The sequence below is a fragment of the Benincasa hispida genome, chromosome 12 (genome assembly GCF_009727055.1).
Source record: "Benincasa hispida cultivar B227 chromosome 12, ASM972705v1, whole genome shotgun sequence".
Lineage (NCBI taxonomy): Eukaryota > Viridiplantae > Streptophyta > Magnoliopsida > Cucurbitales > Cucurbitaceae > Benincasa > Benincasa hispida.
In genome coordinates this window covers 61,576,857-61,648,945 of record NC_052360.1, presented here as the reverse complement: position 1 = coordinate 61,648,945, position 72,089 = coordinate 61,576,857, and the positions used below count along the sequence as shown (strand labels likewise).

Below are 72,089 nucleotides of genomic sequence, written 5' to 3'. Positions count from 1 at the left end.
TTTCCTTTGGAGAAATTCGTTGACCTTTTTATTGAGTTACGACAGTTCTGAAAATTTCAGTATTATGGAGGGAATTAATGGCTAACAACCTTAGCACATATAAATTCGATTCTAGATTTGCTGTGCAAATAAAAACATCATCTTTATGAATAAACGCTTTATTCACATTAAAAGAGATAGTATATTTACATTGCAATAAACACTTTACAGAAATAAAGTTCCTCTTTAGTTCAGTAATAATATATACATTACTTAAAACAAGAAACCTATTTTGTAAAGCTAACTGGAGTCCTCCCACTACCACAGCTGAGACGACGTGCTCGGTGCCTACTCGCATCATCATCTCACAAACCTCCAGCTATCGCCAAGATCTAATCCCCTGAAAAGAAAAACAAACATGGTTAGTGGCGCCCGAATCAATTATCTAGGTAGAATCATCATTCTCCACTAAACAAGTTTCAATCACAAGTAAATCACATTTATCTTTATCCGCCTTGGCCTTAGCCTTTGCTGTTTTATTCTCTTTCAGATATCGAGGACAGTTCCTTTTCTAGTGTCCATCTTGGATGCAGTAGAACCTCTATGGAATGTCTTGGAGGATGAAGCAACATTTACCTCACCCTTCTGCCTCTCCTTACTTTTCAATAAAGATTGGTATGTCACTTTGTTGTAAGGTTATATTTCACTTTGTTAAGAATCATATTGCTATCAAAGTGCAGGAAGCTCTCCGGCAAAGAATGCAGGATTATGCTAACCTGGTTGCCCTCATCGATGGTAACCCCATTCAACTCCGCCACATTAAAGTGGACAATCATGTTTAGCACATGTACACGAACAGAGGTACCTTCTTCTATTTTGGAGTTGAATATGTATTTAAGAGCCTCATGCATAAGCTGTTCAGACGATTATGCAAAAATCCCCCACAGGGACTCCATGATCTCACGCGCTGAGACTATAGGTTCATGTTTCTTGGCCAAGACTTTAGAAAGACTTGCCAAGATGTAGGCTCGGGCCTTCTCATTCGCCCTTGTCCATCGCTCATATGCCTCCCGAACACTTCGAGCGGCATTAGAAGTTGGAATAGGAGGACAAGCCTCCATGAGAGCGGACATGAGATCTTCGATGATCAGAATCGTCATGATCATATGATTCCATGTTGCGAAATTATCGCCAGTAAGTTTTTCAGCGCTTAGCAATGCTAACGTGGCTGTTGCCATTTTGAAAATTTTGCTGAAAATACGAACAAAATTTTATTAGATTTTGCTAAATCACTTTTAAACCAATCAGTTTTGCAAAACAGTTTCAAGTACTTTAAGTTATAGACTTCTATTTTGCAATGATGCCCCAGTTAGGCAGGACAAACGCTACCGGTGGGGTGATTAGTTACCCCTTCGCTGGGATGAGACATTCTCAACCATTAGGCAGAACCAACTCTTGGAACTGTACCTAACAACCACCATTTTTCGGTCCAGAATCGTTAACCTTTAACTATTCCGTATAAATGTAACCCCTTACTTTCGATGCTAGAGTCCCGACCTAATGAGCCCACCGTAGGGAAGAAGCAGGTTAGGACAAGAGACTAAGTTACCTTATCCTCCTACATGAGATCAAATAAAGAAACGCACAAAACTGCCATTCTTTAGGGAGACACTCCCAGGGTGCCTCGAGGCAATGCGCAGTAACGTTATTCAACCTAACGAGGGAAACCGAGGGATATGTTGTCGCACTTTCCGCTCCCACTTACTATGAACTATTTCTCCATTTACCTTGATATTGACCTACCCAAACACCATCCGTTGGGGGGACACGCCAAAGGTACCGTGAGACCGAGGATAGATCTCACGGTGTGGACTATTTAGGAGAAACGTGAAAGGTTTAAGTGAAACATCTTATGTCCCTAGTACCTCCCACTGAATGTCCTACCTAGGGATTCATTAACCTGGACAATCCGGCTACTGATTTTAGTCTAAGTCATTTTTTTAAACTCTGCTCATAAACAACGTTTGTCTATGAAATATGAACAAGTTTAAATAGTCATATTTAAACACTTTAATGGACTGTCCTTAACTTGCATGCATGCATCAAATCTATCTAATTCACCTTTCCAGGTAAGTTCCCAGGTAGGGGTGTTACGTTTCCGACAACTTAAATACACCAGCCTAGAAAGAATCTGCCTTAGACAAAAGGTTCTTTATAAATAGATTTGCTACACTTTAACATTTTATTAGCTAATTTAATCCTATTAAACTGATTAAAAGATTAAAGCCTTAGGGTTGCTAATCGTATTAGAATCGTGATCTTCGGTCTATGTGATCCAAGTTTTAAACAAAACTTTAAAACCATGAATTGAACCTAAGTGAGCATGCATATCTTTTTTATTTCTTTTAATTCTAATTTCTCTTAAACTTTTAAAAAGAAACAACTAAAACCATTGCGCACAACAAGGCGTTTATAACATTTATAAATTAACCTATGTGTCATGCTTCATGCAATGTCCGGTCATTACTATATATAACTTTTATATATAACGCGTAACAACCTAGCAAACATGCTATTATTCACCCTTATACTATAACAATTATAATATAAAGATGATGCATGTCAATGCTTTTTATGTATGCATAAATATAACTCTTACCAATTTAAGGATCGGAACCTGGCTCTGATACCAATTGAAGGATCTCATATCTGAGAGTTCCATAAGCGCGTTCGGATCGCTCTGATCTCACAGTGACATAAATACAAAATATACATTTAACACATACAGTTATGCAAATAAACTCTAATTAATGGCATTCTACAAACAACAAATTAACAAAGGGACAGAGTTCAATACTAGTTGAAGGCAATTTTCCATCTTCGGAACTACAACGTAGCGGAACCCTCCAAGTGTTCTACCAATGGCCGACGAAAAACGTCGACTGCAGCAGCACGAACAACGCGAACTCACGATCGCAACGGGGACGACACCACCACTAAAGAGCCTCGGGTATTCTCGGAGTGAAAACCAAAAGGGTGGGCTTTGGTGAAATTGGTAGAGGACAAAGGAAACACGAATCGTGTAGGCAATGAGCAAGTGGGAGAGAATACAACGTTATAGTATAGCAGAAGTGTTTATCGTTTAGGAGGAACTACACGATCGTGTAGGATTTACTGAATGATCGTTTAAAAAAAGGTACACGATCGTTTAGTAAAACAAACACACTATATGATTGTTTAGAGAAGCTATCCGATCATGTAGGCGACAGTGTGTGATCGTTTAGTGTGAGGTGGACGATCGTTTAGGCGGAGAAAAGCTATCGTATAGTCTCTCGATTTTCTTAAGCGATCACTTAGAACAACACCAATGCACTCTCACTTGTCTCTTCGTGCGATTGAACGACAGACGATGCAAAAATGAAAAAAAAAATTCATTTGAACTCACCGATTACAATAATCGACGCGCCCACTAACCCACGTCTGAACGTGAAATTTGACATAATTATCATATAATTAACCAACTAATTAATAATACATATAATCATATTATATTTTTACCTTGTAGTTTGATATCACATATCTACTATTGTATTTTCTCCTCTACTTGATATAAATCATATTTATATCTAATTTCCTCCAAAATAATGTATCTCATACATTCAGCCAATTATATCATATATAATTAACCAGTCCAATTATATCATATAGAATCAAACTTCCTCTTGTCAATTTGAACATTTCAAATTAACCCAAACAGTCGTTCTCAACTCTATCTAAGTTACTCAGGGGACCTAATGGACCTGTGGCTCGAAGCTTCAACGGTACATGAATAGCTGACTAAACTCTTTAGCCACGAGATCCACCATCCGTTAACTGTCAGACATTCCACTAAAGACCAACAGTTAAACTCTTTTTACCACAGATATATTTTTGTGTCTATCAGATATAACCAATCATAAGCACGATGACCCTTCACAGATGCCCGTAAGTACAACTGGGCCAAATTATTGTTATGTCCCTGTAGTTACATCTCACTCTTTAAGTACCACTGATTCCTCTAATGAACAATACAACATAGTCCTACTATGTGTGAACACCTCTCGGGCCAAGAAAAGGTGTGTGGTGCCACATCGTTCAAGCCCCGGAATAATCCCTTAAGGGAGTTATCTATCTACTTACCCCTGCCTCGGGGAAGGAGTGAATTCCATCTTGTGTAGCTGAGTTCCCAACTCTCAAATGACAAATCCCCAAAATGGTAGGTTTGAATCGGCGACGTGGCCACTCGTACCCATACAAATCAAAGAACCGCCCTCAATGATAGGAGTTTCCAACTCACTCAGGATTGAGGTCATATTACCTACGGTCATTCTAGAGAAGTGAAGTCTCTGTCATGAATGGTGTTATATAACGAGATGTTAACACTTCGTGGTCAGGTCTTATACAAACACTTTGTATAGGATGCCCCCGCTCGCATGTCCCTAACACGAATGATCAAGATCAGACCATCTGTGACAAGTCACAACACTTTTGACCATTCCATAAACGGGCCGCATTCGTTACGTTACCAGGATAAGGTTTCCCTCCTATATCCATATACTACAGACCATTTTGGTTATCACTCAAGACATGATCTACTTAAATATCACCACATACATGCTTGAGTCACATACAGATAACCATGAATTTTATGTTTATTGGTTTGTGGTAAAGCAAATAAAACAAGTAACTGAGCAAAAATACAAGATGTGAAGTAAATATCATTTATTAACAACATAAGCGTTCGTACAAACTGTTTACAAACTACAGGATACGAGACTTTAGGGCATCAACCCCAACAGCTTCATCATCCAAAAAGTTCCATAAAGGTTCGACCTTTGGAACTAAGTTTGCACCTTCTTCCTCCTACACCAAAAAGTGGAAGAAGAAGAAAAGTGGAAAGGGGAAAGCTGCTGCTAACCCAAGAGTTGCTGCTCCAAGGGGTAGACAACCAGTGAGAGTTGACAAAGGAAAATATTTCCATTGCAATCAGGATGGACACTGGAAAATGAAACTGCCTCAGATATTTGGCAGAAAAGAAGAAAGCTTGTCTTGGAAACTTGTTTAGTGGAGAATGTTGATTCTGCCAGGATTATTGATTCTGGGGCACTAATCATGTTTGTTCTTCATTTTAAAAATTAGTTCCTGGCGGCAACTTGATGCTAGTGAGATGACGATGCGAGTTATAACCGGACAAGTCGTCTCAGCTGTGGCAGTGAGATGACGATGATGTATTTGTTGTTTCTGAATTAAAAAGGTACTTAGTTTCTATAAAGTGTCGTTTGGAACATTATTATCATCTAAACTTTTCTTATAATAAAATGTTTATTACTAAGAATGATGTTGATATGTGTTCCGCTAAGCTGGAAAATAATTTATATGTGCTAAGGTCATTAGCAACAATTGTCCTCCAGAACATAGAGATGTTAAAAACTGTCGTAACTTAAAATAAAATGCCCAACTTTGACATCTAAGACTAGGACACATTAATAAGATTAAGAAATTGGTGAAGAATGGACTTTTAAGCGAGTTAGAAGAAAATTCTTTACCTGTGTGTGAGTCATGCCTTAAAGGCAAGATGACTAAAAGACCTTTTACTGGAAAAGGTCATAGGGCGAAAATACCTCTAAAGCTAGTGCATTCTGACCTTTGTGGTCCAATGAATGTAAGAGGTAGGGGAGGTTATGAATATTTCATCACTTTTCGCTGATGATTATTCAAGGTATGGGTACGTATATTTAATGTAATATAAGTCTGATTCTTTTGAAAAGTTCAAAGAATTCAAGGCTGAAGTTGAAAATGCATTAAATAGAACTATTAAACACTTCAATTTAATCGAGGTGGAGAGTTTATGGATTTGACTTTCCAGAACTATTTGATAGAACATGGTATAGTATCCCAACTCTCAGCACTTGGTACAACTCAGCAAAATGGTGTATCGGAAAGGAGAAATCGAACCCTATTGGACATGGTTTGATCTATGATGAGTTACGCTTATTTACCTGACTCGTTTTGAGGTTATGCAGTGGAGACTACAACTTATATCCTAAACTGCGTTCCCTCTAAGAGTGTTGCCAAAACACCTCTGGATTTATGGAATGGTCGTAAAGCTAGTTTACATCATTACATAATTTGGGGTTACCTAACATATATGCTTGAGGCTAATCCTAAGAAACTGGAACCACATTCAAGGGTTTGTCTCTTTGTAGGCTACCTCAAGGGAACGAGAGGGGGTTATTTCTATGATCTTAAAGAAAACAAAGTATTTGTATCAACAAATTCTATTTTTCTTGAGGAAGACCATATAAGGGAGCACAGACCCAGAAGTAAAATCGTGTTCAATGAGATTTCCAAAGAAACTACTGAGACTTCAACAAGAGTTGTTGAAGAGTCTAGTACCTCAACAAGAGTTGTTGAAGTAGGTTCATCTAGTAGGTCAAGATATATGATATTTTATTCACTTCAATCTATGAAATATTTGATATTTTAGCTGCATTAACCACAAACTAATAAAGTAAGATTCATGATTATTGTTGTAACTTAAACATGTATGTGGAGACATACAAGTAGATTATGTTTTAAGTGATAACCTAAATGGTCTGTAGTATATAGATAATGAAGGATATCTTATCCTGATGACACTATGAGTATGGCCCGCTTTGTAGGTGTTGCAAATGTTGTCAAGTGCTACAAATGATATGATTCTGGTCATTTGTGTATTAGATATGCGAGCAGGGATATTCTATACAAAGGAGTTTGTATAAGAATAGACCACGAAACGTTTAGTTTTGTTATATAACGTCGTTCATAATTGAGACCTTCATTTCACTAGGATAACCATAGGTAACATGACCTTAATCTTGAGTGAGTTGTGAACTCCTGTCTATGAGGGCAGTCATTTAATTTACATGGGTGAGAGTGGCTAGATCGTCGACTCAACAAGCCTACCATTTTGGAGATTCGTCTGATTGAGGAGCTGGGAACTCAGCTATATAAGATGAAATTCACTCATTCCCTTACAAGGGTAAGTAGATAAATTGCTCCCTTAAGAATTGATTCCGGGGCTTGAACAATGTGGTGTCACACCCTCTCTTGGCTCGAGAGGGGTTTAGTCATAGTAGGACTATGATCTATTGTTCATTAGAGGAATTGGTAGTACTTATGAAGTTAGATGTAACTATAGGGACAAAACGGTAATTTGGCTCAGTTGTACTTACGAGCGATTTGTGAAGGGTCATCATACTATTGATTGGTTATATCCAATGAACACAGAAATATATCTGTAGCGCGAAGAGTACACTGTCGGTCTTTAGAGGAGTGTCTGACAGTTAACGGATGGTGGATAATGTGATCAAAGAGTTTACTCAGTTATTCACGTACTGTTGGAGCTTCAAGCTATAGGTCCATACCCTTGGTAGCTCAATGGATTCAAGTTGAGAATCAGTTTTTGGGTTAGTTTGAAATGTTCAAATTAACAAGAGGAAATTTAATTATATATGATATAATTAAATTAATTCAATTATATATGACATAATTGATATAATATATTTGATACATTATTGTTTGATTGGAGGGACTCGTATTTGAATATGATTCCAATATAAATTCTATGAATAAGATTCATAGTTATTAAATTTAATATAAATATGATTTATATTAAATGCCATAAAAGAGAAAAATAACTATGGTTTATATATGATAATTTTTAGAAATACAAGTTATTACAACTCAAATAAGTAAAACAATGAGAGAATGTGACGGTAAAATAAGCAATATCATGTCCAAAAGTGCTAAATTGAAAGGAATTGTGATCGCATGCGCCAATCGCATAAAAGCAGTTAATTTACTTGTTTTGTACAGGAAAAAAGCGATGACACAAGTAAAATTGCGATCCAAAGGAACAAGGCGTCATCACGCTTGAAGATTGCGATCGCAAAGTCATGTGATCGTATTCGACCGTAAGAAATTTCTTTAAAAGGTGGTTGCATAAAGACCGTGCATCAAGGTGACGACACAATAAATCACGATGGGACAAAAAGCTGATAACGGTTGAATCAAAATTTAGTTAACAAGCCGTTAAAGCCACACTGTAGCAAGTACACTCAACTTTCAGTGACTATTGATGACATGCAGAAATGCATGTCATTTTAGGCCTTTTACTTAAAATTATGAAGGTTGTTAGGCAGAATATGCGTTAATCATGATAGGAATTCACGAGGAGATGAGCTTGCATCGATCAGCATGTTAAATCTTAGCTAACCCGTTATTTTGCGTTATTATGCATTCAATGTTTTATTTTTTTTAGCTAAAACAGGAAATGGATGCAAACACGGAAATCGGACAACCGCATAGACGATCGCATGCGAAAAAACTCTCCATCGCAAACGCAAACACATCGATCAACGCATGGATGTTGCGCTAATCAGCCGTATGTGTCCATCGCATGGGAGTTGCGCTCGTCAAGCGATTGCGGTCATCATGTAGAGTTGCGGTATTAAGTAAATGCGGTCATTGAATGATTGCAGCTACGCGACAAGCATACTAATGGGATCAACTTAAGGTTGGTGGAATGAACGCATCAACTCATCTACCTCGAGAAAAACTTAAAGATGATGTTGACATTTCACCTACCACACCATTAGTGGCAGAGGTTCAGAAAGTACTAACGCGCTGAATGTCAGATTCAGAGAAATCCAATTAATGTTGTCGGCAACCCAAGCTCTATAAATAGAAGTCGATGAGCAGAAATTAAAGTTATCCGGGGATGATCCTTGTGATCCGGGGATTTTCCCCGCGATCTAGACAAAATACGTGAGAAGACGCTGAGAGTTCTTTACCTTCTTTATCCATTCCGAGTGACGACTGGAGCTTTTGACCAGAGCTAGATCTCGAGAGAGTCAGCTCCACCGCTCATCCATGGCACCACCGACAGCCAGTCATTTCATTTTCCTTTCTTTTCTTATATTGTATTGTATGACATTTTCTGATTAAGGAATTAATACAATTTGTTTTCTATGCATTTCTCTGTTTCCTTCGACTCCATCTCCATCTTCTTCAGTTAGCATCTTTACTTTTATTGCAACACTTAGTGAGATTGCTTGGGTATTACATACTTAGTCATGTGGATTAGAGATATGAAGCATGTAGCAACCCACCGCAAGGTGTGCGTTGCGCGAGTGTGTGAGTAATCTTATTTGCTTAGTGTGAAGCTGCTGCAACGCTTGTCTATAGGCTAACGCATTGCTTGTCTATGAGTAAATTCAGCAACAATCAACTGCCCGTGAGGGTAAGTAGTTGGTCGCATTAAGCAATGGATGCATTGTTCATTAGGGATGGGAATAATCTTAGGTCAGCAAAGTTCATGCGGTTACCTTGTCCTATGAGTGCTTCATTCATCATTTAGGCACACTTGGGAGAGTAGTCTAAAACACATATCTAAGACTCAAGAGAGCAGATTGGAATACATAGGCAAGAATGGGGATCTTAGAGATAAGATCTGTTTGCTTCACATAGGCAAGAATGGGGATCTTAGAGATAAGATCTGTTTGCTTCACACGGCGTATGCACCCTACAGATTGGATTTGCATGCGTTCAGGAAGTAGGATAAGGGGTTATATGGCAGCCACACTCATGCGGCGAGAGCTAGTGAGCTGGTTATGGAGGTCTAGGAAGGCATAGGCTTCTCGGCAATATCGCAGATACACCGCATACGTCCTAGAGTTAGGTTCACGTGTGTGTAGCATGATTGCATGGTTTGCGTTGACTAAGGTTGCCCTTGCGGTCACTCTTAAGTATTACAATGAAAAATCATCCCTGCATTTTATCTCTTTGCCCATTCATTTATTCATGTCAAGTATTGTCGTGTCTCTACCTCTCATGCATATTCTCATTGCGTTGTCTGTTGGATAGGAATAGGAGTAGGGTTAACTTAGCAACCTCCCTTCCATTCTTTTATTTAAACCGCCGCATACACATTACCGCATAGATATAGCTAAAAGTCCCTGTATTCAACCTCGGATTACCCGAGAAACTTGCGTCCATGTTATACTTGGCGTGAACGCAAGAAAACTTGTGATAGGACGCATGGTCATCGCATACATTCGTTAACGCATTATCATTCCAACGCATAACCATCGGCGCATGACAAACAACGCATATCTTAAGAACATGCATCGCATACCGCGTCCAAGGGATTTTAGCTATCGAGTAAATTTGACTTCCAATTTCCCGTCACCAACTATTAATCGGCGCATCAGAGCAGTAGAATTAATGACCACCCATCATTGCAATCATTAGCAAGAAAGGCTGCTTCAACTGGAAGAAAGAGCCGCAAATGCAAACAATATCATGGCAAACCCCATTCTTCTGGTGAATGATCGCAATAGACCCATCTGGGACTATGCGTCACCTAACTTGTATGATTTCTCCCTAGGAATCATGAGGCCAACTTTGGATGGATCAAGCTTTGAAATGAAATCAGTTATGTTACAGATGATCCAGACAGCCGGACAGTTTGATGGACGGAGTGGCGAAAATCCGCACACCCATCTCCGTAGATTTATTGAAATTTGTAGCACTTTTGTGTTGCCGAATATCTCTGTTGAAGAAGTTTGACTCACGCTATTCCCATTTTCACTATGTGATCAAGCAAGAAAATGGGCATATTCCCTCGAACCAGGGGAGATAACTTCGTGGGAACAGGTTGTCAAGAAGTTCATAAAGAAGTATTCCCTTCCTACAGAAAATGCAAGAAGGAGAAAGTTAATCATGAATTTTAAACAAGAAGAAGACAAATCATTCAGCGACGCGTGGGCGAGGTTTAAGAGATTAGGACGAGATTGTCCGCACAACGGATTACCAAACTACCTCCAGATGGAGATATTTTACCATGGATTAAATCCTGCATCGCAGACTGCTGCCAATGCGGCAGCAGCAGGCGGATTGCTAGATTAGACGTATGATGAGGCTAAAAACATTCTTGATCACATATAAAAAAATCATGAAGATTGGCAGGAAAGCGATCAACGAGTAAAACCAAGAGAAGGTAATACAAATAACGGTGCCATCGCATCTTTGAAAATCAAATGAATGTGATGATAAATTTGTTACAGGGCATCGCAATCAACAATCTTGGAACACAGAGAGGGCAGGTCAATGCAATAGAACAGACGAGCACCAGTTGTGCAATATGTGAAGAATCGCATTCGATTGATGAGTGTCCATGGAACCCGCAGTCAATCTACTTTATTAAGAACAACCCTTTCTCAAATACATACAACCCCCAGGTGGAGAAACCACCCTAATCTCGCTTGAAAAAATAACCAACAACAAGGTTACCAAACTATGACACATAAAGAAGGACCACCAGGATTTTCCCAAAGATCAACAACAACAACAAGCCAGCAGCTCGCAAGCACTGCCATCATCCTCTCTAGAGAACCTATTAAAACAGTATATTGAAAAGAATGAGATGGTCCTCCAGAACCAGGAGACTTCCATCCGCAATCTAGAAATCCAAATAGGACAGATTGCAAGAGAGCTGAAAAATAGACCGCAAGGTACATTGCCGAGCTCAACTGAGCTCCCTTGCAACCTGGGGAATACAGGGAAAGAGCAATATCAAGTAGTCACCCTGCGAAGTGGAAAGACGACAACGGAAGAGTCGAGTAAGACCAATCCAAATGCGATGGAATCCAAGAAATCGTTGACGCAAGATGAATTAGAAGAGCCCGAGACGATGGAACCGGATGTTGCGACCACCTTCAAACCTCTAGAGCACGAAACAATAAAGGTACAACTACCACCATTCCCGCAAAGACTGAAAAAGAAGCAAAATGATGAAGGCCAGTATCATCGCTTTCTGGAATTATTAAAACAGCTACACATCAACATTCCTTTTACAGAAGCAATAGAGCAAATATCGAAATATGCCAAGTTTTTTAAGGACATTGTGTCAAAGAAAAGAAGCACGGGAAAGTTCACTATGGTGGCATTAACGAAAAAATCAAACACGATAATCCCACCAAAGATGCGCGACCCAGGAAACTTTCCAATACCCTGCTCAATTGGCGGGATATACATCGGTCAAGCGCTATGCGATCTTGGGGCCAGCATAAATTTAATGCCCCTTTCAATCTTCAAACAGTTGAATGTGGGGCAACTGACGCTCTTGACGGTGACTCTCCAGCTTGCGGACAGGTTCTTAGTACACCCTGAGGGAAAGTTGAAGGATGTCTTGGTCACAATTGATAAATTCATTTTACTAGTAGACTTCATCATTTTAGATTATGAAGCGGACAAAGATGTGCCTATCATATTGGGACGACCATTTTTATCAATTGGTTGTGCTCAAATTGATGTGCACAAAAGAGAGATCATGATGAATAAAAAAAGGAAGAAGCTCAGGTTTAACATCATCAAAGTAATGAAGTATCCAGAAGATGAAGACCTATCAGAATCTGACAATAAAAATAGTTGTGATGAAGAATTGGAGTTCGAAGAAGAAGATGAAGGAGAGGATGCGACAGCATCCGTACAAATCTACCATGTAATCACAGAGACAGTAAGCCATGACAAAAATTTGAATTTAAATAAAGAGAGAAAAATATAGAAACCTTCCTTAGAACAACCATCTACCTTGGAGTTGAAAACTCTGCCAAGTCATTTGAAGTATGTTTTCCTTGGGCAAAATGAAACCTTGCCGGTGATAATATACTCTACGATACCAGAAGAATAAGAAAGTGCGCTACTTAGCATTTTGAAGAAGTATATAAAAGCAATTGGGTGGACGCTAACAAATATAAGAGAAATTAACCCAACATACTGCATGCATAAAATTTGTCTCGAGGAAAACCAAAAAGGGTCTATCGAACTTCAATGCAAATGAACCCTGCGATGAAGAAGGTTGTAAAAAATGAGATCATTAAATGGTTGTACGCAGGCATCATATACCCAATCGCCGACAACACGTGGGTGAGCCCCATGCAATGCGTTCCCAAGAAGGGAAGAATGATGATAGTCCCGAATGCAAACAACGAATTAATACCTATGAGGACCGTCACTAGCTAGAAGATTTGCATGGACTATCGGAAGCTTAATGCGGCGACGAAGAAGGATCATTTCCCTTAACCTTTTATTGATCAAATTCTAGACCGACTAGCAGGAAATGAATGCTTCTGTTTTCTTGACAGATATGTGGGCTACAACCAGATAATGAGTACCCCCATCATGGTGATGATGGGATAATAGAAAGAGAATAGCTTTCTTGGAATTTGGCCGGTTGGTTGGTACCATATGAAATGTTTGCTTTTCATCGCATGTCGTTTGGATTATGCAATGCGTCGAGCATCTTTCAGAGGTGCATGATGGCAATCTTCTCCGAGTATCTCGAGGATTCAGTGGAAATCTTTATGGATGATTTCTCAATTTATGGGCAAACGTATGAAGTCTGTCTGAAAAACTTGGAGAGGATACTAAAAAGATGCAAAGAGACCAATCTAGTGCTAAATGGGGAGAAATGACATTTCATGGTTAACGAAGGAATTGTGCTCAGGCACAAGATTTCCAAAGAGGGGCTGGAGGTGGATAAAGCAAAAATTGAGGCTATTGAAAAACTTCCACCTCCAACAAATGTGAAGGCTGTAAGAAGTTTCTTGGGACATGCAGGATTCTACCGACGATTTGTGAAGGACTTCTCTAAGATAGCTCGACCGTTGAGTGCGTTGCTAGAGGCTGACAGAACTTTTGACTTTGATTCACAATGCCTCAACGCATTCAAAGTACTGAAGAACGCATTAATTATCGCGCTTATTTTGATCGCACCCGACTGCACAAAGCCATTCGAGCTAATGTGCGATGCCAGCGGTTATGTGATGGGGCAGTATTAGAACAGAAGGAAAAGACAATGCTACACCCCATTGCGTCCCATCGTATACGCGAGCAGAACATTGAACTCCGCCCAGGCGAACTACACTACCACAGAGAATGAGCTTCTTACGGTAATCTTTGTGCTTGAAAAATTTAGACCATACTTATTGGGATCCAAAGTTATAGTTCACATCGACCACTTGACAATAAAATATTTGATGGCCAAAAATGATGCAAAGCCGAGGCTAATCCGATGGGTTCTCCTCCCCCAAGAATTCAACATGGAGATAATTGACCACAAAGGAATGGAGAACCAGGTCGTTGACCACCTATCGAGACTAGAGAATCCGGAAGAAAACCGCATTCAGTCGGAGGTGAATGCATCCTTCCTAGATGAGTAGTTTTTCAAACTTGAAGAATTACCATGGTACGTAGATGTTATCAATTTTCTGGTTTGCGAGCAATTTTCAAAAAATTATACAGCCCACCAAAAGAAGCGGCTCATACACAAATGTAAATCCTACTTCTGGGACGAGCCAAATCTTTACAAAAGGGGGTCAGACCAGATCTTATGACTCTATGTGCCAGAGACTGCTTTTCAGTACATACTTTCTCAATGCCATGACTCACCCTATGGTGGACATTTCGGAGGTCAACGCACAACAGCAAAAGTTTTACAGAACGGGTATTATTGGCCCACTTTATGTAAGGATGCAAGAGACTATTCTATGAAATACGACAAGTGCCAACGCACAGGAAACATTTCTTGGAAGATTTGATGCCGATGAACATTATATTGGAATTGAACTCTTCGATGTGTGGGGCATAGACTTTATGGGACCATTTCCACCATCAAATAGTCACAAATATATTCTGTTGGTCGTCGATTATGTCTCCAAGTGGATTGAAACGGTATCATGCATCGCAAACGATGCAGCGACAGTCTACAAATTCTTATGGAGAAATATCTTCACTCCTTTTGGCACCCCCACGTGCCATAATAAGTGATGAAGGCTCTCACTTTTTCAATGGCATCATCAACAAACTGCTGCTCAAGAAAAATGTCCATCATAAAGTTGCCACCGCATATCACCCCCAGACAAACGGCCAAGCCGAGGTGTCTAATAGAGAAATCAAGCTGATTCTAGAAAAGGTGGAGAAGCCCTCACGAAAGGACTGGGCCATGAAGTTTGACGATGCCTTGTGGGCATATAGAACTGCCTATAAAACACCCATATGCATATCCCCGTATGCGCTGGTGTTGGGAAGGCATGCCATTTATCTCTGGAATTAGAGCATAACGTGTTGTGGACAGTGAAGAAGCTCAACTTTAATTTGAAGACCGCAAGGGAGGAGAGAAAACTTTAGTTGCTCAAGCTAGACGAATGGAGACTTCAAACATATGAAAATGCCAAGATCTACAAAGAACGTTCAAGGCGTTAGAATGACAAACGACTGTGTGAAAAGAAGCTCCATGTTGGTCAGAAGGTCTTGCTATTCAACTCTAGGCTACGACTCTTTCCGGGAAAATTGAAATCACGTTGGTCTGGACCATTTATAATTAAAGAAGTATTCCTGCACGGTGCGGTCGAATTAACAAATGAAGAAGGGACCATCGCATTTAAGGTAAATGGCCAAAGAGTCAAGATGTATCATGGAGGAGACTTTCATCGCGAGAAAACCTCCGTGGACTTAAGGAATCCTTAATGAAGAAGAAACGAGTATTTCCTGCGTTGATAAGCAACACAAACTCATCAAGGACAAATCTTGTTTTGAGTATCCTTTTGATATTTTTCTTTTATGAATTTATCTTACTTTTTGTATAACCACTACTCTTTAAAATTACCAACTATTTCGTTCATACTTTTTACCCTCTTGATATTTAACAATGATCGTAGTGAACGATTGCGATGGCGCTACTCGATAACCTCAAACACGAGACCTGTTCGATCAGCCCATCACAATCAAAGGATTAACCCACCGCAAGCAAGGATGCGATCACAGATGATGTGGGCAACAGAGCAAATTTGGGGGTTGTGTCTTTCAATTTTTGCACCTCTCATCTCATTTTAATATTACTAAATTTTATCATCACATCCTCTTTAGTTTGACTCAACCATTGAATTTTGATTCTTTATTTAGTCATCGCATTTTTCTCCGTACCAATTACGACTTCAATGATGAAATTCATGCCTTTATTCCTTACCGCGTGTACTAGAGTCAAATTAATTTCAGGACATTCAATTCATGAAACATTTCAATTTAGCGGGCTACCAGTTTTCCTTCAAAATTATTTTTACGAAATTTCCTAAGTTCATCGCATGAGTTATTTCGTCTATCAGCAATGAGGATATTGTTGTATATAAATTTGGGGGCGCTAGTATTTATTTTCAACCTTGCTACTTTTAGAAATGTCAATCTAAAAAAAAATTAGCATTGAGATCGAATCCTATTCGTAGTTGGATGTCTGCATGACACCCGTGTGGGCAAGCCAAAACGAAGGTGGGAATCATGATCAACGCATAAATCAAGTGATCGCAACTCCACTGCCAAATAAAGAAATGGGCATGAGTTGAAACTGAGAAAGAGCGCCTTGCTCGTAGTTGTATATTCGCATGACACCCGTAGAGGCAAGCCAAAACGAAAGCTGGGCACTTGGATCAGCGCAAGATTACAAAAAGAATATCTGAATCACATAAGGATAAAAATCATTTGGAACACCCCGGTTGGAGAAAGTTTGAAATAAATCATGCGATGTCCTGGAAACGAGTAAAGTTTTTTTTTAAGGTTAAACTTGCGGTCCGTAAAAATTAGAAATATTTTAGAAAGAGATCAGGATAGAAATTAAGAAGGCATTGGTTCATGAAATTTGAATAAAGCACCTTGAGAAGTCTAGGTAGGGTAAAAACGGTTGACTTTTTAAAGAAAATCTTTAGTTTATGCTTGAGGACAAGCATTGTTTTAAATTTGGGTGTGTGATAACTGGTAGAAATACAAGTTATTACAGCTTAATTAAGTAAAACAATGAGAGAATGCGACGGTAAAATAAGCAATATCATGTCCAAAAGCGCTAAACTGAAAGGAATTGCGATCACATGCGCCCATCGCATAAAAGCAGTTAATTTACTTGTTTTGTGCAGGAAAAATGCGATGGCGCAAGTAAAATTTCGATCCAAAGGAACAAAACGTCAACACGCTTGAAGATTGTGATCACAAAGTCATGCGATCGTATGCAATCATAAGAAGTTTCTTAAAAAGGTGGCCGCATAAAGACTGCACATCAAGGTGACGACACAATAAATCACGATGGGACGAAAAGCTGATAACAATCAAATTCGAATTTAGTTGACAAGCCGTTAAAGCCACACTATTGCAAGTACACTCAACTTTCGATGACTATTAATCGGCGCATCAGAGCAGGGGAATTAATGGCCGCCCATCATTGCAATCACTAGCAAGAAAGGCTGTTTCACCTTGAGCTTTATAAATACTGAAGGCCACCATTGTAAACAAGGAAGAAGTTAGAGAGTCGTTAGTCTGTTCAAGTACATACTCATACTTATACTTAGAATACAAAGACGAACAAGGAGACGAGGAAACCGAGAGATCATTCCCAGACAGATCGAGAAACTGCCGGAAAGCGTTACAAAAGAGAGAGGGTAAACATTTGCGAGAGCAAGAATATACATCCGGAACAGAGTTGAAGTGAAAAAGAACAGTGTAAAAGGCCACAGGAAGCAAGACATTGCTTACCGGGCTTCTTATCTCTCAATTCCATTTGCTATTCTGTATTCAGTACTTTATTTATAGAAAATGGGAATCTCATTTTAATCTATGTTTAATCTCTCCATACTTTGCATGAGTAGCTAAATTTCTGAATGGGTTGAGAAGTACTTAGCTAGCATGACTTAAGATTTATATTTTATGCGATCATCTTGTCTTATGTATGCGTCATTCACCCTTTAGAGATACTTGAGAGAGTAGTTTAAAGATAGAATCTAGTCTTGAGAGATTTAGATTAGAATCTAGGCTCGAGAGAGTCAGATTAGAACCGTATAAGCAAGAAATAGAAACTTAGACATAAGTTCTATTGCTATCTACACATCGCATGCACCCTAGAAATAGGTATGATTATATCCAGTCACCTTGTTTTATGTGTGCATTATTCATCATCACATAGAAAAGAATAGAGGCTTAGACATAAGTCCTATCGACTTTATCGTATACTCATCGCATGCGTCCTAGAAATTGGAGTTATGACATTTTGCATTGAGAGATGACGTACTGTTATTTGTGTGTAACATGATCGCATAACTTGTACATAATCTTAGGAAGTGTTAGTTAAACCCCTTTTCAACCCTTTCATCGCATACTCACTGTAACTCTCGATTTCATCAAGTCTGCGTTCAAATCTGTCGCATAGGAAAAATCTTAATCAAAACACAATCCAACTCATTTATTTTTACTACTGCAAGAGAATCAAAGTGACTGTCGCATACTTACTTAGTAGTCCTTGTGTTCGATCCTGGACTTACCAGGAAACCTAATAAGGCTTATACTTAGGTCTTGTTAGGGAAACTTGCATGTTCATCGCATAACATATATCACCGCAAACTCACACCATAATCGTATCACAATTACACGCATCAATGTATTGTATATGATGTAATATTACAACTGTAGGTTATAAATATAATATGATAAGTTAGTTATTGTATTTATTTATAATTTATTAATTATTTTATAATTAAATTTCTTTTTCTCAATAACCAACCTTAATGGGTGGTTACACGGTTTTATGGCTAAGTGGGATAAAATGAAAATTTGTTTTTCTAATCATTCTACGAAAAGAGTTATCGAATTAACTATTGAGTGACTACACAATAGCATCGAGTTTACTATATGATAGTGCTCCTAACTAAACGATCGAGCATCGAGTCTATGCGATAGACTTCCATCTTCTACACGATGGTGCTGCTTTTACTCGATCGTATACCTCTTTCCCTTTAACCAAAATAAGCCAGAGCCCACCATTCCTGGATTCTCACACCGAGAATACCAAGGTAATCTAGTGATTGTGTCCGGATTTGTTCGAGGATCGAGTTGATACTCGTTGATGTTTGAGGGAGTTCGAGCTGCTCGTTGTGTTCGTGACTGATCGAGGGATATACTTGAAGAAAGTGTTCTTCAAATGTATTGTCTCTCTAACCCTTGTATTTATTTCAAGAAGCTTGTTGTAATTTATGATTTAATGCATAATCTATTTAATATGACTATGAATGTATGAGTTATTTCACAATGGAGTTTAAACGATCCGTTTCCACTCATAGGTCCTCTATATTTAGAGTTTCTTAAATCTATATACTACAGATCGTTCATGTTATCACTTAAACACAATCCACCTGTATGTCTCTATATACATGTTTACAGAAGATAACCTTGGATGTTTGTTTATTAGTTTTGTGGGTTAATTCTACTAAATATTGAATAAAATACCTCAGATTTTATTAAATAAATAAATTGTTTGTACAATACAATTACAAACTCAGGACCCACGAGATTTAGGACATCAATTAGAACAACTGGTTTACTGAAGAATGTTACTCAACTTGGCTCCTTCTATCATTGTCTTATTCGTGAGTTTTTTGTTAATCTCCCTGCTTCATTTGATGATTCAAGTAGTGCTAAGTACAAAAAGGTGCATGTTCGAGGTGTTTGCTTTACCATTTCTCCTGCCATTATCAATGCTTTTCTGGATTGTGAAGATTCCTCTACTCTCGATGAGCCTCACCCGTCCACCGAGGATTTGATGTCTGAATTGACTGGAGGGACTTGCTCTACTTAGCCTCAAGCTAGTCAATTGTCTGTTGCTGCCTTAAGTGTGAATTATGCTATTCTCCATAAGATCGGCATTGCCAATTGGTGCCCTTCCACTCATGGCTCTAGGAAGTCCCCTTCCCTTGCAATCTCGTTGTATCAAATTGGCAGTGAATCGCAGTTTAACTTTGGTGTGTTTGTGTATAACCAATTGTTATGCCATGTTGAGTCCTATGTCATTAAGTCTGGTAATTCGTCTAGTACTATTTTAAACAATATGTTGGGAATATGACCAAGGTTTTAAATTGACTATGAAAGATCCATGATATATAATGGAAGGACAATACCATAAAAAATCATTCATGCATTAATTCTCAAACATGTATAGACTTCTTCAAATGTCGATTTTATAAATGGATGATTAGAGTAAATGAATACACGATTTTCAAAGAAAATTTTGTCTAAAAGACTTAAATTGATTTATTTATGAAAGTTTCTATGTTTAATTGATACAATTATAAATTTAACATGAAGTTTTTCTAAAGGAGACATAATGAATGGTGTAAATTGATACACTTACAAAAATTTAAAGTTTAAATCGATACAATTGTTAGTTTAGGTATAAATTACTACAACTTCTATACTTTTGGTGTGAAATATTTAGTTTACAATTTAACTTAGAATATGTAAAAGTCCAAGAAACTTTCTTAATATTTGACATTTAGATTTGTTTATTTCATGTCACAAATTCCAAACCAAACAAACGCCAAAAATAATCACTTCTTATGTTAATATCAATCACATAGCAATAATAATTCACAACGATTTTCAAAATATTTTGGTCATGTTCTTTTTCTATATAAAATAATGGAAAATAAATATAATTTTGACAATGACCATGTGGATCATTGACCTATTGGCCCTTAGTCATCACTTTATTTTTGGCCGCAAGAGACGCTTTGTGAAGTGTCTTGTTTTTTTTAAAAAAAAAAAATATTTTTTATAATAATAATAATAATAATAATATATTTATTTATTTATTTATTTATTTATTTCAAATCACATGGCACGTTTAGCAGTTAGCACATACTTGAAAGTTGGAACTGTACTTTCTAACCCTTTTTAATGAAATAGTATCTAATTTTGCATATATACATCTAAAATTTACCACTTCTAGAAAGAACCACTTCTAAATATTGCACCCCTTTTTTATATTCATATATTTTGTTTAAATTTTTTTTTTAAATAAATAAATTTTGTCTCAAAACTTTTCAAATCTTATTTCAGTACTTTATCTTCCTTTATTTCTAACTTAATAACATATTCTTCAAAAGTTCTCTATTTATTAGATATTTAGGTTCAACAACATATAAACTCCCAAATCTTTTCATTTATTTTAAAAATATCCTTTCTTTTTTCCTTCTGAAAAAATGCAATGTTTTCCTTCACCTTCAATAAATATTTTAGATATTTATATTGTCGATGAATATTGAGTAGTCTATACTATCACACCATCTCAAATCCTGAATTTTGTTCCAAAGTAATTTTGTAACTTTGGAAGAATATGGTAAAAAATACCTCTAAATTTTATCATTTATTTTCTAAGTAACATTTTTTTTTCGTTTTTTTCCATAGATGAGGATCGAATTTTGACTTTTTAGGAGAAACACCATATCAATTACCGTCTAACTAAACTCACTTTAACACCACCACATTTTTTCTCCTTATAATGTTACTTAATGATTGTTCGATGAATATTAATTCTTAAAACAGTTAATGGTGTTTAGATCTCGATTTTCATGTCATCAAAGTAACTTTTGAAACAAGGTTTTTTTTTATTAAAAAAACTAACTAATTTAACAAGGAAAAAAAAAAGAAAATAATAAGTCAATGTTCCTTTCAAATTATCTTCACACCCAAAATATTTTCTGTATTTGACTTCCTTAAATTAAGTAATTTAAAAAAAAAGAGGGGGGGGACAATTTCACTAGTTGGCTTAGTTCGTACCCTCTAGATGGTGCAGAAGAGGAGGAAAGCTGCGTGCAGATCCCGATGCATCTTCTCCATTAACGCCTTAAAAATGGCAGAAACCTCCGCTCTGTTACAATCATCACTTTCACTTTCACTATTCTCCTTTTCATTGAACCTCCCAACCCTAACACGGCCGTCGGAGTAAGCTTTACACGCCGCCAGTATCCCTTTCCCTTTCTCCCCAAAGTAATTCTTCACAAACTCCTCGTAATTCTTCGGCGGATTCTTCATCAATCTCATCATCATCTTGCAACAGAACAAGTACGCTTCCTTATTGTATGCATCTGAGTAAATCTCCGCTTCCACCTCCTCTTCCAGTTCCGGTTCGTTGAAATACGGCTTCTCATTCAACACCAGCGCTTGAATCGATATTAAAATCTGTAAAACTGTCGAAATCGCTGGATTCCATCGCTCTTCTTCTTTTCCATCCCAGGTGTTTATCAAACTCAAGCACACGTAGCCGTCTTCGTATAGGTTAGGGTTTAATCGTAGTCCGTAGGAATGGTAATACACCATCGGAGGACTATTCGGATAGTCCGAGGTGAAAGCTAGGTCGAAGAAGAACAATCCGTCGTGATATGGAGTTCCGGCTGGACCTACGATTACTGCTCGTAGAAGATCGATTCTCTCTTCGTAAGCACGAACGAAAATCGATTCCGGAAGATTTCTTTCGAGAATCTTCCATTCTCGCATGATCTTCTTTGAGACATCCGATCCAATGCAGTTCGCGAAGAGGTTTGAATCGGCGTAATGGTGATCGGAGTAGTCGCTGACGATATCGAACTGTTTGAAGGAGAACGGCGTTGGCGGTGGCGATCCGTTAGGTTCGTCACCGCCGTCTTCGGTGGCGGGGTGTTTGTCTTCGCCGTCGTGTGAATAACAGAGAGGAGAAGACGAAGGAGAAGACATGTTTGTTTGTTTGTTTGTTTTTTAATTTTTTTTAGAGATGATTAACTGAAGAGGGGAGAATAAAAGATGAGATTCCTTTGTTCAAAACGACGGAGGAAGTGTCGTTTTAAGAAAGTGACGGAAAAACAAACTAATCGTTCTGGCGGTGTCTCGAAAAGGAGTCAGTTTAGTACCAAATGTCCAATGGCTATTTATGGACTAAAAAGGAATCACCGGGACGATTTTTTAAATGTATATAAATTGTTTTTTACTGTTTTATGAATTTTATTTTATTTTTTTAAAAAAAAAAGGTCGAATTGAAAATAATAATAATAATAGTAGAAAAAATAGAATGTCTTTTGCTAAATCACGGAAACTTTTCCATTTATTTTGTTACGTGCAAAAGCTCTAGAATAATGTCGTTGTGTTGTGACTTGAAATGGTATGTAGTAAGTGACCGTTTTAACTCTCCATCTTAATATATTTATTCAATATCAAAATTAATATTCAATTTAAAAAAAAAAATAGAATTGTGAATTTTAGGTCATATTTGGTAATTATTGAATTTTTAAAAGTTAAAATTTGAAAATTAAAAAACAGTTTTTAAAAGTTTGCTTATTTTTTAATTTTGGCTAAAAAGTCAACTATTGTACATATATATCCAAATCATGGTAAGAATTTGAAAGAATATAAGCTTAATTTTAAAAAATAAAAAATAGAAAACAAAATGTAAGAATCTAATTTTAAAGATATCACGTGCTATTTTCTAAAATTTTCTTCCTTAGATGTTTAATTAAAAGAATTATCATTCAACTTTTATATTGAAAAGAAAATTAATCTATATACCTTTTAAGCCTTTTGATATTCTATCGCTTATCTCAAACTAATAATTTATAATTATTTTCATTTAAAATCAACTCAAATTATCTAATAAAATTAAATTTCTTTCCAAATCTCACCGAACTAACTAAAAAAGAAAAACCATGACATAATCTTTTCTAAGTAATTTGAAAAAACATAGGAAAAAAAATGAAAAATTACCCATTTTAATAAAAAACAAAAAATTGATGTTATCCATTTGATTTTAGCATTTTCTCCGATCACCATTACTAAAAGCGAAATTTTAAAAGAATAACTAAATTGATTTAATTATGAAAGTTTAGAGTTTTAGATTATATAGTTATTAATTTGAAGTTTGAAGTAATAAGTTTATAGGTATAATTTTTTCTAATATAATAAGGATGAGAGATTTGAACCACAAATTTAATGGTCATTAACACATCTAAGATGTCGAGTTAATGCGCACTTTGACGTTTATGTGTATAAATTAATCTTTACCTTTTACATATTATTCTTAGAAAAGTGAATATATATTTAAATCAAGCAAACAAATTGATCAAAATAATAAAAATGCTATTGTTACTTTTTGGGGTAGAAATGATTCTCTCTAAAAATAGCAAACATGTTTTAAATGAAGCTGTTGTCATGGATGTAGCTGCAACTTACCGTTGGGAAGGACCTTTTGAATCTGGACATTAATTTAAAATTTTAAAAGAACTTTATAATTCTAATCAAATGAGATTTTTCTACTTTGATTAAATGTCTAGTGATTCAGAAACAACTAAATTCAATAATAAATTTAGTGTTAGTGAGCATCTAACATCATCCCCACAAAAGATAATTTGTCATATTCCATGCTTTCTTTTAATATAATAAGTTGAGATTAAAAAAAAATGTTAGATATTATAATTTTAGAACCCGTTTGGATTGATTTGGGAAAAAAATATTTTTCGAAAAACTCATTTTTGTTTAAATATTTTTTACAAAAATTGTTGAAAATACACTTCAAATTTTTCTAAGATGACTTATTTTTAATTTAAACACTTGAAAATACATTTCAAACATACCCTTAGTTGATGAATCAAAATTTCAAAAGTGTTATAAATCTGTGCAAAAATCAAAATTTCTAAAAATTGATTGATCAATAAAATATAAATTTGAATTTTAGGCTAATGAAACTCTAAACTTTTATTTTATATCTAATAGATCGATAAACTTTAAAAAATTCAAAATCATAAACTATATCTATACTTTTGAAAGTTTAGATCCGCATTGACTATTTGGTATTTGAATAATTGTACTTATTTTATTTCAATTTCTTAATCATAGCATTTGAAGTTCTAACCAAATTTAAAAGGCAAATTTTCTTTTTGTTTGAATAAAAAAATTCTTTTTAAAAACTACTTTTTAAATTTTCAAATTTTCATTTGATTTTTTTAAAGAAAAGCTCTAAATATACACAACAAAACAACATAGAAATAAATTGATGAAACTAATATTTGTAGACTTAATTTTTCAAAAATGAAAAAACCAAATAGTTCAAACAACGTCTTAGAAATCAAATAGATACAAACTTCAAAATTGATGAACTAAAAATGAAATTTAAGTAAAGAAAAAATAGAAATAAATACAAAGATCACAAATTGAAATGATAAAATTTAAACCTCAAACTTTTTAACACTCGCAGAAACGACAAATTAAATGTTATAAGATGTGAAAATATTATATATAATAAATGAATGGATTTGGTATCTAGGGTTTTTCTTCTTTTTCTTTATTTCTATAATTGATAGGCATATAAATTAAAGTTGGAAAAAGAGAATAGGAGCTAAAATAATTTGAGAGTAGATAGACAACAGGGATTATTGGATGGAGGTGAAAGCTGATGTGGCAGTTAAAGAAAGAAGGGGCGGGTCTTTTTTATAATTTAATATCCGAGAGGCCTCTTCCAGAAAGACACGTAGAATTTCTTTTAATTGCAATCGTACCCTTTCCACCCCACCTTAGGCCAAAACTCCATCTTTTTGCTTGCGTATACAAATCTCTTCGCCCCATCTATGGGTCAAATTGTCTCTCTATCACATGTTTTTTTTCTTCTTTTGTCACTTTATTATATTTGTGATTATTTTCATTCTATATTTTATGTTTTGTTCTAACTTAACTTTGTGAGTAAATTTCTTTCTTTTTTTGTGGACATTCTCGATTTTTATGATATGAATATCTGAATTCTACAATATTTAAACATATGAATATTTTCGAATATCTTAAAATATTCTTTTGAAAAATTTCTGAATAATTTTTTATGCACAAGAGTATTTCAGATTTATGTTGAGGACATCATTATTTTACTTTTTTTGCACGTCTTTTCTTTTCCTTATATACACATGTATATCACTCTTTTTATGTTCTAATATAGTTTTATTATCTTTTAAACAAGATATTCAAATTCATATTTAAAATAATATTTTTGTGAAAGAAAATCTTATATTATTGTATATTATTTCTTGTTTAGAAAATAACATATGAAAATTAATATTAATTTTTACAATTAATTTTATTTTTAAAAATTAATACATAATAAATAGTCATAAGTGTATTCTTGGAATATTATGTAAATATGAGATATTTTTAAGTACGAATACTGCAAACATATTTCTACCAAACAAATATGGTTATCTAAAGAAACTGAACATCTATAATTTTAAACCATTATAACTTCAAGGTATCTAAAGATTCAAATTATCTACATTCTCAAAAAAAAAAAAAAAACAAAACAATGGCCCCTTATGTTTCATTTGATAATAATTTGGGTTCCGTTTGATTACTATTTTATTATTTAGATTCTTGTTTATGAAATTTATGATTGTTTTCTTCTAAATTTCATGTTATGATTTTCACGTTTATTGGCCAGATATTTGTTTAGTTGAATTTTTAAAACAACAAATAAGTTTTTGAAATTACTTTTATTAGTTTTAAATTTTTAGTTTAGTTTTTTTAAACATCGAGGAAAAATAGATAACAAAACAAATGAACTTATAAGATGCTACGAAAATTGAGGTAAGAATTGAAAGAATGAGAAAGAAAAAAAAAAAAAAAAAGTATCTTTTATGATATTTTTTTAAGTAGGTTATTTTTCAACTTAAAGATAACTTCAAGCTGTTGGTTTTGGTAGTTTAAAATTATTATATCTATTTTTNTTTTTTTTTTTTTTTTTTTTTTTTTTAAATTCTGATATTGAAGAAGAGAGAGGAAAAGAAAATGGGAATACTTTTTAAAGATGAAGGAAAGAGAGTATTGATTGGTTTTTTTTTAAAAAAAAAAAAAAAAGAAAAGAAATAAATAAACTTCTTTTCAGAAAGTTAAAGGAAATTGATGCAAGTTTTAAAAATTCAAGGGTAAAGATAAATTTTTCTTCTATATATTAATGATGGAAGTCTCTTTTATTTTTTTTCTTTTAAACGTTTAGAGAGTATTAATGCAGCTTTTGTAATTTCATGGATATTATTGAAAAGAAGTAAAAGTTAAGAGGATATTTTACATAATTTAGCTTTTAAAGCTCACAAACATATTGGACACAATATCTAAGAATTTAAGAAACTATTAGATTAAAAAAATTAAATTAAAAATTAAAAGTGTTTAACTATTAAACACAAAATTGAGGATTCAAAACCTATCAAATATTTTTAAAGTTTATAAATTAATTAAATACAATACTTAAAAATTTATGGACCAACCTTACAAATAATTTTATTTCGATTTCATAGTTAGAGTTATGGTTAAATGTAATCCATTAACTTTTTTAAGTTTGAACTATGTTTAATATGTTTGCTAAATTTTCTAAAATATTTTAACTAATTCTTATGATTTATTGAAAATAGATTGACTAAAATCAAATAACTTTACACACATTATTATTAGGATTGTTTTAAAATATAGGAAAATAAACAAAAATATTTATAAATATAACAAAATTTCATTATCTATCTACGATAAACCACGATAGACTATAATCTGTGTCTAGTTGGACACATAGTAGTCTATTGTAGATAAACTATGATATTTGCTATTATTTGTAAATATTTTCAGTAATTTTGTCATTTAAAATAAATTTTCTTAATATTATGTAACCAATTTTGGAAAAGATTAACTTGATATGACTAATGGTGTGTTTGATTTAAATTTTCAAGCTTTTAATTTTGAAAATAAATCATTTTGGGAAAAACAAAAATTTTTAGTAACCTTTTAAAATAGATTTTGTGACATTTTCAAAGTGTGTTTTAAACAATTTTTGTTAAAATAGTCTAAATAAAAATGACTGTTTTTTAATAATATTATTTTTTCCGATCAATCCAAAGAGACCCTAAACTTAAGATTCTTAAGATTTATGACTAAAATTGAGCAAGTTTCAAAGTATATGAACCAAAATAATATTTTAATCAACTATTAATTTAATTAATCAACTTCAATGTTTGTATCCACTTGATCTTCAAACTAAAATAAAAATGTAATCCCCATACTTCCAAATATTTTAAAATTCGTGAATATGTTAAATACAAATTTGATAGTTTAGGTCCCATTTGGTAATTTTTTTTTATTTTTTTTTTTTTTTACAATTAAGCATATTTCCTTCCCATTTCTTATAATGATTCGTATCATTCTAAGTACAATGCTTGAATTCTTAGCCAAAATTAAAAAACAAAAATAAAATTTCAAAGCTACTTCTTTTAGTTTTCAAAATTTGTCTTGATTTTTAAAACCATTGATTAAAAAAATAGATAACAAACGAACAATTTGGAAGTGAAAGTAGTGTCAATAGGTTTAGTTTTCAAAAACAAAAAACCAAAATCCAAATGGTTACAAAATGGCCTTAAAGTTTCAATAGACATAAAATTTAAATATATATTTAATAAAATAATTATCTTTGAAATTTTGAATTTTTTTAAGAGCTCTATTACAAAAATTTTGGAGTTTAAAGACAAAAATAGATACAAACCTTTGTTGGAACCAAATTGTTGATCCGAATGATGATTTGTGTGGTTTTGAAAATAATTTTGGTACGATTTTGGTGTTAAATGTCTCACGCAGACTGATCCTCTAGGTTAACACAACAACCTTATCATACAAACTCATCGAAAAATTAGGGTTTTTAAAAAATAGACACAAAGAAGAAGAGTCATGTGTTCACGCACGAGCGTGATTACCTAAGCTTGTCCACGGTCCAATCGTATAACAATACACACTCGTAGATAAATATTGTACTACCGCTACACATTTTACAATCAAAGAGAGTCTTGTAATCGATCAAAAGCTCAAGTTATTCTGAACAACTTGAAAATTTCTAGCTAAATTTGTAATTTAACGTTATATTTATTATTATTGTGGATATTATTTGAATACCAATTCAATGAAACTATCCTATTCCTAACTATGAAAACAAAAATAAAATTGAGATTGCTTGAAAAAATTGTATTTAAAAAAAGAAAAGAAAGAAAAGATGTTTATAATTTGATTCATGGAAGGGATGCAATTGCACGTTAGAGTAGGTTTTGTTGGTGTGTGGGATTCCGCCAAAAGAATGTGTTTTTATGGGAAATGGGTGATGAATGAACCACGCGGCACGCACTACGCACGCTCCTCTCTTATCTTTCTCTAAATTTACAATTTCCATCCTCTATTTTTCAAACAATGGATTTAATAACAATTAGGTTCAACATTATTCAAAACTATACCCTTTTTTAGCCCTCAATTGATTTCAAAATATTCTAATTTTATGTTGAAATTTGATCCTATATTTTAAAATTTACAGTACCTAACTTCGTTTTTTTACACAAATATATTCATTTCTACTTGTTAGTGTTAAATGGAGATTAATTAGTTTTAAATAATTAATTAAATTTTACTGTTTTTTTATTACTAATAAAATTAATTTTAAAATTTTACTTCAACATCATTTCAGGTTAACTGACTAAAGACTCGAGTTAAGTATTTAATAAAAAGGATCGAGACAAAAAGTGTAAATCTTAAAATTTAAAAATCGAATTGAAACAAAACTCAAATATCAAAGGTGAAATTGTAACATTTTAAAATCTAGAGAATAAATTAAAATCAAACTCAAAACTCAAAACTAAGACGTCGTTGGGCGACTATTTGATTTTTATTTTTTATTTATGAAAATTAAGCTTATATATATTATTTCTACCTCCAAATTTCTTCAATTGTTATTGGGATGAAAACGGTTTGGTTTGGTGGTCAAACTAAATCGAACCGAACCAAATCGATTTATTGGTTCAAACTGAACTGCATATATGCGGTTCGATTTGGATTTAAATTCAGTTTTGGTATTTTAAAAAAAAATCTGTGTTATATATATATTTTTAATTAAAAAGGGTTTAGTTTTAAATTTGGTTTTACTCTTTTTTAAATATATATATATTAGTTAAAAATGGTTCGGTTCGATTTCGATGTTTTCGAAATCGAAACCGAACTGGACCGAATTAATTCGGTTTCAAAATTTCTTTAAACCGAACCGAACCGCATTTTTTGGTTTCACTAAGTTTTCGGTTCAATTTTTAGAAACGGTTCGATTTTTGCGGTTTGAATGATCACCTCTAATTGTTATATATTTTTTACCAATGGTTTAAAATATGAAAGAAATTTTTTAAAACTAAAAAAGTTGCTTTTAATTTTTTTTTTTTTTATTTTTTTTTTTTTTAGAATTTGACTAAGAATTCGACCATTATATTTAACAAATATCAAGAAACAGGAAAAAAATAGACTTGATTTTGAAAAACCAAAAACAAAAAATGAAATGTAGGACCTTAGTTTTTTGTTTTTAGTTTTTGAAAATTAAACCTACAAACATAATTTTCACCTCTAGATTTCTTGCTTTGTTATTTACTTTCTACCCATATTTTTTAAACCTAAGTCAAATTTGACAAATAAGTTTCTTAAAAACTTATTTTTTAAGTAAAAATTGGCCAAGAATTCTACTATTGTACTAAAATAAATATGCAAACCACAGTAAGAAAATAAGAAGAAATATGTTTAATTTTAAAAAACTAAAAGCAAAAATGAAATAATTACAAAATAGAATCTGAAATTATAATAATTTTAAAATTTAAGAATCAAATTGAAACTAGACTCAAAACTTAAGAATCAAAAGTATATTTATTCCAATATTATTGGTCTCTTTCCTTAAAAGGACTTTTTAAATTTTATCTCCTGTACACTTAAATCTCTAACTTTAATTCCAATACTTTTAATAAATTCTAAATTTAATCTATAAAAGTTAACCTTTATTAAAACTAGCCAAATGATATTAATAATTTTCATTAAAAAAATACAATACATGCATATGTGACCCAATGGTCAACTTACCGTTTGGTGTAAAACAATCTAATGTATGTTTTTTTTTTTTAAAAAAAAAAAGAATATTGTTTTTTTAAAAAAACAACAACGTGATGTGAAGGTCTCATTTGATAACGTCTCTGTTTTCTATTTATGTTTCTCATTTTTAAGAAACTGACCTATTTGATAATTATTTTTTGTTTCTTGTTCCTAAAATTTGAGAAACGTTTCTAAAAATTGAGCCAAAATTAAAGAATTAAAAAGATAGTTTCTATTTTTAATTTTTTTTAAAGTTGTTCCTTACTTATATCAAAATGAGGATCTAACTTATTGGTAGGAAGTATGTTTAAATCACTCTTTAACTTCCATTATCTTGGGTCAAATCTCACATGAGACATTGTTCATTTTATTTTTCTTTCTTTTTTATATTTCATTTTTTCTATTTCTTTTGTTTATTTATTTTCTTCTTTCTTTCTTTTATATTTCCTTTTATATATATATATATATATATATAATATATATATATATATATATATATATATATTTTTTTTTTTCTTTTATAATTATTTTATATTTTCTTTATTATTTTTATTCTATATGTTAATTTAATTTTGAATATTTAGATTTATATATTTTTTATTTTTAAATTTTCAATAGGGTTATTTTTAAATATAGGACAAGGAACCAAAAAAATATATAAATTTAATAAATTTAATTTTCAATTTTCAATTTTCAAATATTCGAATTTATATATTATTTTGATTTTCAAATTTCAAATTTACAATAAGGTTATTTTCATATATAGGAAAATGAATTAAAATATTTACAAATATAGCAAAATATCACAGTCTATCTGTGATATTTTGCTATTATTTATAAACAATTTTAACAGTTTTGTCATTTAAAATAATTTTTCTTTTTAATATGTATGTATACTTTTTTTTTTAATTTTGAATTTTAAATTTTGCAATATGCATTTTTATATATTTTTTAAATTTATATATATTTTTATTTCTTTTACATACGAAAGCAATTATAATTTTATAATAATATAAGTTTTATTTACTAGCATATTCATTTAGGTTCATTTTAATATTTTACAACAACGACATTTACATAATAATATTTTTGAGTTAGATTAGAGAATACATCATTTAAAATTTAAAACAAATGACTTGAGTGAGAAATAATATTGTAAATCAAATTTTAACAACATATGAGTGATAGAAACAATTGTATTATCAATATTAATTTTACATCCGAACTTATGTGTATTCGATAGTTCAAATATTTGATAATTATTTTTTATATTTTAATGCATGCTATATATCTTTTTATTTTATATAATTAGATTATTTTTAAACTATGAAATATGAAAAAAAAAAAAATGTAAGGTAAAAAAATACAATAAATAATAAACGAAAAATAGTTATCAAATAAGTTTATGTTTTTGTTTCTTTGTTTCAAGTAATACGAACTAGGAATAACTACCAAGCATATTCCTATTTCTTGTTCTTAAAAAAGAAGAAACATGAAGCAAGAAAAAACAAAACAAAAAACAGAAAACAAAAAACAAAAACGTTATCAAACGAACTCTAAATAACTAACTTCATCCGTTTCATTGACATTTTTGTTTCCTATTCAAGTCCACTAATTTATCGACAAATTTCATCTCATACCCTCTTTACAACTCAAATAAATAAATAAAAGCTTGTATAAAAAAATAATAATAAACAGACACCAAATGAAAATCTTATCAAATTAAGAATTTACTAATTGATCAAATTTAAATCAAAAGAGAATTTGAAATTTGAAATGGAATTTGAGCATGGTAAAAAATTTATCGAATCCTATTTCAAATCTAAACCAAAATTTAGATTAAAAAATCCATTCTAAACTTCATCCATAATATTTTTAAAACATATAAAATTTTAAATTAAGAAAAAAAGATTCCATTCATATTCAATCCCAAAACAAATTTCTGAAATTGAAAACCAACACGTACTAACATAGAAAATTCTAAATCAATTTTTATACTACATAATTTTTTTTAATTAAAATGTAGCTCTAATTATTATAAAGAAAAGAAGTTAACGTAAACTATCTGCTTGCTAAAATTAAACTAACACCAAAATAGTATTTTAACCAAATAATCTATATATATATATTTGATCAAGAAAAAAATATATAATTCAAGAAAAATACATTTTTCCAGTCTTGTCTCTATTAGTCTCTAAATTTCAAAATGTTGTCCATTTGCTCCTTAAATTTCAAGTTTGATTTCCATTTATTCCATAATTCCAAAATGTTACAATTTTAATCATTGAATTCAATTATAGTTTCTATTTGGCTCGGTTTCAAAATTTACATATAAGAACTTAAAGAAAGTTGTCTCCTTTTAAAATTTAGAGACAAAATAGAAACTACCCAAAACTTAGGGACAAACAAATATTTTTCCTCAAAATTTAATAGCTATAGTTTAAAGTCCCTAGTCGTAGGATTTGGTTTGGAGGAACTCCCTGAAGTAGCCTTAAGGAAAGGAGGGCATTTAAAGACAAGCAAGGGAGGATACCTACATAGTGCAAAAGACCTTAAAAGGGCTTAGACTGAGCACCGATGGTCCTATAAAACTAGGAAGAGACCATTTATTAAGTTATATGAAACTATCAAAATAAAATTCCAAATAAAGTGATCAGCTAAGGTTGGGGAATTAAACTAAAAAAAAAAAAAAAGGAAAACGGAGGAAGAGTGTGTTTTTGTTATTATTGAAAGAGAGAAGGAGAGGAGAGTAGAGGGGGTTTAGTTTAGACTATAACTTGGAAGGTTTCTTGGAGCTCCGACCAGCTATAAATTCTTGCATTTTCTGGAATTGTTCTTTGGTCATTCCATTGTAATACGCATGAGCTCTCTCCTGCATTCACAAAACATACAATAAAAACTCACTACACCATCCATTAACTACTTCCAAAATTTGGACATAAACTTGGTTTTTCTTTTCAAACTAATAAAGTGTATCATGTTTGATAACCATCGTGGGAGTGGTTGAGATGCTGAGTTGGTTATTTAAGTGATTATTATAGTATAATTTAGGATGTATACTATTTTGGTTTGGACAGTTGTAAACACTATCAACAAATAGAGAAAGAGATGATGAGTGTACTAAACACCGTAACAAAGAGATATTTGAAATAGTAATATCATAATTAATTATAGGTTATAATTGTTGAAAACATCAACTGTTATAATTAGAGAAATTGCAACAAGTAGCACTTTTAGAGCTAATAATCGAGTGTATAGCAACATTTTGAAAGAATTGCTCATATAGCAAAATCTATCACTGATACTCCTATTAGCGATACACTTTAACATTGATATTAGTGGTATAGCTTATCATTGATAGACTTTGTGAGCTGAATCTATTTTGCTACATGTACAAATTCTTTTATATTGAGGTATATCTACTAGTATTTTGTAAAATAGTTAAAATTAGGCTTCCACCAAACTTGCAAAATCGTAGAAGAAATTCAACACATAATTATCTCATAGTTAAGCCATGAGATAAATGGTGGTTGGTGGAATGTGCTGAATGTAGTACCCACCCACTAAAAGAAATAAAAGAAACACGATCATTTAGAACATCCCTATAGAACTTACATGCTGAAGGACAAATTTGTACCAGTTTACAAGTTTGGAGGCCTAATGTTTAACCGGTTCAATTTTTATTGACAACTGTTTGAGAGCTTAATTTTTCTACTATGTAGGGTTGTTGAGAGTTCAATTTTAACCCTTGGTAAGTTTGAGCAAGTTCGAAGTTGTAATTCCAATCAAACTTTTGGTTGAAATTAATCCATTCCGATCAATTTCCAGTCCAAATCCGTGCATTCCGGACAAATTGAATCCCGGCCAAATTCCGGTCGGAATCAAGCGGACGCGATTTATTTTCTGGAAACCAGGATTCAATGATGAATAGATATTCGTAATGGTTATGAATTACCTTTTCCAGTGCAAGAGCTTGGCCAAGATCAAGCTTCAGGCCATCGTTAATGACTGACTTGTATCTCAACACCATATCCTGATTGTTCTTCAAGATTGCCTCCGCAATTGCTCGAGCTTTCTTCAATAATTCACCTCCTTCAACCACCTCATTCACCAAATTTCTCTTCTCTGCTTCCTCTGCCGTTAGAGGCATCGCCGTTAGCGATACTTCGCGAGCTTTGTTAACTCCAATTATCCTTCCTAGTTTCTGAGATAATCCCCATGAAGGAAATATCCCAAATCTGCCACAACAGTTTATTATTCCACAACTTTAATATCAGAACAGCATCACATCGCCAACAGATTTCAGTAATTTCAACATTTTAATTTCAGAAATTAGTATAAGAAAAACAGAAACCTAGCATGCGTGTCGATGAACATAGCTCCTTTGGCAGCGATTAGTATGTCACAAGCCAAGGCGATCTCAAATCCAGCGGTGATGGCGAAACCTGCAATCGCTCCGATGATCGGTTTCCGGCAGCGTTCCATTTGCACAACCGGATCGGATTCAACATCCTTCACATCTCCCTTGAAAACGTCCTCCGCCGCAGTTAGGTCTACACCGGAACAGAAGGCTCGTCCTGATCCAGAGAGGACGATGACTCGCACGGAATCGTCGCGGTCTAAGCTCTTGAACGCCTGAGCCAGATCTGTCATCATCGACCTTGTTAAGGAATTCAACGACTTCGGGCGGTTGATTGTAACGAAAGCGATCCCGTTTGATTCTCTGGTGACGAGGATGAGGTTTTCCGGCGAAGAACGATCCATTCCGGCGAAGAATTGAAGAAATTTGGGAATAAAGATCGAATTAAAAAGAGTTGGCGCATTGAAATTGGGAGAGGTATGGGGAGGATTTTAGATGATTGCGTATCGGAAAACGAGCAAATCCTCAACGGATAAGACTGAAAACGATTCCCATCAACACAATTCAAATTTGATTATAAAATGTAGTAGATGTACAGAGATGGTAAATTATTTTTAAATGATTTTAATTCAAACTAAACCACCGAAACCTCGCATTATCATGCATTTGGACTAATTTCGTAGGATGATCGGCTTTATTCTATAATAATTTTTTATCTAGAAAATTCCTAATATATTAAATTTTAGTACATCAGCACCATAATAAATTAAGCTCATGACTTCTTAGTTTTTTTTATTAATGGTAACCACCAAAAATAAATTTTCAAATTGAATTGTCAAAGTTGAGCCTATCTCACTTGGAATGGAAGAGTTTGAATTTATTTACTTTTAAATGTTAAAGAATAGTATGAGCATGGATAATCTTACACAATTTAATTTACTATATAACGAACTTATGGTACCTTAAGATTAAAATGACAAGAGTCAATTTTTGTTGGCATACCCAACCCTTGAGATCTCTCTGAGGGTTAGCCATTTTGGTTTCGGACCTCTCTCGAATTGTGGTTTTTAGACTTGAGTCATTTCCCTCATCTCTTGCACTTGATCATTACTTTCACTCCAACAATTTCAGTTATGTATGGTTATTTCATTTAAATGAAAGATATACGTTGGTTGGTCAGACCCTTCCTAATTTTACTTTCTTTTGGGTTAAGTTATAAATTTGATCTCAATGGGTTGGAAAAAGTTAGATTTTAGTCTTCATTCTTAGACTCTGTTTCTAAATGAGACTTTTCCATAATGTACCTTACGAACCTTCTCAATACTGTCTAAATTGTGAGCTTGTTCCTAGTTTTGTTACACATGATAGATGAAAAATTTTTGTATGGCTATTTTTCCTTCGAATGACAAACATATCAATGATTATCTTTTTGGATGAAGGAGACTAAAGATTTTATCAAACCATAAGAATTAAATTATAATTATAAACAATAAAGACCGTAACTTTCTTCAAACCACGACTAAAATTTGCAATTTGACCCCTCTTTTATTTGCATTTCTTCTACTGGGCTCGCTCCAATGATTGGGCTCTGAACTATGGCTCACTCCAAATTTGGGGTTGGGCTTGGGCTTTCGTCAAGGATTGGGCTGGCAGTTGGGCCTGGACGCCGCTTTCCTCTCTAGTATCAGCGGATGACTAGTTGGGAATTGGAAGCGAGGGTTTTGCTGATCTTAGCTCCTCGCCGTCGCCGATTTGTTTCGATTCTCAACAGAGACGCACCAAATTCTATCGATTCTCACTACAAATCACCAAAATTTCTGTTACGTTGTTCGTTTACAGAGATGGAAGCCGGAGACGATGGAGTCGAGAGGCTGGTTGATTCGAAGGATATGCAGCAACAAAGCAAAGCCTTTGATAAGCTCACTGATCGCGTTGAAGACCGTCAACTCGATTCCACTCGTGTTCAAGAGGTATCCACTTCTGCAACTACTTCTAGTTGCTTTTAGATTATTGCTTAGAACAAGAAGGTATTGACTAGTAATTTAGTCGACCTAACGATTGAAGTTGGTAGTTAATGTTATATTGACTCCGGAGTTGAGAGAAACTTTGCAGTTTTTCTCCTCTTTAATTTTACATATATATTGTCATTTTGTTCTACCAGTCCCTGTTTAGCTTCCCATGAACAAATTAATTGCGTGGAAACAATTTTCGATTGAATGTTTTTGTTTTGTTATCGCTGGCAGGCAATGGCATCTATTGCTGCATCGGCCGAAGCCGATTGGAATGCTATGATGTTGAGGTTGGTGTAGAAATCCTGGATTTTCCCTCTTTAATATATAGGAAATGGTGAAGGCCATGTTATGATGAATTTTTGGTTAGCGACTTGGAATTGTTGCCAAATAATATGTTCCTTCATATCTTTAGGATTCTTTTATGGATGAACTTTGCTCCATTTTCTGCTTTTCCAAGCCTACCATTTGTTTTGTATTTGTATATTTTATTTTTGAAAATTATGCTTGTAACACTACTTCTACCTTGTTATATCATCTATTTTTCTAAAGGGTTGTCAAAATTAAAGTCGAGTTAGGTAATCTAAAAGTAATAGGTTTTTATATATTTGTCTTTTGTTTTTTTTTTTTTAAATTTGACTAAGAATTCAAATCTTTATTTAGGAAAGATGAAATCTCTTGTAATGAAATTGTGAGAAAATATGAATGATTTTCAGAAACTAAATGATTATCAAGCAGTGTCTCAATTAAATGTTTTCTTCCTTTAGTGCCTCTCGTGTTATATGTTTTCCCATCTACACCATTGCTGCTACAAAACTTTGTCGATCATATAAAATTCGTGGTCATCATTCATTCTCAGTAATTTTGTTTTATATTATTATTATTTTGTCTTGCTTCAACATTCAGTACCTTGCTCGTTTTCTTGCCCAAATTGCAATACTTATCAACGAAACTGCAAAGTTGTGAATTCTCGACATCTCTTGTATGTGTGGATGTAATGAGTATTTATCATAATCGTGGCTATCTTGTAAGATTGTCACCAGATTAAAATATGAAACTTTTTTTTGCATCATTTAATTGAAGTTGTAGAACCTATAATTGTGACAACAAATTTCATCCTTGAGATAGAAGACTTGATGCCTTTCTTCTTTTCTAAGCTTTTCCAGCTACAATGCTTGGTTGAATTTTTAGTATGTCGTGTTTACTAGGTAGTCATTGTATTTTGCTTCTTTCAGAGAGAAAGAGCTTGCTGCTGTCAAGATAAACGCAGCTGACGTCGACATAATTGCAAATGAACTCGAGGTTGGATTCACTTTTGCAAATCGCATTTGCCCTGTTTCCCATCTTCAATGTAGATAACAGCTCATAAGCTTCATGTCATTAACTTCTTTCAAGGTCTAATTCATTCGGATAATCTTTCTTGTACTGTTTACAGTTGGACAAGAAGGTCGCCGAGAGAACGTTGCGAGAGCACAAAGGCGACGCCGTTGCTGCTATACGGTATTTACTACGTTAAGCAGGACTTTGAAGAGACCTGTGTATTCCCTACTTGAAGTTTTACTGGGGAGGATTTTTCAAAGTGCACAAGTGGAGGTTCATAAACATACCTTTTGTAACTCCAGATTGTATTGAAATGTACTTTTTTTCTGGAAGTTTCTTATTGTTTCTTTCTTCTTTAACCCCCTCATTTTTGTTCCTTTGTAAACTCTGAACATTATTTCTTATCCTGGCCGTACACAAATCTTTCTGTTGAAGGGGGGTTCGATCAAAAGTGGCCATATGTCTATAAGCCATTTGATGATGGCCTAAATAACCTTGTTAGGTAGGTGTTGGAAAACGTCTCAATGTGTTCACGGGGTTTTGGCACGTACCCCATAAATGGTTCCTTCCTAGGTGGAAAAGAACCAACTAACTTTCTCTCGATTTGATGTCTATCTGATTCCTAAACTTATGAAAAATAACCTAAAATTTTCACTCTCGATCTTATATCTATCTCGTCCTCTAGACTAATGAAAAAGAATCTAGAACTTTCACTTACGAATTATATTTATCTGGTATTTGAACTTATGAGAAAGTGCCTGATAGATTTTTGAGTTTTCAATTTTGTTTGATGGTATTTAATAGGTTTCTAAATTTATATTTAATAAATCAATTAAATTGTAAAACTTTTATATATGTTCAAATCAATTAGATGTTTTGAAAGTTAGGTATCTATATTAGACACAAAATTACAAATCTAGTCTAGAAACTAAATAGTTCAACTAAATATCTAAATTGAACCCGATAATATCTACAACTTTTCAAGTTTGGAATTGAATAAAATTGAAGCATTAGGTCCTTGTGTTGCTGTTTCAGTTAGTTTACTTAAAACTAAATACTCACATGATATTGATTCAATGAAAGCATACTTAAAATGAATTCAACTGTTGAATGAAGTTCTTGAGAACTATATTATTTTTTGTTCTAAATGAAATATAAAAATGTATGTAAAAAAACACAAATCGGAAATGATTTTAGCTCAACGATAAATGACATGATCTTTTACTCCAGACTTAAGTATGCAATTAAACCAAATCAATGCGATGTATCAAAATTCCTCCAATAATAATGATTTGAATGAAGTAATTAGCCAGATACGATGATAAGGACAAGGCTACTTCCCCCAAAATGAGAAAGAGAAGCAATGAAAAGCATTTACGTTCACAATCTAAACTCTCAAAAGGAAAAAAAAATGTGGTGTTTCATTCATCTTTGTACAACTTTTTGACAAGTGGTCAGAAACCTCATTTACACCAAATGAAAAACCAAGTGGGTGACATCTGAACATGCCCAATCAAACAGCACTACCGACACCCCCCACCCAAAAAAAAAAAAAAAAGGGTCTTTTATTATTATGGCACTTTACTTTAAGAAAAAGGGCAAAAAAAAAAAAAAATGGCAGGCCTCACCCACTACCACCAAGTTGAAATGAGACATCGCCACTCTGAGAAGTCATTGTCCTTTCTCTCAAATGCCAAAAAAAGGGGGAGAAAATCCTTCATTCCACTTTGTGGTTCATCAAATAATGTTGAGAGACTCCAATCCCACGGCCACCATTTGCTCAACCTCTTCAAAACTTTGGCTTCTTCAATTGGGGAATATGCAAAAATAGAGCCATAAAAATTGTTGGTTTTTTATGTTTCCTTTTGAGGGATATTATTATTGTTGTTGTTATCTGCACCAGAACGAGCTGCCTGTAATTGCATAGCATACTTCCTCTGCACCTCTCTCAGCTTTTCTATCAGAACTTGGAATGATGGCCGGTTTGAAGGTTCACTGTTGTTCACATGCAACAGATACAACAGTGCTCTAAGAACTATGGCAAACTCTTCTAATTTACAAGGAAAAAAAATATATACCTTTGTTCTTTAAAAGTTGCCATATTATTAATCTTGACCTATTATAGATGTTTCAAAACTATGCTAGAGTAGAAATCTATTAGAATGTTGGACGAAAATTGAGATTTAGAACAATATGGTTATGGCGTGGAATGGAAAGTAGGAATGCAATACCACCGTAACACTTGTTCCAAGTCCCAATGTGATTTTGATAGGAATGGTATTAGAGTGTTAAGAGGGATATAAGGGTATATTAGTAATTAGTTAGAGGGTTTGTTAGGGTTTGTTAGATTATAAATAGAGTGAGGAGGGAAGGAGGAAAATCGACAATGTTTCGAGATATGAACTACGGTTTGAGAGTATCTCAAGATTGGTAGGATCAAAGTACCTCGAACACTTGGTTTATTAGTTCTATCAATTGGTACCTTTTGAAAGAATGAGGATTTTAAAAATAAATAGTAAAGATTTTTGTAATTCAGCCATGTATGCTGTGATGGAAAAACCTAACAAGCTTTTTACCCTACTTATGACAGTTACTTTCAAATCATGTTTCTAGAAATAAACCATCACTGTATGTACCTGTGCCAGCAGCTTTCAATAATAGAAGCCCATTGTGGATCCACATCCTTGGGGATTTCAAGACGTTGGTTCATAAACCCAACGGCACCAATTACCTACGAATTCTGAAAATTGTCAAATATGGAATGCCATAACATCGTGAACATTCTACTCACATTTTTAGCACATTGCATTGAAAGTACGTTCTTAGGTATCACTTAAAAAAATTGGGTAATAATTACAATGAGTAGCAGTTTTAGGATTAATAATTGAGTGTATAGCAATATTTTAAATAATTGCAAATGTAGTAAAATCTATCGCACTGATAGATTATATTTAGAAATTGTTTTGCATTGTGTTATATTAGCTAATATTTTGGACTTAATTGCTATATTTGCATGTGTCCCTAACGAAATTAGTACCTGCATCGAATTGAGATTTTCCCAAGGGATCTTCTCGGTTGCAAGTTCCCACAATATGACTCCAAAACTGTATATGTCGGACCTGTATATTGCAAGCATAAGCAGAGTATTTATCTTTGAGTTTCATATTTCAGAATAGAATGAAGCTTGAAACGTATTAGTGCAAGCTAGAAGGAAAAGAACATACTTCTCATCCGAGGGCTCATTACGAAGAACTTCAGGCGCCATCCATTGAGGCTACAAAAAGGAAAATGAACTGAGTAATTAACATTTGCAGCACAAAGCAGAAATTCTAGAATTGAATGCCAATGCAACTAGCAAATAAGAAAATGCTAGGCTTACCGTGCCCTTTCCTGTCTTAGTTGTTAGATAAGTCTCATGCTTAAGTCGAGATAGACCAAAATCTCCAACCTGCAGGAGTAATAAAAATTAGAAGACTCTAAATTGTCATTGTATAGGGTATATTGATTCAAACAGGTAGAATTGTAGAAAACAACAGCATACCTTCACAGTCCAGTTTTTGTCAATTAAGAGGTTCGAAGATTTCAAATCTCGGTGAATAATAGGTGGATTGCAATGGTGAAGATAGTTCATGCCTCGTGCCTATTAAATGAGTAATATATGTAAACAATGAAATATTATGAAACGACTACTGATTCATAAGATTCATATTGAATCATAGCAATATGGAGAACTTAAAGAACATGGCAAGAAGAGAATTTTGTATCCAAAACCATTATGCGAGGAAAAGTTCAAGCTTTGCATTCATCATTTCTAAAACAGAAAATTGTGAAATGTCTGGAAAAACTCACAATGTCCAAAGCCATATGAACACGGCGTCTCCAATCTAATTTGCCAGTGTTCCTCTGTAGTAAACGAAACAAACTTCCACTGTTTTTATAGGTACCAGACACTTCAATCAGCCTATGAAGAATGCATGTTTTGAAAGCATAAATCAAAATAATTTAAACCAAAAATGGTAGTCAAGAACAAACCGTGGAAGGAATTCTGTGACAATGCAGAGACGCTGAGGTGAAGTTACAACTCCCATAAAGAGAAGAATATTGGGGTGTCTAAGCTTTTTCATCAGGGATACCTTCAAAAAGAAAAAGAGTTGCATTTAGCTCTAAGAATAGACATTTTATTGGCCACAAGCAGAGGTGAAGCCAGGGTTGAACATGGCAGAAAGTTTTGATGGACATGGAAGTAAAGAGAGAAGCAGAAAGAAAACATACCTCCTGTTTGAAGGAGAGAATCACATCATCTGAATACTCTTGTTTGGAGAAAACTTTGACGGCAACGTCCTGCAAGAACAGTTCAAATCATCTTTCAAACATAGATATTATAATAGTTCCTTTATGTTTTGTACTTCTATAGAATGAAAAAGCCTAAAGAATCTCTGTATCCTAGTTGACACAACAGCATAATTAAAGCAATTGAAAGGATAAGTGAACATACTGATCCATACCACAGTGCATGATAGACAGTTCCACAAGAACCTGCAGAAATGAAGGCAATTCAGGCGTTAAAATCAAATTGATTTATGGAGTATTAAACCAAACATAAAGAACAGTTTTTTCATGAGTTCCTGAACTATGTCCCCTTTGAAAATAGGGGGAAAAGATTAATATGAATTTCCAGCTATATTTTGTTGACCGTGTAATGCATAAATAGATGGAAAAATAGCAAAAGATAAATGGTAAAGCAGAAACAAAATGTTGAATGCACACACAAACCAATTCATTCCAAAGGCCATCACTTACCTTGCCCTATTTGCTCCCCAATGGTAAGGTCTTCCCACAAGATTTCATGATCCAAGCAGTCCATGTCTGTGTCAACCTTGTTGACTGCACTACTACTGGTACTTCCACAGCTACTGACACTGCTAGTGCTGTTAACATTGAACGACGACCAAGATCCCGACGCCTCGTTATTGACTGCTCGATGACCGTCATTTTGCTGCATTTCTGGTTTCCCAGATATAGAGGAACTCTTATGATTAGCTGGTTCAGCTTCTTGATCGATTTGTAACCAGGGCCAAACAAAATGGGCTGCCCTTGTTTCAGATCCTCCTTCCTGCTCGGTCCCTTTCCACGGCCAGGATAAGCCTTTCTTGGCAATCCATTCTTCTGCTTTTAAGGATAAGATCTTCTGGATAGTAGGTTTTCCTTTAACCTCATCACCAGAATCCCTGACCTGTTTGCCAGATAACTTCTCTTCAACACGGGAAAATGTACCATGAGCCGTGGAATCTCCTCGAGGTGTGCTAGCTCCACTCGAATTTGCGTCCTCCCGATGGTCACAAAGAACTGCATCTGGATAGCCATGATCAGAGTGATAACCATCTCCACTTCCACCTTCTCGATCCGAGATGTTTTCGGTTCGAATTTTGGACTTGACTTTGTTGCTTACCTTTGATGCCTATCTCAAGGCTACAAACTATCAAGATATGCACACTATAAACTAATTCGTTAACTATATTAACAGAAATGAAACCAAAATACTAACCAAGTTCGATAACTTTGAAGCGATTGCCACTTGAAGAGGCTGCTGAGGATCGAGACCAAGTTTCGCTGAAACCGGAATTCGTGATCGAACCATGCTCGAATCTGCATCCTGCTGTTTACAACCCACTGATAAAGGAATCTTCAAATCTTGAAATGGCCGCGAATCATTTGATACACAGATAATTCCAACCAATGCACCATCGTCGTAGAATGGAGTGTTAGTAGCAACAACTATAAATTTTTGCCCCATCTTGTTCTTTACAGGTAAGTGACCAGTCCAATTCTCACCCGCCATGACACGAAGAATTACATGGTTTGCAATGGCAAAATCCTCAGGATCTACTAGAAGCTCAATGGCGTCCTGGCCAAGAGCCTCCGCCGCAGAATACCCATATACAATTTCAGCAGCTCGGTTCCTACATAGATCAACATTTCTAATAATCACTTCCGAAAGAAAATTACGAGGTGGGTTCTAATCCAAAACTTGAAACAATAAGAACAAGGCAGCGTACCAGTAAATTATACGATAATTAATGTCAAAAATATAAACAGGCTGTCCCATTGACTGCAAGATATTCAGATACTGTTTGTTGGTGAAATTCACAGCGGCAGGGCCGCCGCCGCCGCCATCTCCGGCGGCGGCGGCTGCATTCAAAGGGCCACGAGTCCTACTCTCTCTCTGAAGCGGAGAAGAATGTCGAAACGAGGAAGAGCCTCTTTTCCAGGCGGCGGCAGCGGCGTCTAAACCTCCAGAAGCGCCACCTCTTCTCCGAGCCGTAGCAAATCTAGAACGCTGAGGTGAAATGGATTGAGAGCGTTGATGGTGATGATGGTGGTGGTGGATTTGGTGGTCGGAGTTGGAATCGGCGGCGGCAGTTCCAGATAGAAGAAGTTTGGACATCTCTTTCTTGAGATGCGCTTGACCCTCCTCCAGCTCTTGGATCTTCCTCAGAAGCTCCTCTGCTGGTGGAGTTCCCATAAAAACCAACAACAACGGATCAATATTCAACACTCCCACTGCCGTAATCTTGAAGATTAAATCAAATAGAAACCAAAAGAAAGAAAAGAAACAAACACAGACAAAAACAAGAAGAAGAAACAATGCTCTGTATTCCAATCTAACTCTCTAATCTCTACTCTTTCCCCATCCTTCCTCCTTCAATCTACCTCTGATCTTTCAAATCTCTTCCCTCTTCAAAAATGACCATCAAATCAATAGCACAGAGATGAGAGATTTCAATCTGTACCAAAAGAACAAAAAAAAAAAAAAAAAAAAAATCAAAATCAGGAAATTCTGTTGAACTCCAGGATAGAGAAATCTGAAGAGAAAAAACAACCAACCCAATTTAATTCAACCCAATCCAATCCAAACCCAGTTGTTAATACAGGTGGGACGGGCAGAGTCAATCGGTAGAGACTGAAATTGAAAGAGAATGAAAGGGTTTTTCCTCCTGATGGGTCAAGAACCTTCTCACCCTCTTACTTTAGCTTTCCTCCAGACTTCCGCCTTTTTCCATTTTTAAATTAAATTAATTTCACTCCAAATTAGTATATATATATAAATAGAAATGGATTTTGCTTTTCTTTTCTGGAGAGATGGGTTTAATAAATGTTGGCAGTATATTTATTAATTTATTTTTATTTTCTCTCGTTCTTATTCGTTCAATTTGGGCGGTTTTGTTTTTCTATCTTATCATTATCATCTGAATCTAAAAATTATTTATTTGTTTTATTTATTAAAAAGAAAGTAGAAAAAAAAAAATGTTAAAGATCAGAAAAACGCGACAATTGGGAGCGTAGTGTCGTGGCCAATCACACACCTCCAATTTTTCACTTTATATTTTTATTACGGCGGGAACCTCCCCGGTCGGAATTTCCAAAAAGTCTTTTCTTTTCTTTTTCTCTCTCTAAAAATTAATTTATATATATATATATTTATATTTTTTAAATGGCCCTTCAATTGTGGGCGACTTCCACTATTTTGTTTTCTTAACAAATAGAAACATGCTTCATCTTTTATTATTTTTAGAAGGCTAATTATTTTAGTTAAAAATATTTTTAAGTATAATAAAATATCACTGCCATATCAATGATAAATCAAGATTGACTTCTATCAGTAAACGATAGATATCTATCAGACTATGATAAATTTCTATCGCAATTTATCACCGATAAATAATAACATTTTGTTATATTTATAAATAAGTTGATTCATTTTTCTTTATTTAAAAATAATATTTTTAAAAATTATTAATAAACATGTTTAATATAAACTTTATAATAAAGTATTATATTTTAATTTGGATGGGATTTTATGAGTCAATTTTCCGTTTGCTTAAATTGCTATTGGTTCATGTGTTGTCTGCCCAATTAATGCCATTGACTTTTTAATTATGAGTTTTTTCTTAAATGAATTGAATGATTATAGTTAAGTTAGATTATTATTATTATTATTATTATTTTTGGGATGAGGGCAATTATTTGATTAGAAAGTCGTATGGAAGATTTGTATGTTTCTATGATCGTAATTGTTAGGTACGGAAATTGATAATTAAATTGAGAGTAAATATCGATTTAAATCGATGAAATTTTGAGGGTTGTATTAATTTAACTCCTAAACTAATTACTTTATCAATATAAATCTTAAATTTTAGAGTTTGTATCAATTTAAACCTCAAACTAATGATTGTATCTCATTTATTCTGGATATCGTGATCTTGGATCCAGGTCCAGGTACTTTTTCTGATTCTGATTCTCTTGGGTACGATACCGAAGCTAAGTATAAGTAGATGAAAACAGCTTGACCAAGAGTTGCGTCAGCTGATTATTCCGCTAAGTCAGTAAAGTCAGAAAAGCCTTGCTTTAGAGGAGCTTGGGGGAGGACTGGGTTGGGCCAACCTATGGTGTACCAATTGTTTATAGTCGCGACTATTGTCATAGTTAACAAGGTTGAAACTTTCAGGAAAAAACTTCGACTTGGGAGCGCAATTGTCTCGGTCTTCCATACCAACTTAAACCTCAAACTTTTATAAGTGTATCAAAATAAACTATAATTGAGCATTTAAATTGATACAATTATGAAAATTAGGAGTTTGAATTGATAACTTATAAAAGTTTAAGGTTTATTGATATAATTATTAGTTTGGGGTCTAAACTAATATAATTCGCAAAGTTCATGATTTAAATTGATATAACTCACAAAGTTCAGGGGTATAGATTGATATTTTTGTTTAAAGGTTAACTTAGGTCTAGTTTGAAATTGTATTTGTAGGAGTAAAAAATTATTATGACAAAATCTTTATCCGCTTAAGTTGTTTCATAATTTGGTTATATTAAGATGCGTTTCGTTTAACTTTTTAAATGTTTAATTTTGATCATAAATCATTTCGAAAAAAAAATGAAGTAATTAAAAATTAGTCAAAATAATTTTTTAAACACTTTCAAATTTTACTTTAAATATTTTTTATTGAATTAATATTTTGTTCTTTAATCAATCGAAAAAAATCCTTATTAATTTATGTAAAATTACTTTTCAATTTATTCACGTAGTCAAATCATGAATTCAACTTCTATAGCTCAACTTTAAAAAATTCAAATTTGTCCCTCCATGTCTTTTTTTTTTCATGCCTGTTCTTGAATGACAACAAAGTTCAAATTTTTTGCTGCATCAATTAAAACTCCAAACTAATAATTCTACAAATTTAGATTCTAAATTTCAATCAATTTAGTTTAGATTCTCCACTAACAATTTTTTAAAAAAATTGTCAATGCATAACTTTTACTTGTGTGTAAGGGTATTTTTTGGAGTGATTTCGAAAGGTTTAAAATCACCTTGAAACATATTTTTAATGATTAAAATTAATTTTGATGATATGAAAATTGCATAATAATTAAAGACGTATTTTAAAGTGATTGTGAATGTGACAAAATTGATTTTAACAATTTTAAAATCACTCTCGAACATGCACTAACTAATACTTCTTTGAACATAAAGATTAATAGGAATTAGACAAAAATACGAGAATCAAATAGATAGTAATAATTTGTTTTATTAAGATTAAACAATCCTTAATAAGAGATTTTAGACATATAAAATTGATATTTACTAAAAATAAACAAATAAATACTAATTTTATTCCTCTTGTTTACTCAAAGGGATATGAAGGATTTATGAGAGTAATATGCCTAAAAATAGAGAAAAGAAAAAGGTACACTTTGCCTCTTTATAAAGACAATACTTATCCTTTGATGATTTTGGGTCTTAAAGAAGCATCCTCTTTTGAAGTGTTAGCTTTGTTTTTACCACATTTGGACCAAATTCATGCCATCTCTTTAACCTTTGAACTTTCTTTTCTCTCCCATTTTTATTTATTTCATTTATTTTTGCGACTTTTCAATTTTTTTATTATTATTTTTTTTTACATGTCAATTATAGTTAGATTGGGCTGATTTTGAGTTTATCATTTAAAAATTTTGTTTAATTTAATTATTTTTGTTGTTTTTTCAAATTTAAATCTCAAAAAAAAGTTTAATGTTAAATCATATTTCACTCTAAATCTTGAATGTCATCAAAATTGAACTTTAGACTTAGTTAAATGTTGGCAATTTACGTCATCTATTTGAATTATGTTAAGTCCAGACTTTAGACTTAAAAGTTTTCAAGTTTTGCACAAATTTAAGTATGATTCATGCAAAAATTAAACACGAAATAGATATGGCAAAATTTGTATCATTAACTAAGTTTTTGATGAGAACTTATCATGAGATAAAGTTCGTGTCACTATTTCAAAGTTAAGATTAATATTGTAACATTTGTCTATGTTTTAAGTGCAACGAGATGATAAATTTATATAAGTTTAATAATAAAAATTGATTTTTTTTTAAAAAAATATATTATTTGATTTTTAAATTGGAATTTGTACACAAGTTTCAAATTTCAACCAAATTATTACTCAATAATATAGGATGAAATGAATGACAAAGGATGATGTACGACACTTAAAACAATATTATTTAACATGAGTTGCTAGCTTTTTAAATGTAAAGTAAATGTCCATCATACCCCTAAATAATCTAATATTAAACCTTTAAATTTTTTGAATTAAAAATAGAAAAAATATCAATTCATATTCATAAATTTTAGAGACAATATCAATTTAAACCATGAACCAATAATTATATCAATATAAACCTCAGACTTTTATAAGTGTATTAATTTACTTCCCCTATTATATTATATTTGGAAAATTCTTGTGTGAAACTTATAATTATATCAATTAAAACTATAAAATTTTAGAGATGGAGTCAATTTTGACTTTTAGTCCCTTTGAGAATCGTTCGTGCATTTTCTCTAATCATCCATTTTGTAATACCGACATCTAAAGAGTCTACACACGTTTGAGAATCAATACATGAATGATTTTCAAAGGTTAATTGTAATTATAAGTCTAACTTAGATGACTTGTGAAAATTTTGAAGTTTTATTGAGTGAAATCGTAAACTTCACAAGGTACTGGTTGGGTGAAATTTGGATGAAGATGTAAATTGATACATTTATGATTCATAAAAAAAAATGATATAATTATGAAAATTCAAAATTCAAAATTTTAATTGATACAAACCTCCAAATTTATAAATATAAATTAATGTCTTTAAAATTATACCAATACCGCTCTCAATGGAAGATGAGCAATCATAGTATATATATTTTATTTGAAATTAAATGTTTGACTAATTTTGCAAGGTTAAATTATAGATATTTACTTTTTAAATATGTGTAAAAAGCAATAAAAACTTTCAAAAGTGAACTAATCTCCAAACCTTCAATTTTATATTTAATAAATCTCAAAACTTAAAAACAATAGAGAAGTTACTAACTTTTAAATTTGCATCCAATAAGTCATTTACATATATTTTTTTATTTATTTTTTTAACTAATTGGTCCATTAAATTTAAAATTGAATTTTACATGTAATAAACTCTAAACTTTCACTTTCATGTATAGTAAGTCCAATATTATTTAAAAAATGTTGAATAGGTTCATGATTTATCCGACGATGATCTAATAAGCACATAAATTATTTAAAGATTTATTAGAAATATTTTAATTCCCAAACTTAAATAAATACGAACAAATTGTCTAAATTTGTAATTTAATCTTTACTATATTAAAAAGAGCTATAGGGAAAATATTTACATGCACCTTTTATCCTTACATTTTTAATAAATTCTCACATTGTCCTTTGTCGAGTGGTTGTGACTTTTCAAGCGTAGGTGTTCGTTTGAAAGACAGTGGATGTGACTTTTCCAAATATTGGTTTACAAAATAAACTTATATATTTTTTTAAAAAAAAGAAGTCTTAGGTCAAATAAGTGCAATTGATGTTGGTGTGATGTGTCTATTGGAGATAGAATGCAACATATGCCAATTTGATGCATTTATTTGGAGTGAAGGTGGTTATACACATTGAATTGGTGCATTGATTCTTCCAATGTATATGTGAGATGCACGTGTAAAAAAAAAAAAAAAAAAAACAAATACTTGCATTTACATTCTTAAAAAAACAATTACATGAGATCCAAAATTTAGGGAAAGTATATAAAAAAAAAAATAGAGGATTTAGTTAAATGCAAATAGTGATTAACACGGTGAAACAATACATTTTTTCATGTACCTTCAAAGTAGATACATAATAACATTAGAATAAAAATTATTGCATTATATATATCACAATATTGGAATATTAACATATTAATTCAACAATCTAGTCACCAAAACAAAGTTGCTCTCTTTATACTAGATATAAGATTTTTTTTTAAAAAAAAAGACAATAATACAAAAATATTAAAATAAAAATTATTCCATTATTGTAATTAAAACAAAATTATATAATATTTATTTATTAGAGATGTTTTTAAATATTGAAAAATGAATCAAAATATTTAGAAAATATAATAAAATTTTAGAACTATCGATGATAGATGCTGATAGACTTTATCAGTGCCTATCAACGTCTATTATTGATAGTTATAAAATTTTGCTATATCTTATAAATAATTTCAACAATTCTACTATTTGAAATAATTTTCCTATTTATTATAAACTAACAAATGACTATTTAAAAAATATAATTAAAAGTATAAAAAATTGAAAGGGCAAAAAGAAGGATTTTGGGAGGATGGAAAATGGGTAAAGACGGAATTTGATTAATTGTTGATTTGAAAGTCGAACATTGGTTGCGTGCAACGCATTCCTATTTTGCAACTTGCAAGCAAACACATAGCACCCCACCATATCTTTTTATTTTTTATTTTTATCATACTTATATAACTTATAAACGTTATAACTCATATACAACTCGTATACATCTTTACCACGTTTATTTTAAGTTTGTAATAGATATTTTAGATTTTTCTATTTAACATCTGAGTTTGATGAAATTTTAGTTATTAATATGTGTAGTAAACAAATTTAAGTATTTTAAGTTAATATAAAAATATATTTTAAAAAAAGAGAAGAAAATATAAATAACCCGATAACTCAATGAAACCTGAATTTTAAGGGTTGGGTTGAGTTGGGTTGGAGACCCAATTCGGGTCGTTCAAATAGTCAACCTGACCAACTTGAAAAAAATCCTCACAACTCAATCTAACTCAACTCAACCCATGTACATCCTTAATTAAAAGCATTATTATTTAACTAATTTTGATAAAAGATTAATATTAAAAGTGTCGGAATGCCTTGAGTTTGTCTAAATAACCAAACATAAGGAATCAGATTCGAGAGAGAAACACTCCTGAAACCGATATGTAGTTGTTTATGCGATATTTACTTTGGTCTTAGGGTTTAAAGCGATGCACTATATCTAAACCTTTAAACCTTAGAGACGCATTATTATATAATATTTTTTCTCTAATAATAAATTGATCTCTCTTTTTGTTTGTGGACGTAACAAAGACATTGTTAATGAATCATGTAAATATCTACGTCAATTTATTTGTCGAGTTCCTAACAAAAATACTAAACTTAAGATCCATCAAATGGATTTAAGATGTATTGAATGTATTAAAACTAAAAATGGACAATTGAAGTACAAAGATTAAAATAAAATAGAACCGGGAGTAGAATGAGTAAAATATTATTTAATCTTTATTATTGTTATTATATATACATTTTGACAAATTGCTTATATGTGACATCCATAGTTAGAGAGAGAGGAAGAGAGAAAGTGGAAAAAGTCCAATAAAATTGGTTTTATTTATTTATTTATAGGGCTGTAAAGATGAAATGTACGTGGTTTGGCTTTAATTGTGGATGGCGATGCCCTCTTTTTCTTCCATGGAATTAAATTATAATGACCAAAAAAATACACAAAACCAAAAACCTTTGTTAATTTCCAAAGTTTCCACTTTTGAGCAATCAGCTTCGGATATAAATGCCATCAAATTCCAACCCTCAACCCTCCAAATTGCCATAACGAATTTACCAAAAACAACAACTCTCCAACCCACTTCAACATGTACTCAAAAAGTGCACTCAAATTCATGCTCATATTCTATCAAACATTATTTAAAATTTGGACACCTTTACAACTTTTTTTTTTTTTTTTTAATAAATTTATGCTTGTTTTCCCCCTGATGTTATCACTCATTTTAAAGAAACATATGAGTTTCTATTCAAAATTTAAAACGGAAAATGGGTTTTTGAAAACTTTTTTCTTTCCTTGAAATTTGATTTGATTTTTAAAAACATGAGTAGAAACTAGATAACAAACATAGACATTTATGAGTAGAAGTAGAATTTTATATTAGGGGTGTAATCGAATTGATTTTGAGCCTCAAACTGAGTTGAACCAATTATAATAATATCGGTTCGAACGATTCACTAATTCGGTAGCCCTAGGAGTTGTTGGGCAATTAGATGGTCAACCCACTTCAAGGTAAGATAGTCCGCAACCAATAGGGTTGGGAACCAATTGGACTAAAAAAGTCTAAAATTTAATATAAACACTATCGGTTGACTTCGGGTTTATCTGGTTTGGTTCAACAAAACTTGAAACCAGCCGAATTTCATCCATTTTTCCTATACCAAAACCAAAACCGCCAACTTGAATCGGTTCCATACTGTACTGACATTGGTTTCGGTCGATTTGAGCGGTTTTTCGATTTTTGATTTTTACCTTGCACCCTCGTAATATATAAGTTTAATTTTTAAAAATAAAAAACAAAAAATAAAATAGTTACTAAATAGAGCATTAATTATTGAAAAATATTAATCAATTATGAGATTGGTTTTTTAATTCTACTCTTTTAAAACTTTCATTTCAGCACTTAAAAGTTTGAAGATTGTTTCAAAAAAAATTTGGTAGGCTTTTCTCATTAAAATTCAAACTTCAAGAATTGAAACTAAACCTTTTAGGAGTACTTTTGATAATTTTAAACGAAATAAAATTATAAATGTAAAGGAAATAGAAACAAGTAATCCACAAAACAGTCGGATTTTATTGGTAACCTAAACAGCTAGAAGCAGCAGTAAAATATTGACTAATTATCAATGGGAAACCAAAACATTCAGAACAGAATTTCCATTGCTTGTAATGGTCAAAGAAAGATATAATTTTACATAAGGATAGTTGCAGATTGACACTTTTTGGAAATATAGTTTAATTCAAAAATGAACTACAATTCTTCCTTTTATGAACTAGACAACCTGAATGAAATTTGAAGTAACTAAGGCATTACAAACAGTTGGTCTAAGGAGAGAAGAGGAAAAAGAGATTCCACCAATAATAAAATACTGCAAAGAAACATACTTGTCGAGATTAATATTTGTAACTCCTGCTATTTGTGATTTCATCATTTGGTGTAGAGAACATCTTCCCAAGGATGGCGGTAAAGTGGTTGTTTCAGTCTCTTCTGATCAAATGTGTGTCTGGAAAGTTCAATTACAAAAAGTGAAAGCAATCAGGTAAAAGAAGACCCAATAAACAATAATCGAACTTCAAAAACTATGAAATACAGGCACTTTAGTTTGCCTAGTGTGTTCGTGCCTGATCCTTAGACATACATCAAATACTTTTTAGCATATGAAATGTGTTAGACACTGCTGGTACAAAAACAGTACATGCCCAACATTTGTTGGACTCATATTAAACACTTGTTAAGTATATTAGACATATGACAATATAGGACGAAATTAATTAATTTTGAGAGTAAAATACATTTAACTCTTTTTTTTTAGCATATAAATGTGCAACCTTATTGGGTTTGAATTTCTAGATTGTATATTCTAATAAACGTGTTGTATTGTATCTGTAGTCTCGTATCTATATTTGTACTTTTTAGTTCAAAAGGAAGCAAAAATGCTTAGATAATAATGGTTTGTAAAGTATTTCCTACTCACCCAATCAGACCAATGGATCGAGCCAGCACGAATAGACCGTTCAAATAGCCAATCTCGACGATCTCATCGATCTCTTGTTTGCTGAACATTCCACTACCAGCAAGAAGATCCAAGAAAAGGGACCCAATTGCACCATCTACATTAAGAACCAAGTTGTTTGCCTTTGAGAGAGTGTAAGTTTCAACTTGCACAGCATACTCCATGTACTTCACAGATGGGAAATGTGTCCGAGCAAACCGCTGCAGTAGCTCCACTCTCTTATCTCGGTTGTCGCCTCTCTTGATCCTTATTCCACAAAATTAAACCATCGATTAACCACTTGAATAACCAAGCAAATCCGAACTGAGAACAACCTAAGATGTTGTAACTTGTAAAGAGACTATCATCCGTATACCTGTGGCCAATTCCAGGCACACGAATCCCTTTCTTTTTCATGCTTTCAACAAATTCGTAAGGTGTAAGGTTCTGAAAAAAGCAGGAAGCCACAAAATATCTTAGAGAAAAAAGATTCAGAAAGCACCAACTTTATTTAAGTTTCAGCAATGAACAAATCTCACTCTGTCATATGCATCCTTAAAATACCGAGCGGCGTCATCAATGGCACCACCAAATCGAGGGCCAATCGTAAGCAAACCTATTTCAGAATGCCATTGTCATTGATTAGTCACATCTAACATATACCACATAACATCCTTGTCCAAATAAGTTGAATTACAACCTGAGACAAGGCTGGACACGAGGTCTTTTCCAGCCCTAGCTGTTACTATAGTGTTGTGTGCTCCAGATACACAAGGACCGTGGTCAGCACAGAGCATAATACATATCTGAAAAGAGCATGAAACTTGTCAAACCTGGGTCCAAGACTGTAATTTTAACTTCCACTTTGAGTATTCGTGTAAGTGGAGAAGCAAAAGAATAAAAACTACTAAATTGAAGAGTCACAAAGCTGTGGAATCTAGTTTCATAGTCCCTTGTTGAGGATCCCACATTGAAAAAATGGAGAGACCTCACTATTTATCAATTGATTTTGAGATGGAATCCCATATTTTTCTAATATGGCGTCAGAGCCTATGAAGTCCTAATAGATATTCAGTCAGGGAAAAGAAAAAGATCTAATCCAAGAATGAACCCAAAGAGGCACCATTTTATAGGGATATGTTGCGGATCCTACATTGGAAAAATGAAAAGACCTCACTCTTTATAAAATATATGGGTTACTCTCCTCCTTACCAATTGGTTTTGACATGCAACTCCATGTTTATCTAATATCTAGAAAAACTACAGTCCTCAATAGTAAGCTACGTACGTACCTCAATAAAATGTGTACAGTACCGAGGAAGGCTGCGCTTGAACCATAATAGTGAGATAACATCCCCAACACCATAACCTTGCTCCACAATGGATGACATTGGAATTCCAGCATAGCTTGGCTCCTCACCTATTTTGTTTTTGTTTTGTTTAAAAGACCAATCATTACTTAATTAATGCTATTAAAGCCTAAAAGGTACTGAAAGAAAAGTTTGTTACTAGGTTAAAAACAAACCTCTGTCATCAGAAATGGTGGAAATAATATGGGTTGGGGCCCGAACTTTCCCGCTCTTAATTGCTGAGTTAAGATCTTCAGGAATTTGTGGAGGCTTTACTTCCTTTACTGGAGTAATTTTCCCCTCTTCGACCTAGGCAAAAATCAGATGGAAAAATAAAATTATCTGGTAGTCATAGATAGATTTTGACAAAACATCATCTACGAAGAATTGGACAGTATAGCATAAAGTAGCTCTTCCTGGTGTCAGAGAAGGTAGTCATATAATTAATGAATTTACCAATTTTCCAAATGTTTCCTTAATTGCATCTTCGAGGGCTTCATATGAAGTTGGAACAATTGCTCCAGCATCCCTTAAAGCCTGGTTTTTGGCTTGTGCAGACTCCAACTCACCACCACTTTTTGCTCCCTATAGTCAATCTCAGGGAAGGTCAAGGAGTAAATAATGTGACTGCAACTCCTATCATACAATAAAAATACAGTATGCTGGACAAGTTCAGTGCCAACTTACAGCATGTCCAAATTGAACTTCAGATTTAAACAGTGTTGCACATGTACCGCTAACCCAGGCGACCACTGGCTTGTTAACTTTTCCTTGTTTCATGGCTTCAACTAAAGAATACTCATCCCGACCACCCAGTTCTCCGAGTACAACCATCATCTTAACCTAATAAATAGCAGAAAGAAAATCAAATTAACTGCAGAGAACAAAGTACTTGAAGAAGCCAATTTGGTAATGACTTCATTAAAGTGATATCATCACTTCCATCCATGATATCGAGGCAAGAAGTATTATAGTTAAAACCAAGTATTTTATTTTTGCACGCATTTGTGTGTTTGTGAAGGTTGGAAGTGGTCCTCAAGTGTTATCATCACTGCCATCCGTGATAGAGGGGCAACAAGTACCATAGTTAAAACCAAGTACTTTATTTTTGTGTGTACTTGTGTGTTTGTGAAAGGAGGAAGTGGTCCTTGTGTAGCTAGGGTCCTTAAAAAGACATTACTTCTGGCACGCACAAAGAGTTACTAGTTCATCTATTAAGCTGAAAGGCAGCAAACCCACAAGGTGTCAATCAAAATACCTGTGGGATGTTGTTAAACCGCAAAATATGGTCTGAAAGAGTGGAACCTGGAAACACATCACCTCCAATTGCTATACCTGTGCAATTAAAGAATGTGAATCAAATTGAATATTTCAAAACTGTCCTAGACTAAGATCAGTGAAAAGCTAGAAAGTTTACCTTCGTAAATTCCATCTGTAACACGGGCAATAGTATTGTACATCTCATTAGACATTCCACCCTGTGATATTATAAAACATTATCACATTTGTATCATCTCTCAGTAAACCGCATAACCACTTACTTTAGAGGGTGGCAATGAGTGTTGACATTTCTTTATTTAACAAAAAGCAAACACTCAAATTGATGTCATTTGGCAACAAAAACAAATTAGTGGTGCATGATAAATCTATCAAACAATCGTTTCCATGCATAAGCGCACACTTTTGGTTGACTTGGACGACTAATTCATTGAAAAAAGTAAGGAAAAGACTCCACAAAGACTTCAGCAACAGTCACATACCGATTTAGAGACAAAGCCCACGGATCCAGGCCTGTATAACTTGCACTGTACTATATTGTCAATTGTTCCAGCAGTGTCACCGATCTTAAATGCTCCAGCTTGAATACCACCAACGGTAGCTGGGCCTATAACAACCTGCATTTTAATTAAGCAGAGAGAAAAGGTTCCATTTCATTAATAAACCCTACAATATGGCTTTTAGATTTTATTCCATGTGTGCTGTATTGCAGTTCACTTGTCGTTTGGTGCATGTATGTGCCCTCAAGTATGTATTTCTGTGCGTTACTGATGCTAAAAGCTCTGTTTTACTAAAAGCATCAAGTCTTTCCTCACCTTATTGTTAGCCCGTGCATATGCAATCAACTGTTTGGTGTCTGACTCTGGAACACCTTCAGCTATGATAGCTATAACTCTGATGGTAGGCTGTTTCAAAGCAGACAATGATGATGCAGCAGCACTGCACATATGGCAGCATAAACTAGTTATGCGTGGAAACAGAAATCTCAAGTTCTCTCATAATAAAATTACAACAACTAACACAAACCTTCTGAAGGATGCAAAGTTGATGAAGACATCGGCTGTGGGATGTGCTGCACAAGCTGCTTCAATCCTGAAAAATGTACAAAAAGAAGTCAGGAAGTTAATCAAATTGTTCTAGACAAGTTCTATATATGAGATATTGCTTAAAAAATGCAGTAATACTGGTCAATGATGTTTAGTTCAATTTAAGAAGATTAATAAGACTACCACTTTAAACGATTAATTGATTTCATGATAATGCTATGTCATGGTATAGTAAAAAGACACAAGTTGGAAGAATAGCAAACTATATAAGCAGCTTCTGGAACTAAAAACCTATCAAAGTCATTGGCCAGTGGTTACAGAACCATATCTAGAATCAGTTGTCAATAATGGCGAGATGTTAGAAACCATATTTAATATCGGAGAATGGGTAATTTAATTACGCACGTAGAATGCACAGGGATGGCAATTTCCTCTTGACCAAAAAAGAGTTTCTGAAATCCCTCAGAACCCGGATTGATGATTCCAGCAACTGATGGTGTTTCCCTCCCTGAGTAACAGGTCAAAAGGAAAAGTTAATTGTGTAGATAACCATAATCTACAGCAAACAAAAATGATAACCAAATCCAAACGCTCGGAAATTTTAGTTCTGTACTATTGATATGGAAGCTCAAAATAGAAGAAATGATACATACCACAGAGGAAGTCAAAGTCAAGCATCCGCTGAATGGGTAGTTGCTTGTAGTTGTAGAACAGTGCTTGGGTCGTACGAGAAAATATTTGTCCAGTGGCCATGGTGAGCGTCAAAGGAACCTGAGGACAAGAACTATGTTTCTTCATATCGTTTTCACTAGATCTTTATACATAATTTCTTTTTTCAAAAAGCAAAGACTTAAATAAAATTACAACAACAACAAAAAAAAGGTTTTTACTTTTTAGCTTATCTACACATGATTCGATGGACATAGTTACCAAGACAAGTTAGATAAATGACTTCCTCAATATATCTTCCATCACCAGAAATGTCCAAAATCCAATTAGCTAATTACATAATTCTTCGGTTTTATTATATTTCGACTAAAAGCCCTTCGTGAACTAAAGACACCTGTTCAGACACGGAAGCGATCTAAAGTGGACGAGTAGAGAAGGTGAACAAAAAAGCAAATTAAAGTTTGAAGAATTAAAAAGTTCTGCATTCAATTCAATCTATAAATAACTCAACAAATCGATCTCCTAAAAAAGGGAAGAAATCCAATGAATTACATTATGATATACTAAGGCAAGAGATTAAAGAAAAATGCTACCTTAAAACAACTACATCCTACAACAAATCTACTAAAATTCAAATTCAAAAGCAAAAAGTAAGAGAGTTAAACCCTCGGAAATTGACCAAACCTATCGACAAGCTCAATGCCTCAAAACCACAAACGACTACCAAATCAAGCGGATCAGCAAATCAAATGCAGAGAAACATAATCTCTAAATCTAAAAAAGCTCTTGAAAATACAGAAATTAAGGTGTAAAGAGATCGAAAAACAGGATGCTTAGGAGATTTTGAGTAGGAACGAGAGAAAGGAACATAATGTAAGAGAGATAAGGGGGAATTCAAATCAAACAGATCCAGAAAGCGGGAAGAAGAGAAGAAGATGTAGGTAAAATGATGAGTAGTGGAAGAAGAAGAAGAAGAAGAAGAAGAAGAAGAAGAGGAAGAGAGAACAGACCTGAGAGGTGAGTGAGGGAAGGGAATCCGGCGGTGGTGGATTAACGGGAAATTGAATACCGGAAGTTGAGAAATGGAAATGGGATTTTATATAGAGAAGGAGAAAATGGTAAAAACGGGAGAACGTTGAAGAGGGTGATCAAGGCACGTGCTCGCTGTTGCTTATGTTAGTTAGCTCACAACCATCAGCACGTGATTCTCATGTTTTGCTTCTTCTAGCAAACTGCAATCATGCTTGAGGCGGGAACAAAATTGTTTATTTCTTTTTCTAATTTTCTTTTAGATTTTCCCCTTTAATTTATCTTCTTTTTCGAATTTATATATACCTTGAAATTAAATTTTGGTTCATGAACTAGTTTATTAATGTTGGTGAAAGTTTAAGGTTTCATCGGATATATATAGTTTAAATGATTAAAGTATTACTTTGATTGATTTTGTTTTATTTTAGTCTTATACCTTTAAATATCTAAATTTAGTTTCTATATATTATCAATAAATTTTAAAATTAAGCTATACAATAATGATATTAGATTTTCATCAATATTTTTATATGTCTATGTAGGTCCAACATCAATTTAAGGAGTGAGTCGACATTTTCATTTATATAGTAAAAAAAAAAATAATTGAAACATACGGAAAAAAGTAATAATATATCAACAATAAAAAAATCACTCCCAAATGGTGTTGTGGACCAAATCAACCAACCTACGGTTGATCTCACTAAAGTGGGGAACTCGATCGATGAAATCGAAGAACTTGCATTCTCTGTGGGTTCTTTTTCACTGTCTTTTTCATTTTATCACATGGATGGGAGTCGTGGAGCTCACTGTATTGCTTGTGTTGCAGTTGATTTTGAGAACTTTTTTTAAGAGTCTTTCTTCCAATTCAGAAGATGATAAAGTCTTTTAGAATTTTAATTTCTCCATTTGGTTGCTGAATGTTGTAAATGAGGATTTACTCTTATCGATTTCTACTAGCTTTTGATTTTTAATGAAGTTCTCACTACAAAAAAAACTATATGTCAACAATATGAATATAATATAAGCGATAGACATTTTAACTCATTAATAAACTTTAAAATATTTATTTATTAATATAAATAACTTCCTTGACTTTTCTCTGTTTTATAATTTTTTTTTTTTGTTAAAAATTATCTATTCACATCGACATTTTATGATATTTTGTAAAATTAAAACTTGAACATTCTCATTGTTTTCAATTTTGTATGTAAGGAGTTAATTGTTTTCTTTAAAAAAAAATTGTATGTATTAACATTCCCTTTATAAATTGTGAAAATATATTGAAAGATATCTTTTTTGGGATGAAAATTATTATTATTATTACCAAGTTTTATAAAAATTAACATTGAAACACTAAACTTATGATTTATTGAAAGTTCATGGACCAAATCTAAGATTTATCAAAAGTTTATATAGACTACCATGGAATGAAACCTCGTGGTCACTAATACGCTTTATGTTAATTGAACTATGCTCTCTTTGGAATGAAATCCTATATGCAAATACATATTTTAACCATTTTAAATTTAAATCTAATAAATGAATTGGTTTTTTTTTTGTAGCAGAATTGGGAATAAAGAAATTCGAACCACAATCCTCGTAGTTACTAACACACTAATTGAGTTGTGTTCGTTTTGACATGAATTGACTTTTGTAAGTGTAAATATCCAAGAAAAAAAAATTCAACAAATTAATTGTCTATAAAATTTAAGAAATATGTGAATGAATTTCTTTCCTAAAAAAATACACGTAACTACAAAGTATGTTTGATAGAGAATTTGAAAATAAAAATTTAAAAACAAGAGATTCAATGAAAATAGAGTTGTATTTCATGATTTTTCAGAGATTTGTTGATATGTGTTTGGTAGCATATTCAGAAATTAGATTTTAATTTAAATAATTGTTTAAAATGTATTTGATACTATATATTTATAAATCATAAAACTAGTTCTAGTTCCCACTAATATTTGGTTGACAATAAAATATTGTTTTTATTTATTAATATGATTTATGTTAAAAATATATATAATCATTGTTTTGTAATATTATATAATTTATAATACTATACCTGATGCATATTATATTTAAAAAAAAATGAATTGAGTTTAAAATTTGACATATTATATTTCTAAATGTTTTTATATTTAATTAATATAATTATGCATTTTAAAAAATTAAAATGCAAAATCTCGATACAATAAAAGTGTAAGAATATTATTGTTTTCCAAATTTGCATTATTTGAACCACATAATCCAAAAATAAATTTCAGAAACATAATCGAATGGTTTACAAAAACACATATTTACTAAACTCATTGAACTTTAAAACATAAAACAAAATCCAACTTCTCTACCAAACAGACATTTAATTTCATTTTTAGTCAAATTAGATATAGATTTGACTTTCTTATCTACCGTTATTACATCTTTAATTTGTTGTGCTATATTCGTGTAGATAAAAAAGAATATAATTATTCATCTCCAATTATCTAATTATAAATGGCCACATATCAAACTTTCTCTCTCTTTTTTTTCCTATTTAAAATTTACTTGAAATAAAATAGTTTATGATTTTAACATAACTCGTGTATGTGTCGCAGTTTGTGTTACTGTAACGGGTTNATATATTTTTTTTATACTTTGTGTGGTTAGAATGAAGTTTTAAAAGATAGATACGATCGATAATACATAATATTTTCACATAAAATAACTCACTTTATTTTAAGATCTGACATTAAACATTTTAGAATTAAATTTCCATTACAAGCAAAATGTTATGCATTTGACTAAGTGGCTAATATAGTTTGCCAAATTTCTGGGATGAAGAATTTGGATAAATAAATTGAATGTTAGGTAAACCGGCGTCACTTGGCTTTATGTTCATAAAAAAATGTTGGAGTTTTTCGTAATGTTCAAAGAAACAAATAAACAAAACAAATAAAATCCAATTTGCAATTATTTTTGTTTGGTTATATTAGGTGACTTGGGCAATTCAATTCAAATATGCAATCAATTACTTTATGATGTTAGTTGAGCATCGTATTGGTTTTGTTCGCAGTTAAGAAGTACTGACGGATACATGATACAGATATGATATGATACGACGATATGTTAATTTTTAAAAAACTAAGATACAGATACGTTGACTATAATACTTATTTTAAGTTAGATTAAAATAGGTTCAAGAAGAGAGTGAAAACTTGAAAAAAAAAAATCTGGTAACGTCAAGTGATTATAGAGCGACTAGAAAAGACGGTAGGAAAGAAGTAGAAGATGAAGATTGAAGAATGAAGTTGAGGATGAATGGAGTGTAAATTATGATTTAAATAGTGAGGGAGAAGGGAAGAATGAAGATTTAATTACGTTTCGTTTTTGTTTTCTATTTTTATGTTTTTTATCATTTTTAATTTATTTTGTTTTGAATTACTCAATTTAAGTGAACTTTTATATTTGGAAGTGATTTTAAAATGGTTGAAATCACTTTTGTCATTTTCAAAATCACCGTGAAACATGTTTAATTCTTCAAAACTAATGTTGATGATATGGAAATTGCTTTTAAAAGTGTAAAATTGAAAAGTAAATTAATTTTGAGTAATTAAAAGTGTGTTTTTGAGTAATTTTAAAAATGAAAAAAGTGATTTTTGATGATTTAAAAATCACTTCTAAATATGCACTAAAATAAAATGGATTGTGAGTGGGTTTTTTAAGTGGTTAGGCTTAAATTTGAAAAAAAAAATTGACCTACGTATCCCTTTCACGTATCTGAAAGATACACGTATATGAAAATTAAAAATAAAAATAAAAATAATCAAATACTTCAAATCACATATCAAATACGTATCTACCACGTATCTGGACATACCTATATCATATTCGTATCTATTACTGATTCTCTGCCCAATTAAAAGTATTTGTGCTCCCTCGATTATGAGTTTTAGAGTGAATCTCATTTTTCTCTTTCTTTTCTCTTTTTAGTTCAAATACATCCAGAGTGGAAAATTAGATGTCTTTGATCCTTTGAATTTAAAATCAAGGTTTTAATTATCAATTTTAAAATGTCATCGAGCAACTTTTTTTAATCATTTTAAATGTTTACGTGACATTTTATGTAACACCTTAATTTTGGAGAGACAACGAGTAAAAATCACATCCGAATGAGAAAAATTTTAAATACAAGTAATGTTTTCAAGTATAACAAAATGAACTAAAATATTTATAAATATGACAAAATATCATCGTCTATCAGTGATAGACACTGATAGACTATTATCATCTAGCACTGATAGACACCAATAGATGTATATTAATTTCTATCACTGCTGGACTATGATATTTTGCTATATTTGAAAACATGTCTAGTAGTTTTACCATTTTAAATAATTATTGTAATTATTAGCCCTAAAAGTACTATCCATTGCAATTACTTTAAAATGATTGATAATTACTTCTTATATCCATCAAGGTACACATTTTTTTTTTGGTGACACCATCATATAAAAACTTTAAAGTTAAGTTTGCTTAGCTTGAGTTAATCTTGCTAGATTCAAGACAAACAAAGATGACATTGTCAAGTTGCAAATTTTTTTTTTCCTAAGAAATATGTAAGTAGCACATAAAAAGAAATCATGCTGATTTGTGAAGATAGTCTTTATTTTTAGGGGTCGTTTGGATCGCAAATAATATTTTATAATAATGAATATTAAATGTTTGAGATAATTAATATATGTATTTGGACATACAAAACAATTAATTTCTAGAAGTTAAATATGTATGCATTTGATTTTACCAATTTTATATATAAAATCAAAACTAAATAAGTACTTAATTGAACATGAGATAACAAATAATGTAGTCATAAATTAGATTCAACATTATTTAATATGTTATTATATTAATTAATTATTTAATCACTTAAAATAAATGAATATTTTATATTAAATTACTAAAAATAGTTTAAAATAAAAATAATTAGCAAATTAGTAATTCAAAATAAAATTTTATTATTAAATAGTTAACGTAACATAAAATATTAATTGTAAGTGTAGTAGTTGAAATTTATTAAGTATAAATACTATATTTATATTTAATAATTAATTAGTATTAATAGTTATGATTAATTGATTAATCAGGCTATATTTAATGAAAATATCATAAATATAAAAATCCCACATGTATGAAGGATATGTCAAATCCTTAAAACAATTGAAGACAAACAATAAATAACCTTGTCATGCCACTAAAAATCTTGATTTGAAGAATGATGTTGTCAAGTCACAAAAAAATTCATGAGGATATCAACGCCATAGACCTCATACAATAAATTTTACCCAAAAATATGCCGTAAATATAACACATCTTATGGTCGAAATTGCGGAGAGTAAAAATAAATTAGGATTGTTTTTAAATATAGAAACTTGCTGAAAAATATTTTTAAATATGAAAAAATTCACCGTCTATCATCTTATTGGTAGATGTCTATCGGTGTCTATCACTAATAAGTGATATTTTGTTATATTTAAAAATATTTTTTAACAATTTTACCATTCAAAATAATTAAAGAAACAATAGATTATATAGTATAATTTAAAATTTTTTCGTATTGTTAAAAAAAATTCGTTCTGAAAAGAGAAATTATTTCGAATGGTAAAATTGTTGAAAATATTTATAAGATATAACAAAATTTTAAAACTATCAATGAAGTTTATCATTGAATTAGTATGACTATATTGTTAATACTTGCCGAGTTTCATGTTCTTATAGAATTAATTTTGCTGGCTTCCAATAGATAAATATTTATAATAAAATCACACCATTTATAATATAAAAGGGTTTGAGAGGAAATTAAAATTATTTTCCTTCCATCGTCTAATATAGCCTTCTTTCTTCGCCTAATTTCCAACTAATATACTTTATAGCATCTTTTTACTTTAAAATATTATTTTATGTGTTAGTAGGTTTCTAAATAGATACTTAAATGTTTAATCTTAGCATATTCAATATTTATTAAAATAAACAAATGTAGTAAATATAAACTAAAAAATTGTATCTAAATTTTCAATTTTCTACTCAATGGATTCATAAAATTTTAACAACTTCAAATAAGCTATAAAACACATTTTAAATATAAAACTAAATCTTTAGAAGTTTTAGATATAAAAATGTTAAGAGATCTTTTAGACACAAATTTAAAAATTTAGAATTTATTATAACTTTTTTAATTCATAGACTTATTTGACATAAACTTATCAGAGTTCATACTTAGTAGTGTTTCATGAAATAAATTTGAAAGTTCAAATATGTCGTTATTATTATTATTATTTTTCATTCTTGGCTCTTTACCTAAATAGTTTATTGGTAGTAGAATTATGAATATGGACGGTTATTTCCTTACCTCAAAAACCACTTAGCATGCATATATGCAAATGTGATTAGAGGTCTGTCAGAGTCGATTTTTTGACTAGTAAATATTCATGTTGACTTGAACTGTCAAGGAGTGTAAACCAGCCGTCGATCGATCGTTCGGTTTTATTCTTTAAATTCTTTTAAAAAAAATTGTAGGTTTGGGTTTTCTTAGATTTTTTCCAAACCGACACCCACCAAGCCTATCTCTTCTCCAACCGATCGCCTTCAGTTTTGTTGGTTTTGATCTTTAGTCTATCATGTTCACCCATAAATATGATATTATAATAATTCAATGTTTTCCACGTTGAATTAAAGCAACCAAAATTCAATATTATATTTATTAATAAAATGACTTTAAAAAATAAAACATGTAACGATTTTTTCCCTCTAAGTTTAATTGGACATCTCATTTTATGGGGCTAGTCAAACATAATCCCCCCATGTGATTACATACATACATTTATACAATAAAATAATAAAACGATCCAAATGTGATATCTACGAAGTGGGAGTATGGTCTAATTAGTCACGATCTCAACCATCTTGTTTTGATTAATTAGTAGATTAACGCAATTTTTCTATATATAAAAAAAAAAAATTAAGTTAGAGAAAATGGGAATTTTCTTTTGTCCTTAGATGTATTTGATTGATATTTAAATATAAGGACTAAAACCGAACAAATCTCAAATTATAGGGGATAAAAATGATATTTTAATCAATATTTATCTCACAAAACTAAAATTCTTTTAAAAGTATAGTTTAAACCTAATGAATTTAGACAAAATTAGGATTAATTTCCTATGGAGTCATTTCTCAATCAATATTACATTTAGGTAATATAATTATGTCATAAATTATGCTTTATTATTTATTGCTATGGATAACTTTCGATCTTAGAAAAAACTTAAGAGAGGAAGTCAAATTAGATGATAAAAATAAGAAAGTTGCTAAATCCCAAACGAACCTAAGACAACTAAGAACCAGATTCAAGAGAGATGTCAATGTAGAGTGAACAAAATAATTGGGCCGAGGTCAATTCGCCCCCTCTTATTTTGACACGTTATATACGAGATACCAATATAGCTACTCGATTAAATTGATTCACCTCGATTTTAGAATCAAGTGAATTCTCTTGGTCAGATTTTGTCACCAATATATTGATTGTATTTGTAGTTTTTGTAAATATAATATAATATGTAAAATCATGTGGAATCTTAAAGTAAGGATTCCAGCTATTTATAAATTAAGGAATTAACATCTAACATTTGGTTTTAAAATGTCTATAATTACATCTAAGAGACACCCTTGCACAATAAAATATGATTTATTTAAATATCTCGTGAAGATTAATTAAATGAGACTTAGTCAAATACTTTGGGTGGAAATGGAAAAAAAAAAGAAAAAGAAAAAAAAGAAGAGGATTTTGGACAAATATTAAAAATTAGAAAAATTAAACTATCCAATAGCGTGAAGGTGATGATTTAATTTTTATTTAGTTGCGGTATTCAAAGGGCTTCATGTTGGGGTGGAGGGTTGTACACAACGTTGACAATTAATAAAATAAAAGATCCTCAGGATTCAACAATTTAATTAAAAAAAAAGAAAATAATATTTAATATTGGCCCCTAAATTAATTTATTTTCTAAGACTTGGTCCATGTATTTTTGGACTATGTTTTAAACATTTCCATCATAATCTTTTTTAAAAATAAATTTTGAGTTTTATTCCGTGACCATTAACATATATATTTTTTATTTTTAAAATTGAAGGTTGAAATGATCCGATTCCACGTTTGAAAGTTGGTTAATTGATGGAAGATTAAAAAATACTCTTTGTTCATTAACTTTTTGTATTAGCTATTTAGTCTCTAAATTTTAGTTGTAATAATTTATTCTCTTATTTTTATTTTGTTCAATTTCTGTACTTTTGTTTTTATTATAATTTTGATCCTTAAATTTAACACGTAATATTAAGGAATTTTATTTTAAAATTCAAGCTAATTTTGTTAATTTTATAAAAATTTATGTAAAAATCTCACTAGGTTTCTTATAAATATAAATCGATAAACTAATTAGGAAATGGATGAGATTATAAACTAAATTTAAAAACACACACAAAACAGATTATGACATTACATAATCAAAATTGATACTTGATTTTAATGAAATTTTGTTATGACACGAATTAAATTGTTACAGTGCAGAATTAAATTTTAATGAAGGAACTAAATTGTTGAATTTAAAAAATTTGATGATTAAATGTTTAAATTTGAAAGGAGTGACTAAATTTTTGGGACAAAAATATTTTTAATTAGCCCAATACTTAGGCTGCACTTAAGTTACCTGCTTCCCCTTTTCTATGCAACAAATTTTTTTAAAAAATAATTAAAAAAAAAAAAAATAAATTGCCACTTGATAACTTTTAATTGAGACCGCAACTAACTTTTTTCTTTTTAATTCTGTATTTCAATGTAAAATATATGATATGGTCCATCCTTAGTAGTTACTCCTAGCTACACCTTTTTAAAACCATTTGTTTATTAGGTTCACCTACTTTTCTAATATAATATAATTAATTTTCACAAGAGACGTGTCAGCAAAACCCTTTAATTTTGTGTTCTACTCTCTATTTCAACGTACTAAAATTAATGTAAAGAAAACATTGTTTTTAAAATATAAATTTTAAGTCATTAAATATATATAATATACTAATATATATTTACGGTAGATATTTTTTTTTTTTTTTTCTTTTAAGATTAGAAGTACAATTAGTGGGGTGGAATTCAAAACTTCGCCTTAAAAGAAAAGGTTATTGATGAGATTCAAATCATGTTTTAGATTTGATTACACTATACTTTGTATTATCATATTAAATAGAAGAAAATTAATATAAATGTGTATCATATATTTTATGTATTTAAAATTAGATCCAATTGATTTCTTGTTTTGAATTTTTAGATAGACGTTAAATATTCTTCTTCGTTTTGTAGGATTAAATTTAGGACTTAGAATATTATTATCCAAAGTATTCCCTTTTCATGGAGGATTATCAAGAGAACTTAAATTCATTTAACATAGATTTTTTAATACTCAAGGGATGAACTTGTTGAAGGAGAAATTTTGGACCAATCTCAAATTGTCATGTCATTTATTAAATTAATGACGAAATTCTAAATTGTCAAATTTGAGACCAATTAGGATTTGACGTGTGCCCTAAATTGAAGTTGAAGACAAATTCCGATGACGTCACGTGTTTTCATCATGACCGTTGAATCAGAGAAAATTAATTTGGCTCAATTTGATATTATTATTTGGGTTAAAGTCCAACTAAGCCCAAAAATAGGTTGAATTGGACCAAAATGTCAAATCAGGCCAAAAACCAATTGAATGGGTCAAAGGGTCAGGCCCACAGACCAACCAAGTCCAAGCCCACGAAACCCACCTGAGAACTCTATAAATAAAGAAGTCCTCTTCATTTGTTGGGGGTCAACAATTCTACATTCCAGAGAGCCCAGAAAGAACTCTCCCAACGATCAGAAAACTCCAAAGACTCTTCCAAGACTTCGACTTCAAGAACATCACTGCTCTATTTCTTCAAGTCAAATACACATTCAACTGAGAGAGAATCAGAGGATCAAGTATTAGAGATCAAACCACATCGCATCAAATCAACATCAACATCGACATCAACTCAAGTTTAACTCCACGAAATGAGTTTCTCCTGAAGCTTCGTGCGAACACTAATTCTTCAATAAGATTATCAAGGCCAAAGGCCAATCATCCAAGAAGATCAACAAGCCCAAAGGCTGATCATCCAAGAAAATCATCAAGCCCAAAGGTCGATCATCCAAAAAGATCAACAAGCCCAAAGGCCAATCATCTAAGAAGATCAACATGCCCAAAGGCTGATCATCCAAGAAAATCATCAAACCCAAAGGTCGATCATCCAAAAAGATCAACAAGCCCAAAGGTCGATCATCTAAAAAGATCAACAAGCCCAAAGGTCGATCATCTAAAAAGATCAACAAGCTCAAAGGCCGATCATCCAAGAAGATCAACAAGCCCAAAGATCGATCATCTAAAAAGGTCAACAAGCCCAAAAGCCAACCATCCAAAAAAATCAACCAATTTAAATATTAAAGTTTATTTTGAACGCAATAAAGAATTATTGTATTAGAGATTGTACTTGTAATACTGAGATTGATACAAATACAAAAGTTCAAATTCATGAAATAAATTTCTCAGAAAATCTCGTGCAAACAAATTGGCACGCCTGGTGGGACATCTCTACCTCTCATCCCTCTCTCATCATCCAAGTCAACAAATGACACCAAATAAAGATCCAAAGCTACTGCTGCAAGCGACTTCTATATGGGACCTGTTGTAAAACCCGAATTTTCATTTTTCCTACTTAAGCAGGTGGAAGTTAAATTCTATGTTGAAATGAAGGAAATTTCTAAGTGTTGAATAGATTTTCCTTGCGTAGTTTTGAGTTAAGCTTTAATTGATAAAATATTGGCTAAGTATAAACCAATATAATGGATGCGTTGGATACGTTGGATGCGTTGGATGCGATGGATGCGTTGAAAGGGTGGTATGCGTCCATACGGCTGAAGGAAGAAAGTTGAAAGTGATGCATTAGAAGGTTGGGATGGCACGAGGGTCAGTGGTGCAAAGGGCATACGGACGCAAGGGTGTGCGAGGATACGGGGCCAGGCATGCGCTAGAGGATGCCATGCGGCCGTCCCATGCGTCGATGCCAAGCGTCCATGCATCGATGCCAACAACCGTCCTATACATCGAGGCCGTGCAACCATGCTATGCGTTGGAAGTTGACGATGGCATGCACGATGGAAACGTTGGACATAGGCCATGCGATGGGCTAGGACGCATGGTGGTTGGCTCTTGCGATGGTTAAGGCTTGCGATGACTGAGTAAGTGGGTTGCGATGGTGCTGTGTTGAAAACCAAGGGGAACCACTATGCGTTGATTGCATATTATGCGTTGATGACCCACTATGCGTTGATGATTACACTATGCGTTGATGGCATACTATGCGTTGAACATCCAAGGGTTTGTGGACGCATATGAAGGATGAGCTCATATGGAGGACGTCATAAAACATGTGGCTTCTTGGGAAGAAACCTTAAGCCTTAAGCAAATGAGGTGGTTACACAAGAGGACATGAAAAATTAAGCCCCATGCGTTGGCTATGTAGGAGAAGGACACCTAGAGTTGCGTTGATCAAAAGTTGCGTTAATAGTGTGAGGAAGAAACACTTGGACATGCAGCCAAGTAGGAGGTGTCGACCTTGGAGAGTTTTTGGATGCCTATAAATAGGGCCAAGGACTTCTTTTCAGATCAAAAAATTCAAAAGACATTGAGAAGAGTGGGAAAGCTGAGAAAACATTGCGTTGATAGCAAATCCATACGTTGGTCATAAAGCTTCAAGGGGGACGCAGTAGATAGTGAAGTCTGGAAAATAGCTTCAACTTAGGACGAGAAGTTCTCCTAGAATACTCATGCGCTTGAAGTGATTCACAATCCATTTGAAAGCTACGTGAGTCTAGTTTTCAGGGTAGGGCTTCCAAAGAAGAAGCTCCAAGGAATCAGGCTGGAAAATGAGGACAATATAGAGGGGTCGAGCTGTCGGGTAAGCTGGGCTAGTCTTGATATTTTGATGATTTCGACCAAACCACGAGAAGTTCTGAGCTAAGATTTTATGGTAAGCTTCCTAAGATACTTTTTGAACAGTTTTCAGAAGGAAGTATCTTAAAATAAGTTCTTAAACTATGAGTAATCTAAGCTGATAATTGAATCT

At 32.5% G+C, this 72,089-nt stretch overlaps 5 protein-coding genes across 9 annotated transcripts; 1 reads left to right on the top strand and 4 right to left on the bottom strand.

Moving 5' to 3' along the window:
* Nucleotides 1-21,607: 21,607 nt before the first annotated feature.
* LOC120092860 (probable ubiquitin-conjugating enzyme E2 25) lies at nucleotides 21,608-22,842 on the bottom strand. The gene has a single exon (XM_039051093.1). The coding sequence runs from the start codon at nucleotides 22,636-22,638 to the stop codon at nucleotides 21,709-21,711; it is 930 nt and encodes a 309-aa protein (XP_038907021.1). The 5' UTR covers nucleotides 22,639-22,842; the 3' UTR covers nucleotides 21,608-21,708.
* Nucleotides 22,843-33,238: 10,396 nt separating this feature from the next.
* Nucleotides 33,239-35,807, bottom strand: LOC120068458 (probable enoyl-CoA hydratase 1, peroxisomal). The gene is made up of 3 exons (XM_039020238.1): nucleotides 35,198-35,807; nucleotides 34,799-35,081; nucleotides 33,239-33,715 (listed from the first exon to the last, which is right to left on the bottom strand). The coding sequence occupies exons 1-3, from the start codon at nucleotides 35,605-35,607 to the stop codon at nucleotides 33,614-33,616; spliced, it is 795 nt and encodes a 264-aa protein (XP_038876166.1). The 5' UTR covers nucleotides 35,608-35,807; the 3' UTR covers nucleotides 33,239-33,613.
* A 1,087-nt stretch (nucleotides 35,808-36,894) lies between these two features.
* Nucleotides 36,895-39,186, top strand: LOC120092812 (huntingtin-interacting protein K). The gene is made up of 4 exons (XM_039051017.1): nucleotides 36,895-37,173; nucleotides 37,447-37,502; nucleotides 38,448-38,514; nucleotides 38,648-39,186. Exons 1-4 carry the CDS (start codon nucleotides 36,895-36,897, stop codon nucleotides 38,726-38,728), a joined length of 483 nt encoding a protein of 160 aa, XP_038906945.1. The 3' UTR covers nucleotides 38,729-39,186.
* A 739-nt stretch (nucleotides 39,187-39,925) lies between these two features.
* LOC120067055 lies at nucleotides 39,926-45,613 on the bottom strand. 5 transcript variants are annotated; one of them, XM_039018432.1, is made up of 15 exons: nucleotides 45,418-45,613; nucleotides 45,158-45,317; nucleotides 44,589-45,039; nucleotides 44,078-44,492; nucleotides 43,333-43,990; nucleotides 43,028-43,068; nucleotides 42,805-42,873; nucleotides 42,565-42,665; nucleotides 42,382-42,460; nucleotides 42,074-42,172; nucleotides 41,912-41,980; nucleotides 41,757-41,806; nucleotides 41,570-41,651; nucleotides 41,169-41,263; nucleotides 39,926-40,527 (listed from the first exon to the last, which is right to left on the bottom strand). In XM_039018432.1, exons 3-15 carry the CDS (start codon nucleotides 44,975-44,977, stop codon nucleotides 40,386-40,388), a joined length of 2,289 nt encoding a protein of 762 aa, XP_038874360.1. In that variant the 5' UTR covers nucleotides 44,978-45,039; nucleotides 45,158-45,317; nucleotides 45,418-45,613; the 3' UTR covers nucleotides 39,926-40,385. The 5 variants fall into 5 exon arrangements, with proteins under 5 accessions (XP_038874360.1, XP_038874361.1, XP_038874362.1 ...); XM_039018433.1 differs by having other exon boundaries at nucleotides 44,589-45,036; XM_039018434.1 differs by having other exon boundaries at nucleotides 45,244-45,317.
* An 8,032-nt stretch (nucleotides 45,614-53,645) lies between these two features.
* Nucleotides 53,646-59,998, bottom strand: LOC120092487 (ATP-citrate synthase beta chain protein 2). Its single transcript, XM_039050583.1, has 17 exons — nucleotides 59,849-59,998; nucleotides 58,823-58,940; nucleotides 58,575-58,677; nucleotides 58,150-58,215; nucleotides 57,939-58,062; nucleotides 57,606-57,740; nucleotides 57,263-57,323; nucleotides 57,104-57,180; nucleotides 56,533-56,688; nucleotides 56,302-56,430; nucleotides 56,022-56,154; nucleotides 55,789-55,916; nucleotides 55,197-55,302; nucleotides 55,036-55,112; nucleotides 54,873-54,943; nucleotides 54,479-54,763; nucleotides 53,646-54,007 (listed from the first exon to the last, which is right to left on the bottom strand). The coding sequence occupies exons 2-17, from the start codon at nucleotides 58,920-58,922 to the stop codon at nucleotides 53,932-53,934; spliced, it is 1,827 nt and encodes a 608-aa protein (XP_038906511.1). The 5' UTR covers nucleotides 58,923-58,940; nucleotides 59,849-59,998; the 3' UTR covers nucleotides 53,646-53,931.
* Between the last annotated feature and the right edge of the window lie 12,091 nt (nucleotides 59,999-72,089).

Excerpts from the sequence above, each read along its gene's own strand:
- LOC120092812 (XM_039051017.1), top strand. The coding sequence starts at position 36,895 with ATGACTAGTTGGGAATTGGAAGCGAGGGTTTTGCTGATCTTAGCTCCT. Across the intron at positions 37,174-37,446 it reads ATTCCACTCGTGTTCAAGAG|GCAATGGCATCTATTGCTGC; the intron begins GTATCCACTTCT and ends TATCGCTGGCAG. Across the intron at positions 38,515-38,647 it reads TAATTGCAAATGAACTCGAG|TTGGACAAGAAGGTCGCCGA; the intron begins GTTGGATTCACT and ends TACTGTTTACAG.
- LOC120092860 (XM_039051093.1), bottom strand. The coding sequence starts at position 22,638 with ATGTCTTCTCCTTCGTCTTCTCCTCTCTGTTATTCACACGACGGCGAA.
- LOC120092487 (XM_039050583.1), bottom strand. The coding sequence starts at position 58,922 with ATGGCCACTGGACAAATATTTTCTCGTACGACCCAAGCACTGTTCTAC. Across the intron at positions 58,063-58,149 it reads AACTTTGCATCCTTCAGAAG|TGCTGCTGCATCATCATTGT; the intron begins GTTTGTGTTAGT and ends CCATATGTGCAG. Across the intron at positions 56,155-56,301 it reads AGGAAACATTTGGAAAATTG|GTCGAAGAGGGGAAAATTAC; the intron begins GTAAATTCATTA and ends ATTTTTGCCTAG.
- LOC120067055 (XM_039018431.1), bottom strand. The coding sequence starts at position 45,055 with ATGGGAACTCCACCAGCAGAGGAGCTTCTGAGGAAGATCCAAGAGCTG. Across the intron at positions 42,173-42,381 it reads TTCATATGGCTTTGGACATT|GCACGAGGCATGAACTATCT; the intron begins GTGAGTTTTTCC and ends CTCATTTAATAG. Across the intron at positions 41,981-42,073 it reads ACAAAAACTGGACTGTGAAG|GTTGGAGATTTTGGTCTATC; the intron begins GTATGCTGTTGT and ends TTACTCCTGCAG.
- LOC120068458 (XM_039020238.1), bottom strand. The coding sequence starts at position 35,607 with ATGGATCGTTCTTCGCCGGAAAACCTCATCCTCGTCACCAGAGAATCA. Across the intron at positions 35,082-35,197 it reads TTCATCGACACGCATGCTAG|ATTTGGGATATTTCCTTCAT; the intron begins GTTTCTGTTTTT and ends CTGTTGTGGCAG. Across the intron at positions 33,716-34,798 it reads AAGCTCTTGCACTGGAAAAG|GAGAGAGCTCATGCGTATTA; the intron begins GTAATTCATAAC and ends TTGTGAATGCAG.